The 56,511-nt window shown below is 37.1% G+C and overlaps 2 protein-coding genes and 1 non-coding gene across 10 annotated transcripts; 1 reads left to right on the top strand and 2 right to left on the bottom strand.

Annotated features, from left to right (window-relative positions):
- Positions 1-8,386: 8,386 nt before the first annotated feature.
- Positions 8,387-23,202, bottom strand: LOC131927209 (uncharacterized). Its single transcript, XM_059282945.1, has 13 exons — positions 23,005-23,202; positions 22,680-22,734; positions 21,197-21,346; positions 19,598-19,707; positions 18,488-18,626; positions 17,305-17,480; positions 16,136-16,207; positions 15,664-15,748; positions 15,322-15,489; positions 14,322-14,399; positions 13,961-14,055; positions 11,729-12,106; positions 8,387-10,850 (listed from the first exon to the last, which is right to left on the bottom strand). The coding sequence occupies exons 1-13, from the start codon at positions 23,200-23,202 to the stop codon at positions 10,305-10,307; spliced, it is 2,250 nt and encodes a 749-aa protein (XP_059138928.1). The 3' UTR covers positions 8,387-10,304.
- A 1,326-nt stretch (positions 23,203-24,528) lies between these two features.
- Positions 24,529-49,754, bottom strand: LOC131927217 (uncharacterized). Of its 8 annotated transcripts, none has more exons than XM_059282959.1 (13): positions 49,494-49,754; positions 47,256-47,393; positions 39,284-39,440; positions 38,677-38,719; positions 37,094-37,264; positions 35,830-35,957; positions 33,600-33,735; positions 32,601-32,785; positions 31,616-31,687; positions 30,367-30,493; positions 26,781-27,131; positions 26,175-26,249; positions 24,529-25,327 (listed from the first exon to the last, which is right to left on the bottom strand). In XM_059282959.1, the coding sequence occupies exons 3-13, from the start codon at positions 39,419-39,421 to the stop codon at positions 25,308-25,310; spliced, it is 1,446 nt and encodes a 481-aa protein (XP_059138942.1). In that variant the 5' UTR covers positions 39,422-39,440; positions 47,256-47,393; positions 49,494-49,754; the 3' UTR covers positions 24,529-25,307. The 8 variants fall into 8 exon arrangements, with proteins under 8 accessions (XP_059138942.1, XP_059138943.1, XP_059138944.1 ...); XM_059282960.1 differs by lacking the exon at positions 49,494-49,754 and adding an exon at positions 46,930-46,975 and having other exon boundaries at positions 47,256-47,666; XM_059282961.1 differs by lacking the exon at positions 49,494-49,754 and having other exon boundaries at positions 39,284-39,430; positions 47,256-47,666.
- Positions 32,910-32,991, top strand: Trnas-cga (transfer RNA serine (anticodon CGA)). Its single transcript has one exon. It is a non-coding gene; the product is annotated as a tRNA-Ser (tRNA).
- Positions 49,755-56,511: the final 6,757 nt, after the last annotated feature.

Consider the following 56,511-nt stretch of genomic DNA (forward strand, 5'->3'; position numbering starts at 1 on the left):
CATTTAAGATGGTTTGGTTATAAAAAGAACTAATACAAAACGTCTAATTACAATCTTATTTTTAAACCAGAAATTGCAAATGTGTAATTAAAAGGTGATTCAATGGATTTTATTTTCATAGTCGTGGTGGGTTTGGGCTTTTAAGTAGAGCTAAAATACATCTTATAAATATTATAAGCAGCTGGTATGTTGTGTCGAGTACAATGAGACACAACAAATCAAACATTCTTCCTTTTTAAACATCAGTATCTATAGCAGTCCTCCCACAGCTTCCTTTTTTAAAATTAGAATTTGTCCCTTACTTTAAGGGATCCAAAATTTTTATAAGGGTATAATGTTTATATGTATGTTTCAGATGCTATTGGAAAATATATAACCAATTTAAAAAAATAATAGTAAAGTTTTTATCATCGGAACTAAATTAAGATAAAATTAATAACTATTTCAAAATAAATCAATTACCATAATATTGATTAAAAAAGATTGATATAAATAATTTATTGTATAAATAGAGTGACAATTGGTATACTTTGTAATTTACTTATTTATTTACAAGTTTTTTTTTGTAAAAGTAGCAAATTGTAAGAAGCTAGCCTCCCCTGTAATAACAAACAAAATATTAAAGGGAGATAAAATATTGAATACTGTATCCCGGCACCCGTCTTGTACCAATGTGTTTACATGTGTAACCTAGGGTGTGATTAATTTATGATTCGTCGTTGTTTGTGTGTGTTTCCAGCCAGGACGATGACACCAAATGTGACAGACGTTTGACGTTGTACCCCTTCTCCCAGCACCTTCTTGCAGACATGCAACAATTCGATTTTTAATTAAAGATCATGTTTGAATTAAAATTATTTTTTTACTTGACTATACTCTACATATATATTTTTTGAAAATATTTTTTTCAGGCATTTTTAAAAAGTCATGCATTTAAGGGTTAAATTGCCTTTTGCTTATCGGACTTGCTCAAATAAGAGCTAATTAATCTTTTAAATATATTTCAAACAATCCGATTATTCAATTGGTGTTTTAATTTTTAATATTTTTAAATAGTTTTATAAGCTTTTTACGGAAATAATTTTAATGGGTTAATTAATAATTTTAGTCACAATTATTTTTATGTTTTGTTTTCTTTTTTTTTTTTTTTTTTTTAAGGAAGCCGAAATATTTCATTTTAATAATTTATGGTCAAAGGTATACAACTAGTAAATATTATGTATGAGTTTAAGAAATGCAGAGTCATGTACCCTGTAATAAAGATTTAATATTTAATACCACTATTTTCTTGGTCAAAGGGAAGTAACAATGAAAATATTTTGTCAATTTTATATTTGAGAAGTTATTTACCTTATTTCCGTAAAAGTATTAAATTTAAAATGTAACTTCCAATATTAACTTAATTAATATATTGCATTATTTTAAAATTAAGTTAGTTCAAAATTAAATTTAAAACGTTTAATGTCAGTATAAAGCAAACATAATATAAATAGCCATATCATTATTGCTGTAGTTATTATTATTAAAACTATTTTTTTATTTTAACTATTATAATAATATTTGTTATTAAAATTATTATTAAAATTATTATTATTATTATTATTATTATTATTATTATTATTATTATTATTATTATTATTATTATTATTATTATTGCTATTATTTCTTATACGGTACGTAACTGCAACTCTTGAAGATACGTACTTTTTTACATAGATACGTAGATTTTTTTTGTTGGGTATGTAACTCTGCATTCCTTAAAGGTATCAAGGTTTTTCTGTGTTATATCCCTTTGACCATAAAAGGAAACATTCAAAATTAAAATAGTATATATTATTATTTTTAGAATAGATAACTCTGCACATTTTGCAGATAGTCAGGATTTTCTTTGTTACGTACCTTTGACCGTAAACGGCTATTTTATAAAAAAAAAAATTCAGACTAAGGTATACAACTCTGCAATTTTCAAAGATGAATAGTATTTTCATTGTTACACACCTTTGACTATAACCTTCATATTTTTTTTATTTTAAATCTATAATTCTATAATTGGTTTATGGGGCTCGCGAAGTAGAGTCTCTGCGACCTGGCATGTGAAGGGATAGTGTGTTCAGCACTATGCCGAGTCCAAATTTAAAAATAATAGATAATTTTAATTAGTATCAAATTACGTATTAAATAGAAGGCATGTAGCCTATACATTGTATGTATCCTGGCAATTTGCATGTAAAATTTTAATTAATTTTATACTATCATCTTTAAAGTAAGTATCGCACGGTAAAAAATGATATTTTTATATATGTCATCTACCCTGGGCGGGTTAAGAACCACTGCCCTAGATCTCGATTACATAGGCCTTATGCTTACTCAGACTAGTGACTTTGCCACTGTTATTGCCTTGAAAGTGCCCCCCCCCCCCCCTACTATTATTTAAGAATATACTAGAATGTTTGGGGAATATCACTCCATCTTTATTTTTAAACGTCTAGAGGGTCCTCCGTAAATGATATCTAGCTTAGTCTATGATAGAGATTATAGTCGTGGAGTGTTCAGGATGCTACATAATAATTGTCGTTGATATTTTAAATAAGAATACTTGTGTGTTTGGATCTGTCTTTAGCCCTAGTTTAGAGAACCATGGGTGAAGAGTTGATATATATATATATATATATATATATATATATATATGTGTGTGTGTGTGTGTGTGTGTGTGTGTGTGTGTGTATGTCGGCCTACAGACTTAATAGTAACGATGTTTATCTATAGTCTGTTAATAATACAGTTGGATGAAGCATTGTTTTCTTTAGATATTTAGCACATTTGCGTCATGATGTCACCTCAACCTTGTTGTAATAATTGTCGATTTGTACTTAAAAGACTATTTAGCTTTAAATAATCATTAATGGAAATGGCAAAAAGGCATTTTTCTTCTGTACATTTTGAAATTTTTTGCCATGGTGTTACCCCCCAAAATGGTGTCCGCACCCACCGCCCCACCCTCGCTACGCCTTTGTTACAAATATACAAATATAGAAAGTGCAGACATGATTTATCTTAAAAAATAACTTCCTTATAAAAAACGTTTGAGAAACCACATGCCTGATATGTGTTTTATTTCTTTACAGTAAAAATATTTTAACACCATAAACCGAGCTAAATAACGAATTGTTTTTTTAATAACGTAGGCTCGAAAACGACAAAAACTGAATGGAACTTTTTCCGCCGTGAGCAAATATTCATTATTTTATACACTAATGGGGAACAATATGATTAAATAAAACAAGCAACTTTGTGTTATCAATATAAACTAATAAAAACAAAGGAACTATCAAATGCATATTATTATAAAAACAGTAGGGTTTTGGAAATTCTTGCTAAATATTTTTAAACATTTGGTATGGTCACAAATGTGTCAATGTTCTGTGCTATAAACTCAACAGGTTAGTAATATGTTATAATTTATCTGTCTCTTTATATAGAATGTTATAGTTTATTTTTCTCCTTATAGAGAATGTATTAGTTTATCTTTCTCTGTCGATAGAATGTTATATTTTATTTTGCCCTGTCAATAAAATGTAATAGATTATCTTTTTCTGTCAATAAAATGTAATAGTTTATCTTTCTCTGTCAATAAAGTGTAATAGTTTATCTTTCTCAGTCAATAAAGTGTAATATTTTATTTTTCTCTGTCAATAAAATGTAATATTTTATCTTTCTCTGTAATCTAACCGTGAAGTATCTGTACAAAAATTATGCATCGAACCACAGCGAGTGTAAAAAAAAAAACCACAAGGTAGCAACCACTAATGTCAAGGTCAGGTAGGAAACACCAAGGTCAAGGTCTCAGACCGAGATTTCAAACTCCGGCTCCTGCGACGAGCGGTGGGTGTAGTCGCTGTACCGTGGTGGCTGGGTGCCGGGAGGATTCGAACCCTGAACTTTGGACGAGCCGGCAGCGTGATGGTGGGTGGATAAGATATTCTGTCGCTGGGTCGGCTGGATGACTGGATAACTCTGTAATGGATACTCCGTGTAGCTTGGTGGTGGATAATTCAAATGTTGAACGTGTTGTGGGTACAGTGGATAGGGCGGTCCCTGGGAGAAGCTTTGTGGTATAACAGCAATCCCTGGGGACAGTTTAACATATTATGTATTCATACACCCAACAGTTTAACATATTATGTATACATAAACTAAACAGTTTAACATATTATGTATACATACACTCAACAGTTTAACATATTATGTACACATACACATAACAGTTTAACATATTATGTATACATACACTTATACCTATATGATCATTTTAACATATTATGTATACATACACTTATACCTTTATTAATAGTTTAACATTATGTATACATACACATGTACCTATATTAACAGTTTAACATACTAAGTATACATACACGTATACCTATACTTATAGACACAAATAATTATGTATGCTCTATATATAAATTACTTTTGTTGGCATTTAACTTATTGATTGTTGTCGCTACCCTTGACAAGACAGTCGTTAAAAAATAACGTTAAAATTGTTTTATAAATATTGTAAGGGCGGTAAGCAGCACAAAATATATTTGACTCTGAAACTGTGTCAATTATCACCCGTGACCGTTCTTTACCTTTGAAATTTACTGGCGTATGTAATTTTATCATGTCATATTTATTTGCGTGTTCCGTGTATCTAAATTTATAACATTGAATTATTTTAAAAATAATTGACTGTTTTTAAACTAAGCACATTGGTCTAAATAGCTTAAAAACAAATAGTAAAACATCTATACTAAAACAACTATGAGTTTGAATATTTTGACTGACTTGGTTGTCGTTGTCTCCTCTGTCCTGTTCCCGCCAGACGACAACATCGCCAGAAGATCAGGAGAACACCAACAAGGAGCAGCAGGCCAAACAGGACACACAGACCCACGGCCAGACCCACTCGACTCTGTGGAGGGGGACACATAGGTTGGTCAGTTAGACAAACAGGACACACAGACCCACGGCCAGACCCACACGACTCTGTGGAGGGGGACACATAGGTTGGTCAGTTAGACAAACAGGACACACAGGTTGGTCAGTTAGACAAACAGGACACACAGACCCACGGCCAGACCCACTCGACTCTGTGGAGGGGGACACATAGGTTGGTCAGTTAGACAAACAGGACACACAGACCCACGGCCAGACCCACACGACTCTGTGGAGGGGGACACACAAGTTGGTCAGTTAGACAAACAGGACACACAGGTTGGTCAGTTAGACAAACAGGACACACAGACCCACGGCAAGACCCACTCGACTCTGTGGAGGGGGACACATAGGTTGGTCAGTTAGACAAACAGGACACACAAGTTGGTCAGTTAGACAAACAGGACACACAGACCCACGGCCAGACCCACTCGACTCTGTGGAGGGGGACACATAGGTTGGTCAGTTAGACAAACAGGACACACAAGTTAGTCAGTTAGACAAACAGGACACACAGACCCACGGCCAGACCCACTCGACTCTGTAGAGGGGGACACATAGGTTGGCCAGTTAGACAAACAGGACACACAGGTTGGTCAGTTAGACAAACAGGACACACAGACCCACGGCAAGACCCGCTCGACTCTGTGGAGGGGGACACATAGGTTGGTCAGTTAGACAAACAGGACACACAGACCCACTTGACTCTGTGGAGGGGGACACACAAGTTGGCCAGTTAGTTAGACAAGACACATAGGTTGGCAAGTTAGACAAGACACACAAGTTGGCCAGTTGGTTAGACAGGACACACAAATTGGCCAGTTGGTTAGACAGGACACACAAGTTGGCAAGTTGGTTAGACAGGACACACAAGTTGGCCAGTTGGTTAGACAGGACACACAAGTTGGCCACTTAGACAATACACACAAGTTGGCCAGTTAGTTAGACATGACACATAAATAAATTGGCCAGTTAAACAAGACACACAAGTAGGCCATAGGACGTTAGCAAAACAAGACACACAATTAGGCCAGTAGCTGAACAAGACACAGAAACTGGTCATTTGCCGTTTTATTTTTAAAGAAAACGCGCAAGTTGGCCATATGCTATCTCTTCAATTATCTTATTACGATGAAATAAAAGTATGGTGCTAAGTCAGAGGGTGTTAGATCTAAGTAATTAGGGAAATGGATTTTTCCTCAGCCTATGTCTAACAATGGACTGTTCCAGAGATAGATAAAATCAGAATTACTGGCTCGAACTAGAAATAAAAATGGCGGTGTTAGTACTTGGTTTAGGGGTAAGGTTTGGTTTGCTATGAGAAAGTTATATGACATTCATAATTTGTACGTCACGATTTAATGCGTATCACTTGACATTTTTTTTTACTGTATTAAACTTCATTATATAATTACTAAATATTTAATAATTAGTCTATGATTATATAATAAACTATCACATTTGGGGAATAAAGACCTTTCTTGGTTATTTATAGTACAGGTGTAGCTAGACTAATCATTACCTGGCGTGCCATCAATGCGATGAGATATTTGTGGGCACTTTCTTAATCCTCGGCTAGACCCTAGAATAATAAGCTCTTTGAGAAAATCATCGGAACTTACATAGAACTACAATAGGAGCAATGCAAATATGCTGTAGCACTACTTTAAAACTACTGAGGATTTATCTAGGACCACTGAACACGGTAAAAGGACAAATATACCTAGAACAAACGCTAATTAGTAGTAGTTACTGCTAATTCTAACGACTCACACAGCTGGTGCGGGAGAGGGGAAGATATGTGCTCTTTATCTCAAATTCACTTTTATAAAACATGATCACATCAATTTAATAAATAAATAAATAAGTTATATATATATATATATATATATATATATATATATATATATATATATATATATATATATATATATATATATATATATGATATATATATATATATATATATATATATATATATATATAGAGAGAGAGAGAGAGAGAGAGAGAGAGAGAGAGAGAGAGAGAGAGAGAGAGGTAGGTAGACATACATTTATGTATGTATGTATATATATATATATATATATATATATATATATATATATATATATATATATATATATATATATATATATATATATATACATTTATGTATATACTTAAGATACAAAAAAACTCTTACTTGGTTATGCTGGTATATGTAAGTCATGCTCACTTTACTAGCTACTCACAGTGCAGGAGCTGATCAACGTGCGACACGTGATCCGCGTGTTTACATTCTATTTTTAGTAGCATAACAAATGACGTTTTCGTTTTCTTTCCATTCACCGGTATGTAAGGGAAGTAACAGCGTATGTCAATAATTAGTCCATTGGTAGCGATTGCAGCCCTTTGATTGGCGGCTGAAAGGATCTTTAGTTGTGATTTGTTTGTTTGAAGTTGTGTTCGTGTCAGGAAGGATCAGTTAAGCAGGTAAATAAATAGATTGTGATGTAGGACTTTGAACGCCAGGTGTGTATTTGCAGCGTGTACACACTAAACTGCTTACATCTGCTGTGTCACCCGACACACAAACACGCACAACACACTTGCGTAACACAGAGAGCATACACACATACACACCGCGTCTGATCTACTGCTACTTCAATGTGTTTTGTTACTTTTCTCTTACATAGTTGCATTTATTACAAAAAGGGCAGTTACATCGATCTGTTGTTTACCTTTTTGTACTCAGCTTTCTCCTCTCCCTATTTTTCCTTTTTTTTTCACCCCTCTCCCCCCCCCCACCCCCACCTACTCCGCAACGCGAATAACCTGAATCACCCATAGGTATAAAAAAAAAGGTGTTAGAACACCTAAAGAAACTACTGACGTGAGCGAATTGCACTATGATTGCCTCTTTATTTTTTAATGTATTTACGTGATCTTTGAACACCTTTTTTAAAATCACATGAGACTAAATATTCACATTAAATGGCTTGCGTCAAAGACGTATTGAAAATGCTAAAAACATTAACTTGGAACTCACTTGTATTTCAGAGTTTTTATTGCTTCAAAAAACACATTAATGGCATTTTATAAAGCAACTTTTGAATAAATAAATAAAAACAAGCAATTTAAAATGTTTAATCGAGAAATATTGTAAATAATAATTGTAAATAATAGAGGTATTTGCACTGAGATTTTTTTCCGAGATATTTTGTCCATGAGACTCTTTGTCCTGAGATATTTTGTCCGAGATTGTGTGCGTTAAGATACTTAGCGGTTGAAATGTTTTTTCTCAGATATTTTTGTCAAGGAACTATATACATATGTACATATCTATAAGATTATTCCTATATATTTATATACCTACATATACCTATATATATATATATATATATGTATATATATATATATATATATATATATATATATATATATATATATATATATATATATATATATATATATATATATACATGTAAATATGTTTATTTGTGCATGGATCTCCACCCCGACGCCAACTCAATTATCAACAACAAAAGAAAAAACATGTTTAGATACATTAGCAATAAATAGACTATACAGCTAACTATAATGTTTGAGAATTTCAATTTTTTTTTGCCTTAGACATGTAATTTAAAGCGTCACTTTATCTTGCCATGTTAGCTTTAGTAGTACAGTTTTCACCATCGGCTTGTGAGGACCGATACAGATTTACAATAGTCATACTTCTTTCTGACATGTACTTACATTAATTTAATATGGTTTACTTATACCTAATACAAAACATCTAATTACATTTTATTTTTAAACCTGAAAATGCAAATGTGTAATTAAAAGGTGATTCAATCTTCAGTAAGAAAACACTTTGAAATAACCAACGGTTAAAATCAGCTCTCGTTCACGTACATGATTTGTACCATTGTCTTTACATCCATTACCATGTCAACAACAATACATCATTGTGCGCGTAACGTGCAGTGCGGTGATTAGGATTCTCATTGTCTGAACCAACTCAACTGATGTATAAGTAGACTCATTGAAAGTTTAGCCAAGTGCTGAATAAATAAAATGTCGATTTCATGTTATCTAAGTTTAAAATAATGAAACTCGCTTTCGCGTCCTGTTCGTAGATGAATATCTCTTCATTAAGAGTTATCCTTCCTGTGAAGGGCGTTGGTTCTCCTGTTAAGTTTTGTTAAGTGTGTTTTGGAGTTATCTCTCTTGCCCAAAATTGTTACAGCTGTTGTTTATGATTGAGAAGGAATTTTTTAATCGTATGATCTGGAGTTAAACGGCTTAGTTAAAGTGATCTTTATTTAATGTTGTGAGCTTCATCAGTGTCGCTAGTCGTTAAGGTTAAAACTTAAAATTTAACTACTGGAATAAAAGTAGCACAATTGTTTTTAAAATGGCATTACATTGAAAATGAATTAACACTAGAATTAGACATTAGAATTCTCAAAGTGAAGCAACCTAAAAGTTTAATTTAGACCATGTTGCCAGCTTCAAAATGAAGTAGAATCGGGAAGGCAATAAAAAAATTGCCCTGCCAATGTTATAAAACTAAACTAAAAGCATGTGAAAGGGTGTATTAAGAGAAATGAACACATTAAATTTCCACGAGACATGTTAGTTGTGTAGGGTTAGTCAGTGTTTTTGTGGATACGAATATCAAAGCAACGGTATAGGGGTGGGTGACATGTGGCTGGGGGGAGGGGGGGGGGCTATGATGTCTGGAAGATACACAGAGCTATTGATGTCTGGGACAAAAGTCAGTAATCTTATTAAAGAATGTTTTTGGGGGTCGAATGTATTAGGACTAAGGGTTCAGTGGTTTGGGGGTTAAGGGTTCAGTGGTATTGTACATAAGAGGCTAGTGTTATTGGGGCTAAGCGGTCATTAATATTGGGGCTAATGGGTCAGTAGATATAGGGCTAAGGGGCATGTGGCATTGTAGCCAAGAGGTTAGAGGTATTGGGGCTAAGAGATCATTAATATTGAGACTAATTGGTCATTAGAATTAGAGCTAAGGGGTCATTAATATTGGGGCTAAGGGGTTAGTAGATTTAGGGCTAATGGGTCATTAGAATTAGGGCTAAGGGGTCATTAATATTGGGGCTAAGAGATTAGTAGAATTAGGGCTAAGTGGTCATAAGTATTGGGGCTAATGGGGTCATTAATATTTTATTTAGAGCTAAGAAATCAGTAGAAATATGACAAAGGGGTCTGTGGTATTGGGGCTAAGGGGTTAGTGGAATTGGGGCTTAGAGGTCAGGGGCGTTCCGACAGTATATTAAGGACGATGGGACCCGCAACCCTGTAACCTGCGTGTGTTCCTATACCAACTTGACGTAATCAGGTTCTGCATCACCAAAGCCGTTGATGGCCCTGACAACCGAGCTGAACTCGGAACTAATCTCAGACACCTGGACAGGTGGGATGAAAAGACGTTCAGACGGTTCTTCTGACGGCTCGCTGTACAAGGACTCTGGCACTTCCTCGGGTTGAACCCGCAGTGGTTGACCTCTATCCCAAGCTGTCTTCCCTTTCAAGTTCACCGTGACGTGTGTTGGTACCGTGAACACACTCAGCTCCTCCGTGTTATTGTTAACCTCGCCCACACGGCTATATCGTTGGGAATCTTCAGAATCCACGAGAACCGGAAGTTCCTGAGTCGAAACCGAAAGTGGCGTTTGGATGTCCGGGAAGACACCAGAATCGTCTGACGTCATCGGTAGCAGAAGTTTGGTCGGCTGGCCGAATTTCTCATGGAACCAGTGACGGTTGTTGGCCTCAAAGAGACGCGCCTCTCTAATGGCGGAGAGAAGTTGCGAGCCCTCCTTCAAGAATTGGAGGTTCTCCGCCTTCATGGGTAAGATGGTCTGAAAGAAAGGGGAAGCAATCCTCTATGTATTGATTTCTGGTGTTCACAAAATAAATGGGGATGTATGGCTAATGAATTTTCCTTCAGTCTGTACATGAACTTGGTCTAAAACTAGGGTGTTTGATATATTATTTCGTTTCTATGATCAATTCCTTGTTACAGTCTATTTCATTTTAAAAAGTATATAATTTCATTTTAAAAGTTTGTGTCCTTTCAAAAGTTTGTTTCATTTCAAAAGTTTGTTTCATTCAAAAGAATCTTTCATTTCAAAACTTTATTTCAAAAGCCTATTTCGTTTCAAAAGTCAATTTCATTTCAAAAATATATTTCATTTCAAAAGTTTGTTTCATTTCAAAAGTTTGTTTCATTTTAAAGATGTGTTTAATTTCAAAAGTTTAATTTCAAAAAGTACATTCCCCTCCCTTCGCTCAGCAAACCATGTTCACTTTTAAATAAATGCCCCTTAAATACACACACACACACATTCACACACATACACACACACACAATCAACCATTCACTAAACACACTTCCTTTGGATAGTTGACGAACACACATACGCCCATGCAAACACTGCATTCCATAAACCGCATTGGAGTAGCAGAAATAGACCGGTCTTTAAACCACTCTACCATGCTACTAGCACCATAACGACGATAAGATCTGAAGAAACTAAACTATCGGTCCAGGTTCTGTTGTTAAAACAGCCAGACATTAAACATTTTTACTATAGAAGACAACGAAAATATTGACGAAAGCTTAGACGAATGGTTCTTTGTCATCATCGACAGTGTTTTTGTTTATTTTTTTAAACTGTTTTTTTTTTACTAACGTTACATTAATACTAATAAATTATTAATGAAGTCAAATACTCACTCCGACAGCGTCCAAACTCTTGCTGCTGAGTACGTGAATTTTCCTGAGCAGCTCCGGCAACTGACGCGGCAGCTTGTAGACGAACGGGGAGGGCAGGTACGTGCGGCAGCGCACCACATCAAAGTGGACCGAGATCAAACCCTCCCGCAGCTGGTCGTGGTTCAAGATGTGCTGCAGGTAGATGGGGTACAGGTCACCCCCGGGCCGGCCCCTGTAGCGGGTGTGGCTCAGGTGGGCGGAGAAGAGCTTCTCGGCTGCTACCGAGTCCACGAAGATCACGTGATCCGCTTGGTTCAGCTGACGCAGGAACCACTCGTAGGTCAAGGTCTCTTGAACGTCCGCGTTGGGAGGGTAGGTGACGTCACAGTGGCAGTGGACCTGGTTGGAAGGGTTTAGGAAAGTCCATGTGAAGTATCGATTTTTACAAAAAGTCCGTCAATGGGATCTTCCTAAAGCAGGGGTGCTAGGAAGCTAGTACTGTTTCAATATCAGATTCGGATTCGGTGCTAATGCGTGAAATTAGAGTTTGTGATGTGGTATGTTTTGAGTTCGGGTTTGGTTTAGGGACCGAGTTAGCTTTGACACTATCAAGTTATATTTGTTTATAGTTTACTACCATTAATCTCAACACCCCCCCCCCTTCTAAAGAAGATGCCATCATTGTGCTATTAAAGGACATTCATCAACTATGTTTTCATGTACGAGTCATTTTATGAGCTCTCAAGGGAGCAAACTGTAAACTGATTGACACATAAATTCAGTCCATTAGGTGGTTCCACGTCGCGTGTCTTTAAATTAGAACGTGTATTATATTAAGGGAATGTTTATATGTTAATGTAAGACGGTGGAGACCACCATGTTTTCTCGGCCATAATATTTTACTTTATTCAAGCCTATAAGACTCGCTTGATTAATAAGACATGAGAGCCAGCTGCGTTTAAGTCATTAACATGTTCAAGTATTTTCTTGGCTCTTTAATAATTAAATAATATTTAATAATAGCCGCCCTTGGATTCCTCTCGGCTCTTAAAGTATTCAGTCGTTAAACATTTAGATCTTTGGGTCTAGAGAGCACCGTACATTTAGATCTTTGGATCTAGAGTGCACCGTACATTTAGATCTTTGGGTCTAGAGTGCACCGTACATTTAGATCTTTGGATCTAGAGAGCACCGTACATTTAGGTCTTTGGATCTAAAGAGCACCGTACATTTAGATCTTTGAGTCTAGAGAGCACCGTACATTTAGATCTTTGGGTATAGAGAGCACCGTACATTTAGATCTTTGGGTGTAGAGAGCACCGTACATTTAGATCTTTGGGTCTAAAGAGCACCGTACATTTAGATCTTTGGGTCTAAAGAGCACCGTACATTTAGATCTTTGGGTCTAAAGAGCACCGTACATTTAGATCTTTGGATCTAGAGAGCACCGTACATTTAGAGCTTTGGATCTAGAGAGCACCGTACATTTAGATCTTTGGGTCTAAAGAGCACCGTACATTTAGATCTTTGGGTCTAAAGAGCACCGTACATTTAGATCTTTGGATCTAAAGAGCACCGTACATTTAGATCTTTGGGTGTAGAGAGCACCGTACATTTAGAGCTTTGGATCTAGAGAGCACCGTACATTTAGATCTTTGGGTCTAAAGAGCACCGTACATTTAGATCTTTGGGTCTAAAGAGCACCGTACATTTAGATCTATAAGTCTAGATAGCACCGTACATTTAGATCTTTGGGTCTAGAGAGCACCGTACATTTAGATCTTTGGGTCTAGAGAGCACCGTACATTTAGATCTTTGGATCTAGAGAAACCCGTACATTTAGATCTTTGGATCTAGAGAGCACCGTACATTTAGAGCTTTGGATCTAGAGAGCACCGTACATTTAGATCTTTGGGTCCAAAGAGCACCGTACATTTAGATCTTTGGGTCCAAAGAGCACCGTACATTTAGATCTTTGGGTCTAAAGAGCACCGTACATTTAGATCTATAAGTCTAGATAGCACCGTACATTTAGATCTTTGGATCTAGAGAGCACCGTACATTTAGAGCTTTGGATCTAGAGAGCACCGTACATTTAGATCTTTGGGTCCAAAGAGCACCGTACATTTAGATCTTTGGGTCTAGAGAGCACCGTACATTTAGATCTTTGGGTCTAGAGAGCACCGTACATTTAGATCTTTAAGTCTAGAGAGCACCGTACATTTGGATCCGTGGGTCTAAAGAGCACCGTACCTCCAGGAACTTGACCAGTGCTTTGATCTTCTCCATATGAAGGTGGTGGTCATCGGCGGACATGACGTAAAGACGTTTCCTCTTCAAGGCTGGGGCTAAAGGAAGGTCAGACAGACATTACATGGGTCAAGGTTAAGGCTAAGGAGGGTCAGTTGGACAGGACATAGGTCAAGGTTGGGGCTAAAGGAAGGTCAGTTGGACAGGACATAGGTCAAGGTTGGGGCTAAGGAAGGTCAGTCGGACAGAACATAGGTCTAGTTAAAGCAGCTTATACTAGCTTCCCCCCCCCCCCCTCCCACCCATGATAATGATGTACGTATGAATTAAGATAAGATTATCTGAAACAGATAGGGTACTTTACCGATGGTTCTTGTGTGCTCTGAGGTACCGTCTGATGATGCATGAACTTCTCCACTTGTTTTATGCGAGATAGGATCATCTGGTGAACATAACATGAACTTATAGGAATGAAACATGACATGAGATTGGCATGAACTTTGATATTAACATTTTCTTTCTTCTTCTAAGTCCTTCATTGTAACGTTAAACGGGATATCCTCCAACCACATCAAGTATTACGTGTCAATATAATAGGCCGTTAATTCTGATTTCGGTCTGCTTTTCTTTATGAAATTTGCTTCTATAGCATTTGTATATTTAAAAATAAACTAAAGGGCGGCATTTTTATTTGATTTTTGGAGTTTTCTCTTCAAGAGGGGTTTCTGTCTCTAGCTATTGCGCCGCATCTGCCCAAGGATTCGAACTCAGTTTTTTTTTCGGTTTAGCAACAATGAGCTTTACCGGCCATACTACGCCGACACAACAGCAACAATGAGCTTTACCAACCAGACGACACCGACTCCACAAATGAACATTGACATAACTATATGGAAGTAAAAAATGACATTTACAGTAAAGCAAATGTATAATTCAAAAACTTGATTTCCTATCTAAATTACGAAAAAAAAATTGAACAGCGGCAAAGAGATGAACGACCTTGCTGTTGTTTCTTCAGGTCAAGCATTAGAGACTGAATTTGATGACGTTGACACGGTGTTAGTGAGAGGCTAATGTTACAAACTTATTAGGTAGGAAAATACATCAGGAGCAATGTGATAGCTTATCTTGGAAAGGGAGGTAATGGAGGATTTCATAGGGAGGATAATCTGGGAAAAAAAGTGTAAAAAAAATATTTGGCTGAAGACTGCTTTGTTTGTGTGGGTTACATAATATATATATATATATATATATATATATATATATATATATATATATATATATATATATATATATATATATATATATATATATATATATATATATATATATATATATATAAAGCCATAGTTTATTTATTATACCTCTCGGCGAGTGATTATCTATATAGCGCTTTAAAACAACGCCCAGAATGATGACGGCAGCAATTAGAATAACCGCCCCTGTAACCCCGCCCCAGATGTAGAAGGTTGTATCATCCTCGTCATCAGCTTCAGGTTGATCATAATTAAAATTCGGCACAAGTTCGGCGTCTGAAAATAATTGCAATATTATGAGGTAGTGATATTTTTTTAAAGAAAAAACTAAAAAATGAGGCTTTAATGTTTTTAAGATGGTAAGTTAGTTTTATAAAAGGGGTGAAATCGTTGGCTAAGGAACGCCATTTAAAATGTATCCTTCAGTTAAAAAAAAAAGAACAACCATACCTGCTAAACTTATATTAAACCAATAGGTCTCGGTGGCGACACATTTTTTTTTACATAGCTTCTTCTTATTACAATTACAGTTCACCTGGATATAAAAGCAAAAAAAACCCCATCCTTAGCTCCGCATAAAACATGCAGTAAGAATTTCGTACATACAAAGAGGTTTCACTCTAAAACACACATGTCTAAGTCAGTGGCTTAGCTAGGGGGAGGGGTGGGGAGGATGGGCGTGCCATGGCGCCGACCCTGGGGGAGGGGGCGCAAAAGGGGTAGAAAAAAATCTTAAAAGCTCAGTTTTGTTGCACTTTTGAATTATAAACAGTCAGAAGTTAAACGGATACAATATATATATATATATATATATATATATATATATATATATATATATATATATATATATATATATATATATATATATATATATATATATATATATATATATCACCCGTCATTGTCTCTAATATATACCTACCCAGATCTTATAAGCGTCATCCGTCATATTTGGAAACTCAACATAACCTAGTGTTTCTTCAGTTGTGGAAATCTGTTTAAAAATGTTTACAAAAAAAAGGCTGATACTCAATTTGATTTTGTTAATGGTAATATATATATATATATATATATATATATATATATATATATATATATATATATATATATATATATATATATATATATATATATATAATCGTTTCATTTTGTGTACTCTTAGATTTTTAAAATCTTGAGGCGAGGCCTAGAATCATAAAACCGCCCTGTTTTTGTTATCAATGGGAATCATGGTGAAAAACAATTTATATCGAAAATGTATATATCTTCCTGGTTAACGAGATTTTAAGCGAGAGAGTTTCACAAGCGCACACCATTCAGTGGTTAAATTAATTAAATATTAGAGAACCAAATCCTAGTTTTGTGACAAGAGTTTTTGATTAGACAAAAAAAATTGCTTTCAACTTGGCAAATAAAGAGTTCAACTGTTTGCTTTTATTTTGTTGCTGTTTTTGTTTTTTTTTAGTTTTTGTCCCTTTAGTTAAAAAGGTGTCCAATTGCATGGTTATCGGATTTGGATCCACGTGCCAAGTTTGAAACGAATCGGTCAGTTAGAGGTGATCGAAATTTTGCTCCGCAGTTTCGATCCTTGACGACAAAAGCACAGATATATCGACAGATAGAAGGAGGAAGCAAGTTAAAATAAAAGCTTTTAAAAACACAATGTTGACGTGTGCGCTGATTTTTTTTTTCCTTTTTTTACAGTGAAGATTAACTAGATTCAAGCTGATTAGTGTGAGGAGGTCGAGCTATAGCGATCTAGCTGTATAGGGTCTAGAATTGGGGTCTAGTTGTATTGGGGCGGGGGGTCTGGTTGTACTAGGGTGTGGTTGTATTAAGGTCTAGCTAGGTTGTGAAGGGAACAGTGTTGTTGATAACTAATTTATTCTTGAACACACATATGCTTATGTAGTGAAACATATGTATACTGATGGTGACTGGGGGGAAAATTCGTTTTAAAGTAATATTTATAAAGTCGACAATTTCTCATTGACACCGTGTGATAGATGTGATACTTATAATACAATAAACAATTCACACTCGTATAACATATTGAAACTACTCTACGATACAATGAATGTGTGTACTTACATTAAAGACTCGAGTGAAATTCCGGTAGTTTTTCGTCAGGCTGTGGTTGGCTTTAAACAACCTAAACTCGAACTCTGTGACGTCGAGGTATGGCGGAGACAAGAGAAACCAACAGCTCACGGTCCGGTTGGGGTTCACTTTGTAGGACACGTTTGGAGACCATTCATCGCTGGACACTGTTAAAGAAGGTCAGAATAAAAATTAGAGGCCGATTCTAGCCGGTAAAGGATACACGTGAGCAACGGAGAGAAACTACTGCCTTCATTTGCGGCGATGTTTTCGATGGTACTGCGCATGCGTGTGTTTGAAAACAAACCGCAGAACCCTAATCCTATCCCTAAACCTAACCCTAGCCCTAGTCCTAACCCTAACTATTGAGTTTCGTATTTCTGCCGGAAAATCTTGTTCCGAGTAGCCACTTTACAATTACATTCGGTTCGTATTTTACTTTCTCGTATACAGAGTATAGAGAAAATATTGTAATTGTGCAAAAAAAAAAATCGAGATTTTCGCAAATCTCGACATTTTACACCTTTCCCTGAGTAGGAAAAACATAGTTTTGCAATATTGTCCGTATGTCTGTGTGTGTATGTGTGTCTGACAACACTATAACTCGAGTAACGTTACAGCTAGGTTAATGAAATTTTATATACAAGTATTATATCAAATTTGTAGATCCGTATCAACTTTTTAGTGACTTCCGATAACCGGAAGTGGAACTTTTTTACTTTCAATTTCTCTAAAGCCTATAACTTGAGTACTGTTTCAGACAGATAAATGAAATTTCACATATAAGTAAAATGTCTAATTCTCTGCCTACTTTTAAATTTTGAGTAACTTCCGTTGATCGGAAATAGTAATTTAGGCTATTTCCGATTTTTTTAAAAACAAAAAACAATTTAGATTTAAAGTGAAATTTTACTTTGTTTAAAAGAGAACATTTGGGCGCCATAATAAATCGGGGCCTCGACTCAGGGGTTGGGTGGTAAAAAAATATCTGAATTGTCACGATGTAGTTTATGTGCAAACCATAAAACGCCAACAAATTACAAGACTAGAGATGTCTTCAGACTAAAAAAAAAGGCTTTTAAAATTATTTAGCAGTAACATGAAAATTATGCTAGTAATTCATTCTTTGGGCTAAGTAAGTTAAGTTCAGGGTTTCTATCTCTCTCTCGCTTACCGACTTTTTCAGTTGTGATAGAAAGCTGGTCGTACGTTCCCTGAACATCTCGTTCGTCTGGTCTAGGTGTCGGCAGACTGTAGAGCCTCAGGTCATAGGTTTTCTTGGGGGAGAGACTCAGTCTGTACAGGAACTTGGTCTGTATGGAGGGGGGGGGAGGAATGGGAGAGGTGTATTCACTAAAGTCTTTTTAAATTCAAAAGTGTATTTCATTTCAAAAGTCTATTTCATTTTAAAAGTTATTTCTAAATTACATTTTTTTTTTCCAAAGCCACAGCTTCCTTCTAAGAAACTGTGCCCGATTCATGCTATTTGTATATAGAACTTTAAAATGAAAAATTAAAATAGTCTTAAGGGGTCGTCCATAAATGACGTCACACTCGGGAGGGAGTGGGGTGTCCGTAATTTTGTGACGGTGTGTGATGAGGCAGGAGGGGGGGTCAGATGGTGTGACGTAACAGTTTTGCATTATAAAAAAGCATTGTTAGAAAACGTGTTTTTTTTTTGGGGGGGGGGGGTCTTGCTTTTTGTGACGATATGGGACGCAGGGGAGCGGGGGGAGGTAAAAATCGTCAAAAAATCGTGAAGTCATTTTCACAAATGACCCCTAATCTAGTCGGTGGAAAATGATCTCAGGATAAATTAGCTCTGAACAAATAATTTCAGGACAAAATAATAATCTCAGAACAAATTATTACATAAAAAATTATTTCAGACATCTCAGGGCGAAATATCTAAGGAAAAGTCATATCAGGACAAATTATTTCAAGAAAAATGTTCTCAGCAGAAGTGGTCTCTGAAAAATATCTAAAGAACTAATTATCCCAGAACAAGCTATATTAGGACAAATAATCTCAGAATAAAATATCTGAGATATATAGACTTAGATATTATGGCTTTAAGACATTTCGTATGGGATATTTTGTCAGAAATAATTTGTTTTGTGCTATTTTGCCATGGAAACCTTGTATGTTATCGACAAAAAACTGCATGTTACCGATTATAAACTGTTTATAATACATTTCTAAACGGAACATTTCTGATTTTACCTCAAGAGGCATAACTCCCAACTTAACTACCAAGTACTCGTTAAGATTGTTTCAATGCTACCTTTATAGGCCTGACTGAATCCGACTCATTGAGACGAAAAATTCTACAATCTGTTGTCTGATTGGTAGTCCAAATAAGGAGAAATCCTTCGATCTCAGCACGAGCGCTAGCTGGAAGTATTGGATTGTATGATTATATATATATATATATATAAATATATATATATATATATATATATATATATATATATATATATATATATATATATATATATATATATATATATATATATATATATATATATATATATATATATATATATATATATATATATATATATACATGTAATTTAATAAACATAAAATTTATGTTAATGAACCTATTGCTTAATACTAAGAAGAACTTTTATATATATATATATATATATATATATATATATATATATATATATATATATTCAATGTGTGTGTATATATATATATATATATATATATATATATACACACATATATATATATATATATATATATATATATATATATATATATATATATATATATATATATATATATATATATATATATATATATATGCCTATGTATATCTGATTCCACAAATAAGTCGTGGCTAAGAAATTATTGGCCATAGCTCTTACCGATATTATACACCAATGCATAAAATACTTAATATAGAAATAAACAGGTAAACTAAACTTGTTGTGAGCATTTTTTTTTTAAATTAGAGTTAGAACAGTTTGCTTCTGGAAAAGCAATATTTACAAATATGTTTGTACAGTAGTAGCTCCACGACCCGTCCAACGGCCCGTAAAGACCTTACATTGTACTCAAACTACAGACCTTAAAGACTTACCATTGTACTCACCCTATAGACCTTATAGGCCTAGCATTGTACTCATCCCATAGACCTAACATTGTCATTACCCCAGAGATCTTATAGACCTACTCGCCCTAAAGACCTAACATTGTACTCACCCTATACACCTTATAGACCTAACATTGTCCTTACCCCATAGACCTAACAGTGTACTCACCCTATAGACCTAACATTGATCTCACCCTATACACCTTATAGACCTAATATTGTACTTACTATATAGACCTAACATTGTCCTAACCCCATACACCTTATAGACCTAACATTATACTCACTCTATACACCTTATAGACCTAATATTGTACTCACCCTATAGACCTAACATTGTACTCACCCCATAGACCTTATAGACCTAACATTGTACTTACCTTATAGACCTAACATTGTACTTACTTTATAGACCTAACATTGTACTCACCCTATAGACCTAACATTATACTCACCCCATAGACCTTATAGACCTAACATTATACTCACCCCATAGACCTTATAGACCTAACATTGTACTCACCCTATAGACCTTATAGACCTAACATTGTTCTACCCCCATAGACCTTATAGACCTAACATTGTACTCACCCTATAGACCTTATAGACCTAACATTGTACTCACCCTATAGACCTAACAACGTACTGACCCTATAGACCTTATAGACCTAACATTGTCCTACCCCCATAGACCTTATAGACCTAACATTGTGCTTACCCCATAGACCTAACATTGTACTCACCCTATACACCTTATAGACCTTACATTGTACTCACCAGAGTTGGGCAGCCTCCACTGAATGTCAAAGTTAAACTCATTGGATCCAGCCAGCACAAATTGACCTGGCGGCTCCACAGAAAGTTTGCTACGGGAAAACTCTGGTGGAAGAAGAGACCTGTCGAAACTTTGAGCAAACTTCTGGCATTCTGTTGGATTTGCAGGATGATTCGTCAAAACATTTCAAGTCACATATTGTGGTGTATGGGGGTAATGTGTGGGTACAGAGCACTGTCAACAATGTCACCTGTCTTTTCATTTCTGGATTTATATATTTTAATTAATTTTTTTTCCCTAAACATGTCGCTGTTTGTGAATTATTAAAATTTAGGTTGCGTTGTTTTATTTTTTTTTTTTAAATAGTAATGTACATTATTATGTTTATCGATGATTTTCTTCTTTTTAGTGAAAAATTATTATGAAAATTGTTGTTAAAACGTGTTTATAAAATATTTAAAATAAATATTTAATGAGTCTTTTTTTTAAATTATATCAATTCCGTTGGTTTTTTTTTTTATTGGTTTTTTTTGCAGTTTTTGCAGCCCCAAAATATGTCATACTTTTGGGATATGGGATGGTTCCGATTAATATTAATATCAAAGGTAATGGTCTAAAGCAGGGGTCTCCAAACTACGGCCCGCGAGGTCTACTCATCCGGCCCGCGGATGTCCAGGGAAAAATCACTGTTTGTTGGATTTGGCTGAGGAACTTTGCCCAGAAAATTCAAAACAATTTAAAAATGTAGTTTTGGGTGCAAATACTTTGCCCGCCGTGTTACGAACATTGCTGAAGATGGTAAATTTAATAAGGTAACATGGGCTCATAGACATGCTGAAAGATACAATAAACAGAATCGCGAGATTTACCATATTACACTGTAGTAAGATGGCTAGTTATGAGAAAGTTCTGAGCAGAGTATATAAGTTAAGAAAGGAAGACTTTGCTAATGTCAAAACTTTTGCATCAAAGTACCTTTCAAAATTTGAAACAACATACCTGTGAAGGACAACGTTAGAGCAAACTTGGACCTCGAGTGTGTTGTTGACCACCCACAGTGTTTCTTTCACACTTTTTTCTCCGGGAGGGGGGACACTTGAAATGTGTATATATTTCTATATATATTTTATTTTATCGAGGGGGTTAGACGCTCTTCGGGGGGAGGGGGGGGGGGGAAGAGGGGCCCCGCCATCCCGAAGAGCTGCCTGGATAAAACTCTGGCCCCCAAAATGATATTTGATAGTTAATGCGGCCCTCGGGCTGAAAAGTTTGGAGACCCCTGGTCTAAAGAAATGTAATTTTAGGATACAATGGGGTTCGGGAGAGGGTAAAAAATGTTACATGTTTGTTCTATATAATAGTATAAGAACGACCCCCGTATAGGTACTTTCTACGATTACATTTAAAAAGAGGTTTTAAAAAAGTTATATATATTTGCACTGACAAAAATTGAATAAAACGAAAAAAAAAGAATATTTTACTTGCCGTGTGTAAGGTAGGTCCGTATACATAAACTAGTGAAATCCCACTCAACTCCAGACTATAAATAACAGAACAAAATATCCATAAGCTTATTTTGAAAAGTTAAATATAAAAACGTCCAAACTTTTATTTTTAAAAAAACCCAAATTTAAAATACCAAAGAAAGATCTTAATAAAGAAAACCAGAGGAAACACTCCTGAAAATAACTGGGTTTTTTTGTTTCTAAATTTTAAAGTTATAATTCTAAAAATGTGTCAACACTCTGAGTCGATAAAGACGGTGGGCGAGTAAGAACAATAAAATATGGGCGGTCGTACTCTAGCGTACCTGTGAAGCGGTGTTACTGATAGTCAGGTTGCAATAGTTGACGACACCCCAGCTAGAGTGAAGGAAAGAACAAAAAAAGAAAACACCTCTAACAGACAAAAGCCGGGCTCCATCCATAGCTGTGAGAAACGGTGCACTGAGTAGCCTACGAGCGATCTTCACTTCACATTGAATACTTGAGTTAATCTTTACATCCATTTCCTTCCTCTTCGCTTCTTCATACAGTTTTATGACGTTTTAAGAATTACTCGTGTTATCAGAACACAACATATTTATATATGGATGTAAATAAATATGCATCTAATGTTATATGTATATATATATATATATATATATATATATATATATATATATATATATATATATATATATATATATATCCATTTCTTCTTTAAGAGATCATTAATCCGTTAATCCGCTACTTAAATCCCAAGGTCACAATAATAAAAAAAATTGTTCCAGAAAAAAAGCTTTTGTACGAACTGAATGTAAAAAGGAAGTAAAGTTCTTCTTTAGACCGTTGGGTAAATGAAGCAGAGTTCATGTGCTACTTGACCTCAATCTGTGAGGTATCCATCACAGCTAAGTGGGCTCGGCGACGTCATTCAGTCACAAAGTCCGAACAGAGATCCTAACACAAGACCTTGGGGTTAGTAGCCAAATACTCCACCATCTGACCACGCCGTTCCCTATGAAATGTATTACCCTCCTTGACATTTTTTTAATGAGCTATTTACGCTTTTCCATTTCATACGCTTCTTGACGATCTTTGCTATTCCACACACAAGACAAAGTGAGCCGCTTTTCTTTTATGGTTACAACACCAACAACGACGACAACACTAGCAATGTTGACAAGAGCATCAACAGCGACTACTCTAGCAATGAACACAAGAGTATCAACGACGACAACACTATCAATGGTGTCAACAGCATCAATGATGATAATACTATAATTGGTGACACCATCATTAGTGACAACACTATCATTGGTGCCAACATCATTAATTGTGACAACACCATCAATGACGACAACAGCATCATTGTTGAAGCAACTCACAGGTGAGAAGCTGCAGTAGAGTTCAGTTCAACAACCTCAGATGATCAACTCCTCCACCCACCCACCAAACGTTACAGTTTATGACGGCACCGCTGACGTCAGACCCTCTACAGAACAGAGAGGAGCCGAACTCTAATTGCCGCTACCACCCGACCACACCACCCACTAACACCAACAAACACATAACATACATTTGATTTATTTATTTCCTTGAAGCTTTCCCCTAAATAACGTAACTAAATTGTGTACGTTTGTTAAAGCTTTTGTTCTTCAAAATTCTGAATTTTCATTTTGGTTTTAAACTAGTTTTATTAATTAAGCTATTCCTTGATTATATCATTTGTCTGCGGAAGTAAAGTCTACTTACCAGAACATAAAAGAGTTTTAAATGAACCTAAAATCTCACCAAAAATAACCAACACCAACGAAACATTTAAAAAGAAATAACTTGTATTAATATTATTATTTTTTATTGTACAAATTATAAAAATACGATGTGGGATTTGTTTTTCAAAATTAGAAAAAGAAATTTAAAAAAAAGAAAATATAGTTCACTCAAATATAGGCGAAGTGGATATGTTGTTGGGTACAATCAAAGCATAGTGATACAATAAGCCGAATCTAGATTTTATAATTACTATAATGATTATGCTAAGATTAACATAGATTTAAATGTACTCGAGAATTACAGTGAGTATATTTAATGTGCGGAATTAAACAGTGTAATCAACATTTACAGGTTGTTTGATTCGTAATTACACAAGGTATACAGCATGGCTTAAATAGAACTTTTACTTACACATTTACACGTTAGTTACAGAGACAAATCAGTTTAAAAATATTAATTACAGCAACTGATTAGCTAAAATGTTTCAGTTACTGAATACCTGAAAATAAGGTACATCAATAGGTTAGCTAAACGTAAACTCTTCAGTACAGTATAATAAAACATGAGGTACATGAAAAAGTTTGCTGAAAATTAGCTTCATCAATAGGTTAGCTAAAAATTAGCTTCATCAATAAGTTAGCTAAAAATTAGCTTCATCGATAAGTTAGCTAAAAATTAGCTTCATCAATAGGTTAGCTAAAAATTAGCTACATACACATGTTATTGAAACATTAGTTACAGAAGTAAGCTAAACATTAGCTACAGCAATAGGTTAGCTTAAAATACTGGCTGCTGGTTTGAAAGTTGTGGGAGGTTCTGGGCTGTCAATCACTGTAGCCGGTCAGTGATCCACCAATCACACACTCAGTATTGGCTCTGTGAATCATCGAATTGAAGCATTAGATGAAAGGAAACATTTGTTTACAAACAACAGATTGGAAACGTTAGATGCTGGAAGAAGTCCCGAGTTCGAACCCCACGGGCAGATAAGGCTCGATAGCTGGGGACAGTAACTCTTCTCCAAAATCAAACAACTGCTGCCTTGTAGTTTGTTCTTGGTTAGACAAAAGCTATGGAAGCAAATACAGAAAGAAAAGCGGGCTGAAATCCGAGCCTAAATGGCGCATAACCAGTTGACACGTAATACTTAATTGTGTCCTAGGAAATCCCTTCCACTTCCAACAATTAAATTAAGAACGAAAAAGAAGAAGAAGAAGAAGAGCAGCTGAAGGAACCAGATATTCAAATTGTTTACTGAAATGAGAAAACTGGCTAGCGTTGTAAATTTTACCTAATATAACTTTCAGTCTAGAGGTAAAGATAGAATGAAATAGTTCTGGAATAAATCTATACACATCATTGTTTTGGAGTATACTTAAAATTTCTTCGAATACATTCATATTGTAGAATATTGAAAAAACCCACTAATTTTCTGGAATTAGCCTAGAACTTTTCAAATATTTTGGCATAAATCTAGAACAAACAAATTTTGCATGCGGGAATCTAACACAGACATGTTCTGTAGAGAATCTAGAACACATCTATGTTCTGGAGTAAATCTAAAACACATCTACGTTCTGGAACAAATCTAGAACACATCTATGTTCTGGAACAAATCTAGAACACATCTATGTTGTGGAACAAATCTAGAACACATCTATGTTCTGGAACAAATGTAGAACACATCTATGTTCTGGAACAAACCTAGAACACACAGACTTACCAAATGTTTTAGAAAGATCCTGTTTGCTCTGCGACCGAATATCCGAGCTGTTTTCTGAGGCCACATCCAGATGTACTGAAACACAAACCAACTCATGTATAAACCAACATACACATCACAATAACTACTACTACTAATATCGTTGTTTTTTTTAATTAAAAAAACATACTTTTTTACATAAAAAGGGAGATAACTGTTTTTCCACTTTAAAAATAAACACCAAGTGGTTATCTCCCTTGATTTTGTTTCCTTTGTGTTGTCTCCCTTTCACTATTACTATGTCTATATATCTGACTGTAATTTTTTATTTCGTACTAATTAGCTCCATTGTCTATGTAACACAGCCTCTTATCCTGAGTCAAGTTTCAGTTAATTCCCTTTATCGTGTTCTATTATATCACAACTAAACACCATAATTTACGGAATTTTTTTACCCCACAGGAACATTTTAAAATGTTACCTCTCCTTATGATATTTTTTTCCATTTCGAATGATCTACTCAAACGATACCACCAAGACTTAATATTTATAACCCTAGGGAAACATTAAGGATAGTCACTAACCCTTTATTGAGTTACCTCCCTTTACTAAACCACCAAGACTTACCAAACTTATCTCCCCTAGATCCGTCAGAGCACAGCTGTTTCCTGTAAACAAACACCACGGCTAGCACCAGCACCAGCACACACAGCAGCCCCAGCAGCACCACCAGCACCACCAGCGTATCCTCCATCACGTGATCTCCCAGGGTCAAGGTCGAGTGTGAGGCCACCAGAGGGCGGGTCGTTTTGCGATCGTCCTTGACATCTGTCTTGTCGTGAGATTCGAACTCCTCCCCTTCAGGCATGGTGGTGATGCGGGTCGATCTGGAACTTTCTTCAGGACCGGATGGTGAATCATCATCAGAGACTGGATCATCCATCGACGTGGTAGGCCTCATCTTGTAGGCATCAGAATCTGGTTTAATATTCAACAAATTAAAAACGTATAAACATATATATATATATATATATATATATATATATATATATATATATATATATATATATATATATAGTGAAGGGGGATGAATGGGGGTGAATGTTGTTATTACTTGGTACCCTATCCCGTTCGTCCTTGTTCAGTTCTCTTGCTTGGTGTTCACAACAATATATATATATATATATATATATATATATATATATATATATATATATATATATATATATATATATATATATATATATATATATATATATATATATATATATATATATATATATATATATACATATATATATATACATATATATATATATGTATTTTTTTATTTATTTATTTATATATATATATATATATATTTATATATATATGCCTATATAAATATACACATATATATATACACACACATACACACGCATATATATATATATATATATATATATATATATATATATATATATATATATATTGCTATAAAGATTGTTGCAATAATTAGGTTTGGGCAAAAGCACTATGGGTTAAGTAAGAGTGAGTGTGTTTGCAGGAAGGGATAGTACGTTACATTACTTAACTAAAGACAGTTGACAAAAATAGAATCAACACGAATATATCTTGAAGTTGTATGTAGCGGAGAGGTGGGGGTGATACTCTACTTTAAAAAGTCGTATTTTTTAAAAAAATATCCTATAGATAGGTTAGTGTCCTGTCTGTGTCGATGACTATAACAGTGGCGTAGGCAAAGGTGGGTTAGGGGTTATAACCCCTTTCATGGACCCACCCCCCCTCTCTCTCTCTCTCTCTCTCTCTCTCTATATATATATATATATATATATATATATATATATATATATATATATATATATATATATATATATATATATATATGATTTTATACATTGGAAAGATGTCTGAACCCCTCCCATGACCAATTCCTGGCTACGCCACTGCTGTATAACGTGATCTGTTGCACGTAGCAAGGTGATTTTAGTCAAATGGTAGCTAGTGTGTGACGTGATGCACTTTTTTTAGCAGCAACTATTTTTACTCAAGAAAATATATTATGTAATTAAAATTATTCAAAAATATTAAACCATTTGACTATGTGCTTGTTTATCGGAAATGGTTTATTTTTAAATCACGAAATTTATTTTTAATACTAACTTTTTTTTATAAACGTTTCCAAACAGTTTTCTAAAAATACCTTTAACACCCCCTCCCCCAACCCCCACACACCAAACCCAACCCACCATCTTCTGTTTTGGTTTTATTCAGCAACCGCTAAAATTACGAAGACAGATCTCACAACAAATTTTTGTTGTTTACTTTTTTTTAACAATCTATCTCTGTGCAGAACTGAAATAAATCAAGGAGCAGACAGCTTGCTGACGTCAGAGTGACGTCTTTCTTGCAAGGTGAACCCGGATGTTCTCGCGTCTGTCAAGCTTGAAAGAACATTGTGGTGTGGGGGACACGGATCTTCCTGTTTCCGAACCACGGGACGTCGGCCAAATTATTTTCAATGGGGTTGAGATTATTTTTTGTAAAGGACGGCGGGGGTTAGGGAGATGGGTCGTGGGCTGTATGGTCAGGGAGAGGGGACGTGGGGTCGTATGTTTAGGGAGAGGGGTCCTGTGTCGTATGGTTAGGGAGAGGGGTCAATGGTCGTATGGTTAGGGAGAGGGGCCCTAAGTCGTATGGTCAGGGAGAGGGGTCCTGTGTCGTATGGTTAGGGAGAGGGGTCCTAAGTCGTATGGTTAGAGAGAGGGGCCCTAAGTCGTATGGTTAGGGAGAGGGGTCCGGGTCGTATGGTTAGGGAGAGGGGTCGTGGGCCGTATGGTTAGGGAGAGGGGTCAAGGGTAGTATGGTTAGGGAGAGGGGTCAAGGGTCGTATGGTTAGGGAGAGGGGCCCTAAGTCGTATGGTCAGGGAGAGGGGTCCGGGTCGTATGGCTAGGGAGAGGGGTCAATGGTCGTATGGTTAGGGAGAGGGGTCAAGGGTCGTATGGTTAGGGAGAGGGGTCCGGGCTGTTTGGTTAGGGAGAGGGGTCAATGGTCGTATGGTTAGGGAGAGGGGTCCGGGCTGTTTGGTTAGGGAGAGGGGTCCGGCCCGTATGGTTAGAGAGAGGGGTCCTGTGTCGTATGGTTAGGGAGAGGGGTCCTGTGTCGTATGGTTAGGGAGAGAGGCCCTGGGTCTTATGGTCAGGGAGAGGGGTTAAGGGTCGTATGGTTAGGGAGAGGGGTCCTGGTCGTATGTTCAGGGAGGGGGGGGGGGGGGCAAGGGCCGTATGGTTAGGGAGAGGGGTCGTGGGCCGTATGATTAGAGGGATTGTCGGGTCAGAGAAAGGGGTCTGGGCTGAAATTCCCGAAGTAAAATAAACGTGTGGGTGCTGTCAGTGTTCACGAGACATAACTTTTTATTTTTAGCAGTTGAATGACCCCGTCACACCACACCATTACTTTACGGGAGAGGGATGGGGGGGGGGGGGGGGGGTCATACATTCTTGTAATGTCTTCCATTTGACCCTCACGCACATTCGTTATGCGCCATACACGGATTTATTAAATAATTCATTATACATTATAAAAGTATTACACAGACTATCTCACCGATATGCGGATCTAAGGCAGTGGTTCTTAACCAGTGTTCGTTCGAACCCCATTGGGTTCGGTGAGTCGGTCTCAGGGGTTCAGATGTCAATACACACACCCGACTCATATGATTTACGATCAGAATTATTTGTCAGTGCCATGCGACAGCACGGCATAGGTATAAAGTGCGCCAGAAAATCATATCTTAATGGTTTTGTTAACACAGTGATTTTGATGCACACGTTAATTGTGTGCAACAATAAATGTTCTAACTGCGATTTGAATTTGGGAAAAAATTTAATTTTATTTTCACTATGTAAGTAGGGTTCTTTGAATGCGCATATCAAGCTGGTAAGAACCACAGATCTAGGGGTTTCGAGGGGTTTCGTGCTGGGAGGAGGGGGGAGGCTTTTATATATATATATATATATATATATATATATATATATATATATATATATATATATATATATATATATATATGTGTGTGTGTGTGTATGTGTGTGTGTTTGTTTGTGTGTGTGTGTGTTTGTGTTTAGAAGTCTTACCCACCCCACGCACCTCAACCCCCACCCTTACCCCAAACACAAAATCTGTGGCTGCCAATGATTACACTGAAATTACCTGTGAAGTTAAGTCCCATCCAAGGTGTAATCGTTGTGCCGCAGACGTTCGAGCAATATTTCTCCAGGTCAAACTTCCAGCACAGACACATGCCCTCTACATCCGGGTACGGGTCTCGAACACGCACCTACATTTGTGTGGAGAGTAGACATTTTTTTTTAACTGCTAGTGCTAAGCTACGGCATAGTTGACGGACACATTATACACAAGCGAAATAACCAATAATGACAACAAGGAAGTGACTTGCTGGTTGCTACAATAATGTCATATAAACGTTCATAATAACAAGGTTTTATATAACTATAATAACAAGGTTTTATATAACTTTGCACTATAAAGAAGAAAAAAAGTGCTATCTTTGAAAATATAAAAAGGCACCACTATTTAAATAACTTTAAAGAAAGGCGAGGGTCCCTGTAATGTGTATTGAATACCCTAACAAATTTCTATGAGCAACCCACGCTTTTCTTTATGTTATAAAAATATTGGTACCTTACTTTATTTTTAGAAAAAAAAATGTTCTTCCTTGTTGTGCAGAACTATAAAAGCTTGTTATTTTATTTTTAAACTGTTTGAAATCAAATCGCGTAGTTTACAGCGCGAGTGTATCAAATGAATGTTCTCATGTGTTGTAGTTTTTTTTTTTAAAAGTACTTCTATATCGAAATCTTTACTTTACTTTTAAAAAATAATTAAACATTTTATTTTGTCAAAGTTTATGCCACATTGCATTGTCATCGGGTCTTGACCTAGATCTACATGGGTGAAATTGCGTTAGTATTTTTTGGCCCTAGATTAAAACAAAAAGTGCCGAATATGATTGTTTTCGGAATCTATTTTTTTTTAAATTGTAAAATATCAAATTTTTAAGTTTTAATTGTAAATACATCTGTTAAAATGTCTGAGTTTTTAAAGTGAAGTTCTCCCTTCAGGCTTAACAATCTATAGCTAAGGTGAAGTAGAGTTGTTGTAGTCAGCACTATTCCCTACCGCCATACTTTCTGTCACTTGTGTCAGGTACTCATTAGAGCTGGGTAGACTCAGCACACTCTACAGACTCATGCCAGTAGTTCGGGTATGGTGTTTACACGTTCTATAAAACATTTTATAACTCGGCTTTCCGGAAAAGTAAGTGCTTCCTGTTTCACTATACAGACCACACCCCCAGAAATTTTTTTCTTTGTAGTAGTGTGAAATACTCGAGGATGAATGAATGAAATGTAATTCAACTTGACTGTACTAAACATACCAGGATCCTGTAGATGTCGGTGATGAGGTTGTCGAACCTGACTGAACCTTCTGGCTTTTCGTCTGAGTAAAGCTGAAATTTTTTTAAAAATATACACTTGAATAGACCTAGAGTCTATAGCTGTAATTTTGTCGTTGTTGTTGTTTGTTTCTTTTTTCTGTATGTAACATGTTTAGTCATATATTTTTCGTGTACGTGGAAATTCTATTTTCTAACTTCAAATGTTGGCTTCAAAGGTTTTTTAAAACTATTTGACAAGTCGAAGTTTTAAAGTCCTCTCTGTTAGTAATGTTGGACAATACTGTCGTACCAACATATAAACCCAACCCTGTTAAATTAGACTCCCCATCCGCAAAACCCAACCCCGCCAATCAGGACATATCAATCCCTAAACCCAACCTGCCACTCAGAATACACCAACCCCTAAACCCAACCCCGATACTCAGAACACACCAACCCTTAAACCCAACCCGCCACTTAGGACACACCAGCCGCTAAACCCATCCGCCATTCAGAATACATCAATCCCTAAACCCAAACTCACTACTAAGAACACACCAACCCCTAAACCCAACCCACCACTAACAACACACCAACCCTTAAACCCAACCACGCCACTCAGAATACACCAACTCTAAACCCAACCCCACCACTAAGAACACACCAACCCCTAAATCCAACCTCGACACTAAGGAAACCGAACCCTAAACCCAACCAACCACTAAGGACACATCAACCACTAAACCCAACCCCGACACTCAGGACACACAACCCCTTTAACCCAACCCAACCCCACCACTAACAACATAACAACCCCTAAACCCAACCCACCACTTAGAACACACCACCCCCTTTAACCCAACCCCACCACTAACAACACACCAACCCCTAAACCCACCCCATCACTAAGAAAACACAACCATTAAACCCAACCCCCCCCCCCCCATAAGAACACACAACCCCTAAACCCAACCCCGCCACTCACCTGGTCCTCATGCTGCACTAGCAGGTAAGAATTGTCCTCGTCGTAGGACCTCTTGAGCAGCAGGACATCGTACAGGGTCAGGTTGTAGGCGGTGGGGGAGAGGGTGAACCTCACGTCCACGGTCCCGTTGGTCCACCACTTGACGGACACGGATGGGGACCATTCCCCGGGGGTCGAGCCGACGCCTACATGTTGATAAGGCAAATATTGTTAGCTGCTTTGATAGGGTGGACGTGGAGCATTGAAATGGTAAAGCGTGGTTATTAAAAAGAGAAGAAAAATTCTAAATTGAATTTGAACTCGCAAGGCGTCGCGGTGGCCGAGTGGTTAAGGCGTTGGACTCGAAATCCAATAGGATTATCCTGCACAGGTTCGAATCCTGCTCGCGACGATAATATTCATTTTTAGCAAATAATTCCATGCTTTAAATATATAAGTTACATATCTTACTTGATATCATCGTATCTTAATAATACTAAAAACTAGATAGTTTATGACAAAGTGTAAAACATTTATACACGAACGCATTTTTTTAATTTTGTAAAAAACAAAAATAAGATTAGACTTTAGATAATATCTGTGATAATGCAATAGAATTTAATAAATCCTTGCTTTCCATCTCACCCTCCCCCACCCCCTTCAGTCTGTAGCTTGTAAACTAGCTCATAGTGTTAACGAAATGAGCTAACTACCCCCTTCCCATATCACTCCACCACAGAGATTTTCCAAGGAACCTATTAACTTTCCGTAGCACCCCCTTCTCCCCTATATATCGTGTAGTCTAGAAGATTCCATCAACTCACGGTACCCCCCCCCCCCCCCCCGTAGTCTAGAAAGTTCCATCAACTCACGGTATCCCCCCCCCCCCCTCACCCCCGTAGTCTAGAATGTTCCATCAACTCACGGTATCCCCCCCCCCACACCCCTGTAGTCTAGAAGATTCCATCAACTCACGGTATCCCCCCCACCCCTGTAGTCTAGAAGGTTCCATCAACTCACGGTATCCCCCACTGGTCTGGAGAAGGACTGGAACTCTGGGCAGACTGGTCAGGCCAGGTGACAGAGGCATGCTGGCCACTGTGACGTCATAGTTCGTGAACCGTGCAGCGTATTGGATGTCGTGGATGAACTTCAACTGTAGAGCAAATAATCCAGGATTAATTCAGTAACAGGTTTGGAAATAATCCAGGATTATTTCATTCAGTAACAGATTTGGAAATAATCCAGGATTATTTGGTGTCAGTAACAGGTGTCGAAATAATCCAGGATTATTTCATGTCAGTAATAGTTACAGGGCAAATAATCCAGGATTATTTCATGTCAGTAATACCTACAGGGCAAATAATCCAGGATTATTTCATGTCAGTAATAGCTACAGGGCAAATAATCCAGGATTATTTCATGTCAGTAATAGGTGTGGATTAAGTGATCTATGATTATTTATTAGCAATACCAACTACGGATAAAGTGATTTAGTATTTATCCCACGTTTTTCATCGCTTATAGTAGAGTGATCGCTTGCATTATTGTGATGTATAGCGTTTATTTTCTACTTTTTAGTTCAATCAGAAAACGTGGGTTTTTATAAACTTTTTTAATGATTATTATTAGAAACTTTCAGGTTCTCATTCAGGAAGACCTGGGTTTGTTCATAATTAGTCTTTTTTTTTATTTTTATTTGGTGAAACTATGCAACTCCAAAAGTCATGAATCGGCGAAAATATTCTTTTAAATGACAATACAAAATTACACAAAATAAAATCAGTAAATTTGCATATAAGAACCATAAAAACAATCGTTCATATAGCACTCAAATCTGTAAATGAACATCTAAAAAAACCTACATCTTCCCCCTTCCACATCCATTGTATTTGCAGCGGGACTGATTCGATTAGCAACAGAGGGTAAAGCCCTACTGCATTTTACTGCAGAATTTTGTCCCGGGGGGGGGGGGGGGGCTAATGCTTAAGGTGGTTATTGACAGTGGGGGAAATTCCTCCAGGGGAAGTAATAACGACAGGGGCGGGAACTTTTCGGGGGAGGGGTAATGTCCTATACTCTATTATATTAGCTATAATCTCTTAGTTGAAAATTATTATTTTTAATTAAAACACTTCATCATTTCGATTTGTCTTCCTTAAAAACATATTATACAACCAAATTCATTAACCGCCAATTAATCTTAAGTACTTACACACTTAATAAGACCTAACACAAAGGCGAGGAGGTGGAAATTCCGTATGAAGTTTAAGAGATGAGCAAGAGCAGGGAAATACCAAAGTGTGAACGAGGAGACGTGACACATAGTTCGTGAAGTACAGCGGTAATTACGTTTAATTTTAAGATCGCGTTTGGGTTTATTTCTGTTTGGTGTGGGTAGCTAGTTTGGTGTGGGTTACATCCTTGATTTGTTTTTATTCGGAGACGGTTAACTAGTACTTAGCCAGTGGAGATGCCCTTAGAGCAAGGGTCGGCAACCTTTTGAGACGGAAGAGCGAAAAGTTAAAATTTTGACTATTTCCCAGTTTTTAAAGAGCCACTGACATTTTTATTTCAATATTTTATTACTTTGTTAGGAAAGGTAAATAAATTATCAAAAAATAAAAATACAGGACTATCCCAATCCTCTTTAGAAACTGTTAATTTTTTTTAAAAACTTTTTTACGGATAATACCGGCTTAGTAGGTGTCTACCATTAGCCAGGCAGGCCTCAACACGGCAAACTCCGACTAACTGGCTAGGATATCGGCTTGATTACCCTGTATCGATCCCTTCTGTCCTTTGGTTCTTACCGGTTTTATCTTCCACCACACAGAGCCCAGGTGGTAGTGGAGTGGGGTCGGATCTGGTGGGGGTCGAATCTGAGTAACAGTATTTAATGGGGAGTCGGGGGGGGGGGGGTAACAGTAATAGTTCTTGCCGGGCGCCGATATGTGTCACTACGTTCTGTCTTTTTTCTAGTTGTAGGTTGACGATAGAGTAGATATTAATCTCATCTCAAACCATTTTCTGACAAAAAATCAAAACCTTTTTGCTGCTGTAGGCTATGACAAAATATTTTATACCTTTTTGTGATAAAATATTTTATACCTTTTTGTGACAAAATATTTCATACCTTTTTGTGACAAAATATTTCCTACCTTTTTGTTACATATTATTTCATACCTTTTTGCTGCTGTAAGCTGGGACAAAATATTTCATACCTTTTTTGTGACAAAATATTTCATACCTTTTTGCTGCTGTAAGCTGAGTTGGGTTTGAACCGGAACAAGCGACAGAGCAGCTCACGTTGTCCATTAGCGTTTTTGTAGGTGGCCTTCAGTAGATAGCCGTGTGGCGTGTTGGTGTTGACTTCTGCTGAGAGAGTGGTGATGGTGTAGGGTAGGCAGGGAGGTATGGTGGGAGGAGACAGAGAAAGGGAGGAGGGAGGTGATGGTGTATAGTAAGCAGGGAGGTATGGTGGTGGGAGGAGACAGAGAAAGGGAGGAGGGGGTTATGGTGTAGGGTAGGCAGGGAGGTATGGGTATGGTGGGAGGAGGCAGAGAAAGGAAGGATGGAGGTGATGGTGTAGGGTAGGCAGGGAGGTATGGTGGTGGGAGGAGACAGAGAAAGGAAGGAGGAAGGTGATGGTGTAGGGTAGGCAGGGAGGTATGGGTATGGTGGGAGGAGGCAGAGAAAGGAAGGATGGAGGTGATGGTGTAGGGTAGGGTAGGCAGGGAGGTATGGGTATGGTGGGAGGAGGCAGAGAAAGGAAGGATGGAGGTGATGGTGTAGGGTAGGCAGGGAGGTATGGTGGCAGGAAGCAGAGAAAGGAAGGAGGGAGGTGATGGTGTAGGGTAGGCAGGGAGGCATGGGTATGGTGGGAGGAGGCAGAGAAAGGAAGGATGGAGGTGATGGTGTAGGGTAGGCAGGGAGGTATGGTGGCAGGAAGCAGAGAAAGGAAGGAGGGAGGTGATGGTGTAGGGTAGGCAGGGAGGCATGGGTATGGTGGGAGGAGGCAGAGAAAGGAAGGATGGAGGTGATGGTGTAGGGTAGGGTAGGCAGGGAGGTATGGGTATGGTGGGAGGAGGCAGAGAAAGGAAGGATGGAGGTGATGGTGTAGGGTAGGCAGGGAGGTATGGTGGCAGAAAGCAGAGAAAGGAAGGAGGGAGGTGATGGTGTAGGGTAGGGTAGGCAGGGAGGTATGGTGGGAGGAGGCAGAGAAAGGGAGTTGATGGGAGGATAGGGGGTGAGGTGGAGAAAGAGGGAGATGGGAGAGAAAATGACGGCTCATTAGCAATGTTTTATAAAGAAGATCAGGGGAGGGGAGGGGGTAACAAATAGGGTGAGAGATGAGTGGATTTTAAGGGAATAATTTCGACGATTGAACTGCGTGTGTGTGTGTGTGTGTACATGAGTGTGTGTGCATGTGCATGCGTGGTTTCATACATCCAGGTATTTAAGACATCGTCAAGCCAATGTTTATAAACCACCCCCAGGTAAACTAAAGCTACCTGTCGCCGGTTTCTCCCAGGTGACGCGCACGCCTGGTATGACATCATCATTATAAGGACTATTCAAACTGATCAGATCAACATTGATCGGGTCTTCGATTGTGTATTGATCTCTCGGATAGCCTTCGGGCAAGGAGGAAGAGTTTAAACTCTGTACAAAATTGCGGCAATCTATTTCAGAAAAAAAGAAAACATAAAGAATTAATTTTTGTTCGTGATTTTAAACAAACGAACAATGCTGTTCAAACAATAATGTATTATATGAAACCCAAGCAGTAGCGATTATTATATGTAAAAACATTTTCTGAACTTTAAGCTCGACTAGCGCTTCAGCTTTAGTGTTTTTGTGTTGTAGGGGGAGTACAGTGATAATAGAGCATGTCTTTGATAACCCGAAAATCACCAGCCGCCTATAGCTTTACTCAAACGTCATAGGCTGATAAAATAAAACCTTGATGGAAAGAAAAGGGTGATCGTGGCTTTTGAAATGGGCAGAAGAATTGGTATATTTCATTGGTCTTTGGTGGGCATTGATTATGTGAGACTAGCAGTGGCGTAGCGAGGTCGGGTGTCACCCGGCGCGGCACTTAATAGTGTCATCCCCCAGAGGCGTAGCGACCCCAGGGACAAACTTTCAATTTTCTATTTGCACCCCCCCCCCCCTCAAACTATCGATTTACACCCCCCCCCCTCCACCCTTATCGGGATTTGTCAAATTTGCTCGTAAAAGACTATTTAACACTCGAATTAATCACTAAATTAAGTGGAATTATCATTTTTCTCTATATATTTTGCTATTTTTTGCCTTAGTGTCACCCTCTAAATGGTGTCACCCGGTGGCTAGACATAGTGAGCTCATTCTGTAAAGTTTAAGCAGAGTTCACTATTTCTCTGTTTTAATGTAAATAGACAAAATAACGAATTCAATTATTTCCGGGTACGGCGTGGTCGGGCGAGTAAGCGTATGATTGCTAACTCAAAACTCCCGAGTTTGAACCCTGGGCATATGAAGCTCGTTAGCTGAAGACAGCATATCATCTAAATATTTTGGAGGAAATTATCTTCTGTACTTTAATTAAAAACGCTAAAGAACACGATCAAGTACTAACAACATGTAAAACTATACGGTTCTTTTAATTAATATATCAATTCAAAACTAGACTCGAAATGAAATCCAATCTAAACTTTTTGTATAGGAACTGTGTGGTCGAATGGTAACACGAAAATCTCGGGTTCGAGTTCCGTGTTCAACCTAGGAAAGCAAAGCGGCAGGGAATAGTGCAGTAAAACAAGATCCCTTCAAATGTCGAGGTCATTGAATCAGGTGAGCACTGCTGCAACTGTCCCATGAGTCGACAGTTTCGAAGGGTACTTTACTATTTTTGATAGAAATATTTAATTACTAAACAAAAATAATTAAGTAATTAATGATGTCTATGTTAATTTTCACATTATAGCCGAATTCCATCAACGAATCAATTCAAATTTTTTTTAGAAAAGTTTTAAAAATTATTTTTCCCCACGAGAAATCCTTTTTTAAATTAAATTAATAATGGGTAACAAATTCATGATTATTAATTTACCTGCTGTCACGTATTTCTGTTCACACAATTCACTGCTTTCAATCTGTCAAGACATAAATAGATATTGAAGCATGTGAAGTGTTGTTACATGTGAGATATTATGCGACATGCTAAAATTGTTGCTATGTGAAATGCTAACAGTGTGAAAATGTAACGGTGAGAAAAATGTTGAGATATTGTTATGTACGTTAAATTAATTGTTACAAGTGTGAATATGTTACGGGGGAGAAAAATGTAACATGTTAGATATTGTTACCTAAATTATCTGCAAAATTAATTGCTACAATTGTGAAAATATTACATGTGATGTATTGTTACTGAGGTTAAATTAATTGTTACAATTGTGAAAATATTACATGTGAGATATTGTTACTTATGTTAAATTAATTGTAACAAGTGTAAAAATGTTACATGTGGGGTATTGTTACAAACGTAAATTTATTTCTAATGTAAAACTGTTACGTGTGAGGACAAAAAAAGAAAGTACAACACGTATTCTAGCTGTATAGTTACTCTAACACACACTCTCATACGTGATAACGCACATTATAACGATACCACTACAGAAGAACACAAGTACGTCCAAGCATTACTGTGTGTAGCCTACCTCAACATCCCCATCGAAGACCCTCAACTGGCAGTCAGAACCCAGGCAGTTGGCAAACTGGTAGAACCAGCAGACAATGACTAGAGTACACTTGGCAAACTGACTCAACGGTGCCTGGCCAGGCATTGTGATGCGCATGCCCAGAGACTGGTTTAATCTAAAAAAATAAGTATCCAGAAATAATTGAAAGCAATTTGACATAAAAGGCATACATGAATAAATACACATATATATATATATATATATATATATATATATATATATATATATATATATATATATATATATATATATATACATATAGATTTATTTATTTACTTATATATATATATATATATATATATATATATATATATATATATATATATATATATATATATATATATATATATATATATATATATATTCATAAATATAATATATATTCGTATATACATAAATATGTATAGGCCTATATACACGTTTATATACATTTATATATAAAGAATATATATATATATATATATGTATATATATATGTATATATTCATATATATATATATAAATACATGCATACATATATATATATAGTCTCTATATATATACATGTATATACAAATATATAAATATAAATAAATATATATATATGTGTATATATATATATATATTTATATATATATATATATATATATATATATATATATATATATATATATATATATATATATATATATATATAAACATATATATAAACATATATATATACATATATATATATATATATATATATATATAGGCCTATATACATACACATACTTAACGTCAATTCAACGTTATTTGAGGTTGGAAAAATGAAAATAAAAACACAATATATATGAAGCGATCTTGACCATATTTTGAAGAGCCACTTCAAACACTTGTAATTATTCAGGATTATTGTGATCTTATCTTGCTATGTTAGTAATCGCCACACCCCCGACCCGCTCACACATGCCTCGGGACCAACTACAAGCTATGTTGAATATAAGATCCTAGTTTTTCACTATCCAACTGCGACCAACTGCGTTTTGCCTGGCGAGTGGTTTGTATTTTCCGGGCAAAGTTTTGAACTCTTTGGGCCGCGAAATAGGAAGTGTATTATATGTTTGTATGGATGAAGACTGGAGTGTGTAGTTCGCTGTAAAATGTTGTATGTGTGTTATTCCCCGTCACCACAGTATGACCATTAAAGGTGGACTGACAATGGAAAGAGTGTGTGGTGGGGTGGGTGGTGAAGGGGAGGGGGGGGTCACTGTCATTCAACGTTTGTTTGTTTTTTATTCATAAAAATATCGGTTAAGCTGAAAAAGGTTTAATGTGTTTTTTATGGACTAGTAGAGATTCAAAATTAGTTCTGAGTTAGAAATGGGCGTGAAAATTATAGGCAGTGCTGTGAACAATATATATATATATATATATATATATATATATAGCTATCACTTAGATATTGAACCATGGTCACTCATAGCTCCTTAAAGTTCTTTTCAAAATAAGCCTTTAAAGTGCGTGTCTTCTGCTCTCCCAAAATCTCTCACCTTAAACACAGACTCAACTTTGAGTTACAAAACCAGGAATATGAGTGGAGAAAGCTGAGATGAAAATCATGAGCTGAAATTGATGATACACATGGAATCTTGGTGCACCAATTAATTTTTAAGCTAAAATTGATGTAAGACATGTAATCTTGGTGCACCAAATGCGATGTAAGTGAAAATTGATTAAACACATGGAATCTTGGTGCACCAATGTTAACGTGTTGAAATTATGAAAAGAAGGCCAAGGTGGAACGAAAGTCAGAAGAAAACAATCTTACACACCCCTCTCAAAGATGGTGTGATAATGGTGACGACCGTATAATCATGGTGTCACGATGGTGTTATGGTCTTTTGGTTCTAGTAGATAGCAATCATTAATTATGTTTAAAATCTAAAGAAAAATTTAAAAATCTAATTATGTCAAAGTTCACGTTAAATTGCATTGTCATCAGATCTTGACCTACGTGTCAAGTTTGAAATAAATCGGTTCGGAAGAACTCTTTGAAATTGTGTTCGCGAGTTTCGATCTAGAACGGACGTACAAGAGGGAACGGGGTGGTCAAATGAGAGAGCTGGTACTTTACCTGGAGATAGCACCCCATAGAGGAGTGAAAACTACAAAATCAAACAATTCCTGGCTTGTAGTTTGTTTTTAAATGGACAAAAGCTACGGAGGCAAATCCAGAAAGAAAAGTAGGCTAAAGTCGGACTCAACGAGCCATAAACGCATAACATCTTGATATATAATAACTTATTGTGTGGAAGAAAATCCCCTTCAGTATTACAATTAAGAACGAATAAGAATAAAAGGAATCAAGCTAGATAAAAGCTTCTAAAACCGCGCCGTATAATTATACAGTATCAATAACATATAGGTCTTCGTCTTTGACTATCTGACTTCGAACAGAATTCATGTTTATAGGACTAACAAACACATTTTTTTTACTTTTAGTAAAATAATAATAGTCTAATATTTTAAAATATATCTTAGATCCTGAGTCCACTCTATACTTTGCCGACCTGTGGCTTATACAATTTATACTACTAATACATCCGTCCTTTAAAAAAAAATATCTAACAGTATTGAAACTTTCGTTGTTACAGCGATATTTACAATACTGGGTTTTCTTATCATAAAATGAAAAGTTACGCACCTACTGAATAAGAGCTGGAAAAGTTACGCACCTACTGAATAAGAGCTAACCACAGGCGATCAGATTTGACGTGACACCGTTAAAGTCTGCTTGCCTGTCTATTTCAAAAGTTTTATACGTATATTTATATCCCGCTGCCAAGCTATGCGTATTAAATATCCTGTTATCTTGATCAGACAGTACGTTTTATATTAAAAAAAAAACTTCTACTGCAAGTTCTGCGGCGCAATAATTTAATATGTTTATTTTTTAATTTCAAAACGGATCTAATGTTTACGCGGATGTTCGGTTCTTCCTACTTGCATAGAATTTGGCTTATAAAATATTTCGGTTTTAAGAAAATACAATCAGCAAAAGTTATCGCCCTTTTGAAACAATAGCGACGCCAGGGGAGATATGTATGTTCATGCACAATTAAAGCATTTCCGTGATTAGAGAAGATAGTAGAACAGATCCTAGGACTAAGTTGAGTAGATGATAACTATCTGGTACGAAACGTAAAAAACAAACAGGAGTTTAGTTCTCCGTGCAGTGAGGTGGTTGAGATAATAATCAAAACTAGAAGCTAGATCGTAATACAATGTGGGAAGTTAGAATATGTAGGCATTTATAGGGGCTTATATATAGTATATACTGATATATATATATATATATATATATATATATATATATATATATATATATATATATATATATATATATATACATGTTTACATATTTACATGTAGGCCCTATACATATATAATATAGTTGTGTACATATATATACATGTATACATATACATTAATATACACATAACACACATATACACATATTCATATTTATATATATATACACATATATATATATATATATATGTAGATATATAATATACATACATGTATATTTTTATGTATATATATACATATAATATATAAATATATATAAATTGGTTTGTTTATATATATATATATATATATATATATATATATATATATATATATATATATATATATATATATATATATATATATATATATATATATATATATATATATATATATCGAAACAGAGTCGTCGAAAATTCAAACGAACGAAACCGTTTAAATTATTAAAATTAATTTAATTATATACTCGGAATAGTAAAGTGTTCCATATTTTAAAAAGTCGATCATAAAATAAGAGAGTGATATATAAAACATTGAAGAATCGACTTACTTTCCTCAGAGCTTACTTTTTACGAAACACAGCGTGAAGGGGCGAGCCAGGTGAAGGTTATATTGTTTTAGGTGACAGTTTTCTTTCAGGTAAACATTACATAACACTATAGCGCGGTTCTATGTTCGATGATTCGATTGGCAATGTGTTGGTAAATCGGCTTTATTCAGGCTTTATAATGACATTAAGAATAAGGACCAGTGGCGTAGGCAGGATTTTCTCAAACTGGGGGCCACACCGGGTGACACCAATTAGGGGGGGGGGTGTGACACCAAGGCATAAAATTGCTAAATTTCTCAGAAGAAAAATGTATATATATATATATATATATATATATATATATATATATATATATATATATATATATATATATATATATATATATATATATTTATATATATATATATATATATACATGCTTTGAGATTATTGTGGGGGTTCCATCTTTCTACCCTCACGGGCCACCTACCCTCCCTCCACCACTCCCCCCATACCCTTCTACTTCACCGACCAGGATATAAATTGTTGATTCGCACCACATGCCAGTAAAATATAAGGTGCTGTAAAGTATACGAAGCCCTCCACAAACTTCCGACACACGGCCTCCAAAAAAACGCCTATGCATTACGTCACTGCCATGTATTATGAGTCTGTGCATTGCGCAATCGCAACACGGGGAATCTATGGCTGTATATACCACCCAGTCCACGATCTAGTGAATATCGGTTTGCAAACATAAAACTGTTTTTTTTAAACAACGTTCTAGTGTAAGAACTAGCACTTGAAGATAAAACATATTTACTCAGAGTCACATTTCTTTCTTTTTTTTAGTTTATTGTAATTTAGTCGGCAGTATCATGAGGTAGGGCTTAGTAGATAAGGTTTAAAGAGGGGTCATGCCGCCTATCACATACCAGGAGGTAATATTTTAAAGTCAGGATTGAAGGTCAAGGTTGCTTAGAAATAGGCTACTAGTACTTTGGTTCGATTAACCAAATACTTTACTTTCTAACGTGTTTCTTTTAACGGCATCGCATGTTTACAGGCTTTTTTCTTTTCTTATCTCATTTATTATAAAATTATTTCTTTAAAGTTATCCAGATTAATGCATATTAATCAACGTACAAAAAGTCGGATTTCTAATGTAATTAGACATTAATTTAGTCATTAAAAATTAATTTAAAGACTACTATAGGCATTAACAGGGATCTGTATGTAATTTACAGATGAGGCGTTCAAATGCATCCAAGTTTGATAAGTTGGGTGCGATCATTATTGTTGATAATAATAAAAAAAAATATTTTCGATTTTGCCTTCAAAGTGGTCGAAAAAATTCTTTAAAAAAAATAACTTATCCTGAAAATAATTAAGAAATGTAATACTTTCAGAATCAAAGTTATAAAAGTGCTATATCCAGAGAACTTTTTTTTTAAATATTTTTTTGAGTTTAACACATTTCTATTTATTTTTATCAAGACTAAAGTATAACCAGAAGTTTCAATTTCGAAAGCCAAACATTGATTGGTTAAACAGAAACTCCGTAATTAATCTTCTGAGAACCCACAGTTTAGTCATTACTACTCAACACTTTGACGATAAAATTTAAAATGAAATGATTTTAAAAATAAAACACATTACTTACTTCTACCATTTTTGTTTCTATTTTATATGATAAAGAGAAAACAACAATATAATTTGTTGTTTTTTGTTGTTTTTTTTTTAATTTATTCTAGTTACCTAAAATACTAAAAACATCAAATATATCCGATCTTCATTGTAGTTCGACAAAAAACCTGACAATAAATTTTTTATAACATTTTTTTCAAGCTAAAGTTTATTTTAATTTAAATTTTTTTACCACAGCCATGAAGGTAAAAATTGACAAAAACACGATTTTTTTCCACGTCAGCAATAGTTATGGAAGAATGCTGGTCAACTCGTTGATCTCCATTAGGAAAGTTTTTTATGGCATTTATCTCCTTGTTTTTTTTTTAAGTTTTTTTGGTCAATTTCTTTTCCTCGTAATAACAAACGCTGTCATCGAAACAAGTTGTCTTAAGTTAAACAAAGAAATAGAAGCAAGCAGTGTTTCTTCCAGACTTTTTTCTCCGGGAGGGCACTTGAAATCTTCGGGGGGGGGGGGGCGGTAAACTTTCTTCGGGGGGGCGGACACTGTTAAAAGTATATATTTTCTATATAAATTATATACATTTCATTTCGTTCGGGGGGGGGGGGGCGGTAAAAAAATTTCGGGGGGGCTTTGCCCCCCCCCCCCCCCCGAAGAGATGCCTAGAAGAAACTCTGGAAGCAAGTTTAGCAGTGGCTAGTTTTAAAATATTAATACACACACTATTCTTTCTAAATCTTTGTAGCATGTACCTTTTAAAAAGATCTCTGAAATTAAACTTCACTTGCGTTAATTTAAAATAGATTGTTGCACATTTTATTTCCTGATCGGAGCCCGTTAAAGCTGTATTTGGTGACGTCGATCTGACTGCTTCAAGAATAACAAATTAGGGTTCGAACTCTAATTCTTTTGCTTCTATATTTTTTTTAACTTGTTAAGTTTAATATCCAACACCGTTCTGCGCCGCATCTGATTAAATAATATACTTTTCTTTCGCTATTACATTGTACAAGGTTTAGTGCATATTTTCTCACTAAACATAATCTCTCTAATCTGAAGTTTTGATGGTATTAGCTATGGGTGTGGTGTGTGAGAGAATTATATTGTAGGTTTCTTTCCTTTTGCTTTTTCAGTTGGTGGGTTTAATGTTAAACGAAAAAAATGTAAAAAAAAACAAGTTAATTAAAAAAAGTCTAGTGACATTTGTGCGCAATTTCCTTATGTTATCTAAAAATAGCTCTGACGTATAATGTTGGGGTGCGTTCAAGCTAGAAGAACAATCGGTTTGTAGGTGTTTATGTAATTTTAAAATTTGTGACCGAACGAGAGAATATTTTTGAAAACTTTCTTCGGCAATATTGTTCTAAATTATGACAGGAATCGATTGGTACATGTTTCAAGTCGCTAAGTGGTCTGGTTGCCGAGATATGGGCCAAAAACTGCATTTTTTCAAGGTTTTTTGGCTTTTCCGGGAAATACATGAAAGAAACCCGGAATTTTTATGGCCTATGCTCATTCTCGTAACTTGCTTAACATAATTGCTTTTGGAACTAGTCATCGATATTGCTTCGTTGAAAAGGAGATACGACTTAAAGCCCGGACACACATTCATCCATCCATCCATCCATTCCCAGAAATGACGAGTTAATAAACGCAATTCTCCAGAATGGAAATTGCGCTAAAAACCATTTTAATAACAAGCTTTTATATTACAATAATGCTTTAAGAAGCAGGGGAAATAAGAATTTCCTAAGATTAATAATGATGCACTACTATTTTAAAAAGTATAAAGAAATGCGTGGAAATTAATATTATCTATGAAATAGCTTTAATAAATTTAAGAAATTACCCACGCATTTCTTTATACTTATTTAAATAGTAGTGCATTTTTCCACTTTTTAGTATTTTGTATACAGGCTTGTTACTAAAACGTTTTTATTTTAAAATGCCCATTCTTTAAAATGTTTACCACAATAATTCGTTTCCTTAAAAACAATTGGCACCAAATGAATATAGACAAAGTTCGCTCGCCAGTTTCCACCCATAAGATTAAAAAAAAAACAAAAAGACAGAGGAAGTAAGTTAAATAAAAGCTTGAAAAAAAAATGAGTATACTTTACGTTTTTCCCAGTTTGAGATTTGATTTGTTTCTAAATAGCAACTGAAATGGGATGTTAATTATAGAATATAAAGTGAATTACAACGCAAGATTTGAATACTTGAGTGTATAAGATGACTTCACTTAATCTTATCATGTCAGACTTCTTGAACTTACGTAATGAGATGACGAATCTATCAGATTTAATGGCTTGAGATTTAAAGATTAGTATTGAAGAGAACGTAAGAGAAAGCTGCTAAAATATTAGATGGATCGTTGAAATCAACAACCTCTTAGATGGATTTAAAAAGAAATTTTAGAATTTTAGAAAAATAAAACTTACGTGTTAGTTTTTATCGCTGATTGGTGACACAATCTCACTGGTGACACAGCCTTTGTGGTGAGACTAGCTGTTGGCGATACAACCTCACTGGTGACACAATTTCACTGGTGACACAACCTCACTGATGAGACGAGCTACCTGGTGATACAACCTTACTGGTGAGACAACCTCATTGCTGACACAGCCTCGCTGGTGACACAACCTTACTGGTGACTCTAACGGCCTGGTGACATGATACCGGCTGACTGGTGATACTCCCTGCGTTTTAAACTATCAGATAACACACATACACCATAGTTCACCCCCTGTATAACAGCAACAACCCTGATAAAATACAACCCGCCTATTACTGCACCAAAGACCTCTCCTGTTTAAATAGATCAACTACCTGCCGTACGCAACCAGAACATAAAAGGTGTGTCGCGTCGATTGTCTTATAAATACCTGGGTATCGCACGATCTGAGATTTTTTTTTACAACCGCGAAATCACACGCAAATAATTGTCACCCGCAGTTACGTTTTCGTTATAAATTGTACAGCTGTAAATTTTAGACAAGCTGGATTATTCATTGATTTTACGAGCAGGGACTTTTGAAAAACTGCGTCCCTCCCAATAGACGATTGTCAGTTAGTCATAAAAACGTGATAGAATTGATGATAGGGTAAACAGCGTTTCTTACTAAGTGAAGACTAGGCGTAACACTTAAGAATCGAAGGTGTGGTCGAGAGTTGGAGGTACCCATGAGAGTCACGAGTTCTGATCTCAGGGTCGTGTCTTGGGTGACTCCGAGTCCACCCAGTCGTAATATTGGAAAAACGTGCCGAGGTCACATGGAGCAGTCAAGCTCTACTTCATCTGTCTTGTTAAGTGTTAGATCCGAAAGGTTGATTTTATTTTTTTAATATCTAAGCCTGAGTTTGTGCAGAAGCCCCTGGTATTTAGGTTCCCAGGTTAGATGGTATTTAGGTTCCCTGGTTAGATGGTATTTAGGTTCCCTGACTAGATGGTATGTAGGTTCCCTGGTTAGATGGTAATTAGGTTCCCTGGCTAGGTGGTAATTAGGTTCCCTGGATAGATGGTATTTAGGTTCCCTGGTTAGATGATATTTAGTTTCCCTGAATAGATGGTATTTAGGTTCCCTGACTAGATGGTATGTAGGTTCGCTGGTTAGATGGTATTTAGGTTCCCTGGTTAGATGGTAATTAGGTTCCCTGTCTAGATGGAATTTAGGTTCCCTGACTAGATGGTATGTAGGTTCGCTGGTTAGATGGTATTTAGGTTCCCTGGTTAGATGGTAATTAGGTTCCCTGTCTAGATGGAATTTAGGTCCGCTGGCTAGATGGTATTTAGGTTCCCTGGCTAGATGGTATTTAGGTTCCCTGGTTAGATGATATTTAGGTTCCCTTGCTAGATGTAGATGGTATGTAGGTTCCCTGGTTAGATAATATTTAGGTTCCCTGGTTAGATGGCATTTAGGTCCGCTGGCTAGATGGCATTTAGGTTCCCTGACTAGATGGCATTTAGGTTCCCTGGCTAGATGGTATTTTGGGATCCTAGCTAGATGGTATTTAGGTTCCCTTGCTAGATGGTATTTAGGTTCCCTGGCTAGATTTTATTTAAGGCCACTGGCTAGATGGTATTTTGGGCCACTGGCTAGATGGTATTTTAGGCCACTGGATAGATGGTATTTTAGGCCACTGGATAGATGGTATTTTAGGCCACTGGATAGATGGTATTTTAAGCCACTGGCTAGATGGTATTTTAGGCCACTGGCTAGATGGTATTTTAGGCCACTGGATAGATGGTATTTTAGGCCACTGGATAGATGGTATTTTAGGCCATGACAGACTGGTACTTGGGGCCTCTAGCTAGATTGTAATTTGGGCCCCAGGTTAGATGGTATTTGTTTGCCACTAGCTTACCCTCTCAGGATGGTATTAGGTTCCTAGGGTGTTTTGTTTTCGAGGCCCTCCCTTGACTGAATGGCTTCGGCGCTCCTGGGGTAGTTGTCAATGAGGGTTTATATTAGGGTTAATGTTAGGTCAATGTTAGAGTAATGTTATCAGTAAATGTTATAGTAAATTATCGGGTTAATGTTAGGCTTAATGTAAGGTGTAATGTAAGGTGTAATGTAAGAAGAGTTTTAGGGTTAATGTTTAGGTTAAAGTGTTAAATTCACCTAGTATCCGTAAACGTATTAGTAATAGTAAATCTAAAAACTGAATTTCCGACTCACCTCAATGTCTTCGTTAGAATATAAATCAATTAATAAAACCAGAAGTCCTAATCCAATTCAAGAATTACACACACATATATTATATTTTATACCCCCCACAGTCAAACATAAACCGACACGACCGGTCAGTGTTGCCAAAAAAAGTAACCAAATTTAGTCCGATAAGGAAATTTAAACAAAAAATAACAATTAATTATCTGTTCGTGTGGTTTATTACTTCTAGCGTATACGCTGAAAAATGCGGAAATTTCTGTTAAATGGGACATAACTCGTTATTTACATCACACGTTTGACGCAACCTCCCTTGCGATGCTATCTCTCAAGGTGTTACCGTCCCTGTTCTGGTGGAGAAGGTTAAATTATAAATTACAGGTAAACGCTGGAGGCTCAATCAACTCTCCCGGCCTTGAATTCTCAAGGTCAACGTGTGACGTGTTATTATTTATTCGACCATTTATTTTAATGCGGGGAGACAACTCAAGCAAGTGTACAATTATTACATTTATTTAATTAGTCGTTAATTAATAATTAATGTCTATTTTAAGCGGTGACTCATGCTGAGAAATGTTAGACTGTGCAGTTTTTGTTCCTGGCATATCTTTCAAGATCTCGTTCAAACAAAATTTAATAAATAATGGGAGAATACCAGCGTTTTTCCCCCGTAGTCGTTTTTCCCGTTCACAGAGGAATTAAACTATGTTCCTACAGCTGGCGTGTCCACAGCGTTACAGCTGTTTACTTTAACTGAGTAGCAAGCTGTGTGTTTGTAGATTTTTCTATTGCTTGTCTATGACACCCATGCCGGTGTCACTGGTGCAAACACCATCACGGGCAGAGTTTCTTTCAGGCATTTCTTCAGGCACTTACCCCCCCCCCCCTCCCCTAAAACTGTAGCAACAACCCGCCAGCATGAACCCATCGACGACAATCCACAACGCCAACCCACCGTCAACAACCCACCAACTGAATGTGAAGGACCTATGAATAACAACACAACAACCAAAAAAACCAACGTCGAAAACACCAACCCTAGCCCACCGTCAACAGCCCACTGTAACAACTCACCAACATAAACCCATCGACGACAATCCACAACACCAACACCAATCCACCAACCGAACATCAACGACCCATGAATAACAACACACTAACCAACAAAACCAACATTGAAAACACACCGCCCTAACCCACCGTCAATAACCCATCAACACCAAAATGAACCAAACCGTCACAACTATGTACTATACACCACCTGACACCAAACACAAAACAAAACATGACGCAGAAAATGTCGGTCGTCACTACAAGCTGAGATTGTCACACTGACATTAGACACTTTTTACCATTTGACTGACAGTGATCTCCCCTTATACCTGACCGATAAGGGGCGAATACTCGACCAGTAGTAAACAACTGTGCTGGGAATAGAGCAATCAGGAAGAAGTCTAGTATGTAGACACTGAACTTCCTGTTGAACGCCATATCATGATGTTTACATTGGATATCCTTAAACCATAAGCAATTCACTGACTTCATATTTTTTACTGTTGATTTTTACTTTCTCGTATACGAAGTATAGAGGAGGTATTGTAATCGTGCAAAAAATTGAAATCGATATTATTACAAATTCGACGCTTTACACGTCCCTGAGTCGGAAAAACATAATTTTGCAAATTTGTCCGTTTGTGTGTGTTTGTATGTGTGTGTGTCTGTCTTTCAACACGATAACTTGAGTACCATTACAGCTAGGTTGATGAAATTTCATATATAAGTATAATATCAAATATGTAGTTCTATATCAACTTTTCAGCGATTTCCGATAACCAAAATTGGAACTTATTCTACTTTTAGTTTTTTAAAAGCCTCTAAATTCAGTACTGTTTCAGACAGACGAACAAAATTTCACATATAAGTAAAAGATCTAATGTTCTGCCTTCTGTCACTTTTTGAGTAATTTCCGTTGACAGAAAGTAGTAATTGGCGCTATTTCCAATTTATCAAAAAACGCGTATGAGTTTTAAAGTACTAATAATATTATTACTATTATACACATATTGTTTGCCATTCACTTTTTTGCCATTCTTTTTTTTTTACGAGATTCTATTCTATTTTTTTAAAAGTTTAAGTAATTAAAAAGTGGATTTAAAATATTGTCTATATCCCGAGTGGCCATCCCCTTAGTGTTATATAAGAATATTCGAGAAAATTTAGGGGAGATCACTCCCGGTTTATTTATAGTTCACGCAATGGGTCTGCCAAATTTATATCATGGTTCTTCAAGTTAATGGAGTTGATTTGGTCATCAGCTGACGAACACTAGGCTAGCATGTAAGTGTAAATCCTGGGTTAGTTTGCATAAAAAAAAATTAAAACAATAAATACATTTTTAAAATGTAGAGTCAGATTCCCGGGCGTGTAGGAAATCCCTGAGTTCATCTAGCTTTGATGGGTACCTGGCACAATCAGTGTTAGCACGTCACCATTAGCACACCCCCACCAGCATACAATTCCATTAGCACACCTCTCATGGCAAGCACACACTACCACAACACCATTAACACAATCCCAGTAGCCCAACACCATTAACACAACTTCATTAGAAACTCTATTAGCATACCAACCTTGACACAACATATTCATAAATTAAACCTAAACACAAATGTAAATTCTCACACAACCTTGTTGACCTTTCCATTTATCCGCCTGTGATTTCGTGGAACCATCACAATGGGCGACAGTCAACCAGGCACGGATATGCTCAGGGCAGTCTGTTCCTTCAGCACTGCTTTCGTCACGGTGGTGGATCATGGTATGTAATCAAGTGTCCGGTTTCAATTTTTTCTGTCAATCACCAAGCTATGAGTACGTGACTTTATTGACCTGTTTTATGTTGTTTGTATAGTTTATCCCAGACAACCCCTCTATCTAACGTCAACACTTCACTACTCATCCACCAACTAACACCACCCCTCCACCTGTAAACACCACCCTTCCAACAATGAACACCACCCCTCCACCAACCGATACCACCCCTCCACCAACCGATCCCACCCCTCCACCAACCGATACCACCCCTCCACCAACCGATACCACCCCTCCACCAACCGATACCACCCCTCCACCAACCGATACCACCCCTCCACCAACCGATACCACCCTTCCAGCAACACCACCCATCCAGCTACCAACACGTCCCCTCCAACAACCAATATCAGCATAACACCTCCCTTCCACCAACACCACCCATTCACCAACCAACACTACCCCTCCACCAACCGATACCACCCCTCCACCAACCGATACCACCCCTCCACCAACCTATACCACCCCTCCACCAACCTATACCACCCTTCTACCAACACCACCCATCCAGCAACGAACAGCAGCATAACATCGACCCTCCACCAACACCACCTCTCCTCCAACCAACACCACCTCTCCACCAACCAACTCCACACCCCCACAAACCAACTCCACACCCCCACCAACCAACTCCACCTCTCCACCAACAAACACCACACCTCCACCAACCAACTCCACACCCCCACCAACCAACTCCACACCCACACCAACGAACTCCACCTCTCCACCAACCAACACCACCCCTCCACCAACACCACACCTCCACCAACCAACACCACCTCTCCAACAACCAACACCACACCTCCACCAACCAACTCCACCAACCAACACCACCCCTCCACCAACCAACACCACCTCTCCACCAACCAACACCACCTCTCCACCAACCAACTCCACCTCTCCACCAACCAACACCACCCCTCCACCAACACCACCTCTCCTCCAACCAACACCACCTCTCCACCAACCAACTCCACACCCCCACCAACCAACTCCACACCCACACCAACGAACTCCACCTCTCCACCAACCAACACCACCCCTCCACCAACCAACACCACCCCTCCACCAACACCACACCTCCACCAACCAACACCACCCCTCCACCAACCAACACCACCCCTCCACCAACACCACACCTCCACCAACCAACACCACCCCTCCACCAACCAACACCACCTCTCCACCAACCAACACCACCTCTCCACCAACCAACACCACACCTCCACCAACCAACACCACCCCTCCACCAACCAACACCACCTCTCCACCAACAACACCACCTCTCCACCAACAAACACCACCCCTTCACCAACACCATTCATCCACCAACAAGCAAAACCCCTCCACCAACCAACACTACACCTCCACCAACAGACACTACCTCCTCCCTCCACCAACCAACACTACACCTCCACCAACAAACATCAATAGTCCAGCAATGGCCCTCCATCACCACCCCTTAACTGCCATTTCTTCATCACTAACAACCCATTCCCCCCACCAATAATTACCTTTCCACCACACTTGCAGCCCCTCTCCCCACCCACCCGTTTCTTACTGAAACTTAGGTTTACATTATTGACGAGTTCCGACTATCTGTACCAAGGGCCACAATCTCTACCGTCTCTAACCAAAGGCGGATAACTTGAAATTTGTTGGCACACACTGAGCGATGACTTGTTTTATTTATTTAATTTTTTACTATCTTTTTTTTTGGCCTCAGACAAGTAATTTACAGCGTTCGTTTGCCTTGCCATGTTGGCTTTAGTATTTAAGTTTTCATCATCGCTTGTGAGGACTGATACAACGTTAAAACAGCAATACTTCTTTCTCACAAATAGGCCCTCTTTTCATTCAGTTGCTTCCCCTAATAGCTTTATTAATCTAGTTTTATTTTATGTCATTTTACTTTCTTCATTTGATTACTATATTATGATGCACTTTATTATCTGTCTTTAAAACTGCATAAAACTACAATTTAAATATTTGGTAATGTTTTAAAAAAAAACTCATATAATATAGCAAGGGAAGAATGTTAGTTTTTTTACCATTTTACTCAACATGCCATTCTTGCTTGCTTGTATTTTCCTTCAATCCCGAATGTATTTATCATAGGCTCATACCTCTCCCCCTAACACAGCCCACCAAACAACTCCCACAGACCCCAAGCCAGCTTCCCATTGCGCATTAAAACACCATTTTAAAAATATTTTCATTTTCAAGTGTTAAAATAAAAAGAAAATTGAAACGAGACGTTTTTACGAGTTCAAGATCTGATAAAATTCGACAAGATAATGTGCTGTCATGTGTAGACACAATTCATGGGTCGTGTCCAGAGTTTCTTCCAGGCATCTCTCCGGGGGGGGGAGCGAAGCCCCCCCCCCCCCTCGAAAAATGTTTACCCCCCCCCCCCCCCCCCGAACGAAATTTATATAATTTATATAGAAAATATATACTTTTTAAGTGTCCACCCCCCCCCCCCCCCGAAGAAAGTTTACCGCCCCCCCCCGAAAATTTCAAGTGCCCCCCCCCCCCCTCGGAGTAAAAAGTCTGGAAGAAACACTGGTCGTGTCATATGAACTAATTAGCTATTCACAATTGACACACCACCCCTCCACCAACCAACACCACCCCTCCACCAACCAACACCACCCCCTCACCAACCAACACCACCCCCTCACCAACCAACACCACCCCCTCACCAACCAACACCACCCCCTCACCAACAAAACCACCCCTCCACCAACCAACACCACCCCTCCACCAACCAACACCACCCCTCACCAACCAACACCACCCCTCCACCAACCAACACCACCCCTCCACCAACCAACACCACCCCTCCACCAACCAACACCACCCCTCACCAACCAACACCACCCCTCACCAACAAAACCACCCCTCCACCAACCAACACCACCCCTCCACCAACCAACACCACCCCTCACCAACCAACACCACCCCTCACCAACAAAACCACCCCTCACCAACAAAACTACCCCTCCACCAACCAACACCACCCCTCACCAACAAAACTACCCCTCCACCAACCAACACCACCCCTCCACCAACCAACACCACCCCTCCACCAACCAACACCACCCCTCCACCGACCAACACCACCCCTCCACCAACACCACCCCTCCACCAACCAACACCACCCCCTCCATAACACTCGTCTGTTCATTCAGTAAATGTTATTGTGATTGAAAAACTGGTATGTTAATTCAGTAAATGTTATTGTGATTGAAAAACTGGTATGTTAATTCAGTAAATGTTATTGTGGTAGAAAAACTTGTATGAACTGTGTAAAGTATAAGCTTGATGTAAAATAAACATATTTTATTTAATCATCACCATAGCTAAACCATGGACTCTACTGTCTCTATTAAAAGATGAGTCTGAAAGTAGGGACTTTATCTCATTAGTTTTAAACGAAAACGAATAGCATTAGAATTGTAGAACGTTTTGGTATATTACAGGGAGATAACAAGTTTTTAAAAGGTTAACTTGGCTGGGATAATTAGTGATTACCCCAAAAACAATGTTCCAATACCAGGAAAATCGATTTCTTTTTTTCATTTTTCCAGTTTTTGTTAGAACAGAGTTAAATTTCTTCTAACGTTCCCAAATGTAATGTTTAACACAATACGTTTTGTCTGCACTGATGCTATTATCACTTGGTTATGTTGTCAAGTTATACCTAGACTTTTCTAAAAGGTTATTTTAATTTTATATCAAAGCCAAATCGCCTGTTTTTTTTATTTCAGCCTAAATAATTACTTTTTTTCAAAATTGGAAGTAATATGGCTGTAAGTAAAAATAAATTACTCCTGTCTATTACACAGTGTACTTGTAAAAAAAAGTCCATTTTTCTTAACATATAGGCCTTATATTTTTATTTAATTTACATATAATTTTATTATCAAATGTGCTGCAAAAAATGTTTTAGGACACAAAATGTGTGAATTATTTGAGTAGCCTGTATGTAACATTTACTTCAATGTTAAGACTCAATTATAAACTCTTACATGAGGAGTAGACCTATATATAGCATCTGTAGTGTGTGGGTCAAGCTATGTCCCCGGGCGCCGACCTTAGGGGGGGGGGGGGGGGCGCCCAATTGAAAGTTTGAGGGGGGAGGGGGTGCAAA

This window comes from Physella acuta, unplaced genomic scaffold, assembly GCF_028476545.2.
Source record: "Physella acuta isolate Inbredline_101_S28 unplaced genomic scaffold, ASM2847654v3 ptg001383l, whole genome shotgun sequence".
Classification (NCBI taxonomy): domain Eukaryota; kingdom Metazoa; phylum Mollusca; class Gastropoda; family Physidae; genus Physella; species Physella acuta.

Bases quoted from the DNA above. Each gene is read 5' to 3' on its own strand.
- LOC131927209 (XM_059282945.1), bottom strand. From the start codon at position 23,202: ATGGATGTAAAGATTAACTCAAGTATTCAATGTGAAGTGAAGATCGCT. The intron at 14,400-15,321 runs GTATAATAAATA...TATGTTCACCAG, and splicing joins AGATAATCACTCGCCGAGAG to ATGATCCTATCTCGCATAAA. The intron at 12,107-13,960 runs GTACGGTGCTCT...CCTTCCAACCAG, and splicing joins CACTGGTCAAGTTCCTGGAG to GTCCACTGCCACTGTGACGT.
- LOC131927217 (XM_059282956.1), bottom strand. From the start codon at position 40,979: ATGTCTTACATCAATTTTAGCTTAAAAATTAATTGGTGCACCAAGATT. The intron at 32,786-33,599 runs GTGAGTTGATGG...ATCAACATGTAG, and splicing joins CCAGACCAGTGGGGGATACC to GCGTCGGCTCGACCCCCGGG. The intron at 31,688-32,600 runs GTGAGTGGCGGG...AAAAAATTTCAG, and splicing joins TAGTGCAGCATGAGGACCAG to CTTTACTCAGACGAAAAGCC.